The sequence below is a fragment of the Aspergillus tanneri genome (assembly GCF_003426965.1).
Source record: "Aspergillus tanneri strain NIH1004 chromosome Unknown AapTan_3_pilon_pilon_pilon, whole genome shotgun sequence".
In the NCBI taxonomy this organism is placed as follows: domain Eukaryota; kingdom Fungi; phylum Ascomycota; class Eurotiomycetes; order Eurotiales; family Aspergillaceae; genus Aspergillus; species Aspergillus tanneri.
The window spans coordinates 4,621,686-4,691,755 of record NW_022984630.1 but is presented as its reverse complement, the minus strand read 5'-3'; the positions used below and the strand labels follow the sequence as shown (position 1 = coordinate 4,691,755).

At 45.2% G+C, this 70,070-nt stretch overlaps 12 protein-coding genes across 12 annotated transcripts; 6 read left to right on the top strand and 6 right to left on the bottom strand.

Annotated features, from left to right (window-relative positions):
- Positions 1-5,689: 5,689 nt before the first annotated feature.
- On the top strand, positions 5,690-6,037 carry ATNIH1004_005312 (uncharacterized protein; the record flags this gene model as incomplete). Its single annotated transcript, XM_033569966.1, has 1 exon — positions 5,690-6,037. One exon carries the CDS (start codon positions 5,690-5,692, stop codon positions 6,035-6,037), a length of 348 nt encoding a protein of 115 aa, XP_033428772.1.
- Positions 6,038-10,818: 4,781 nt separating this feature from the next.
- On the bottom strand, positions 10,819-15,365 carry ATNIH1004_005311 (uncharacterized protein; the record flags this gene model as incomplete). Its single annotated transcript, XM_033569965.1, has 9 exons — positions 10,819-12,084; positions 12,341-12,678; positions 12,723-12,961; positions 13,175-13,413; positions 13,465-13,909; positions 13,933-14,162; positions 14,219-14,428; positions 14,515-14,688; positions 14,793-15,365. The coding sequence occupies 9 exons, from the start codon at positions 15,363-15,365 to the stop codon at positions 10,819-10,821; spliced, it is 3,714 nt and encodes a 1,237-aa protein (XP_033428771.1).
- A 25,337-nt stretch (positions 15,366-40,702) lies between these two features.
- On the top strand, positions 40,703-41,982 carry ATNIH1004_005310 (uncharacterized protein; the record flags this gene model as incomplete). The annotated part of the gene is made up of 5 exons (XM_033569964.1): positions 40,703-40,708; positions 40,894-40,935; positions 40,990-41,217; positions 41,595-41,766; positions 41,816-41,982. The coding sequence occupies 5 exons, from the start codon at positions 40,703-40,705 to the stop codon at positions 41,980-41,982; spliced, it is 615 nt and encodes a 204-aa protein (XP_033428770.1).
- Positions 41,983-43,463: 1,481 nt separating this feature from the next.
- Positions 43,464-47,898, bottom strand: ATNIH1004_005309 (uncharacterized protein; the record flags this gene model as incomplete). The annotated part of the gene is made up of 4 exons (XM_033569963.1): positions 43,464-47,179; positions 47,233-47,526; positions 47,585-47,802; positions 47,861-47,898. 4 exons carry the CDS (start codon positions 47,896-47,898, stop codon positions 43,464-43,466), a joined length of 4,266 nt encoding a protein of 1,421 aa, XP_033428769.1.
- Positions 47,899-48,945: 1,047 nt separating this feature from the next.
- On the top strand, positions 48,946-49,434 carry ATNIH1004_005308 (uncharacterized protein; the record flags this gene model as incomplete). Its single annotated transcript, XM_033569962.1, has 2 exons — positions 48,946-49,273; positions 49,358-49,434. The coding sequence occupies 2 exons, from the start codon at positions 48,946-48,948 to the stop codon at positions 49,432-49,434; spliced, it is 405 nt and encodes a 134-aa protein (XP_033428768.1).
- A 1,311-nt stretch (positions 49,435-50,745) lies between these two features.
- Positions 50,746-51,144, bottom strand: ATNIH1004_005307 (uncharacterized protein; the record flags this gene model as incomplete). Its single annotated transcript, XM_033569961.1, has 2 exons — positions 50,746-50,865; positions 50,923-51,144. 2 exons carry the CDS (start codon positions 51,142-51,144, stop codon positions 50,746-50,748), a joined length of 342 nt encoding a protein of 113 aa, XP_033428767.1.
- Positions 51,145-51,381: 237 nt separating this feature from the next.
- Positions 51,382-52,733, bottom strand: ATNIH1004_005306 (uncharacterized protein; the record flags this gene model as incomplete). The annotated part of the gene is made up of 3 exons (XM_033569960.1): positions 51,382-51,639; positions 51,730-52,649; positions 52,712-52,733. 3 exons carry the CDS (start codon positions 52,731-52,733, stop codon positions 51,382-51,384), a joined length of 1,200 nt encoding a protein of 399 aa, XP_033428766.1.
- A 315-nt stretch (positions 52,734-53,048) lies between these two features.
- On the top strand, positions 53,049-53,391 carry ATNIH1004_005305 (uncharacterized protein; the record flags this gene model as incomplete). Its single annotated transcript, XM_033569959.1, has 2 exons — positions 53,049-53,164; positions 53,232-53,391. 2 exons carry the CDS (start codon positions 53,049-53,051, stop codon positions 53,389-53,391), a joined length of 276 nt encoding a protein of 91 aa, XP_033428765.1.
- A 100-nt stretch (positions 53,392-53,491) lies between these two features.
- ATNIH1004_005304 (uncharacterized protein) lies at positions 53,492-56,346 on the bottom strand (the record flags this gene model as incomplete). The annotated part of the gene is made up of 9 exons (XM_033569958.1): positions 53,492-53,851; positions 53,923-54,471; positions 54,523-54,649; positions 54,721-54,900; positions 54,961-55,076; positions 55,253-55,358; positions 55,438-55,858; positions 55,944-55,999; positions 56,069-56,346. 9 exons carry the CDS (start codon positions 56,344-56,346, stop codon positions 53,492-53,494), a joined length of 2,193 nt encoding a protein of 730 aa, XP_033428764.1.
- A 116-nt stretch (positions 56,347-56,462) lies between these two features.
- ATNIH1004_005303 (uncharacterized protein) lies at positions 56,463-57,680 on the top strand (the record flags this gene model as incomplete). Its single annotated transcript, XM_033569957.1, has 4 exons — positions 56,463-56,471; positions 56,529-56,821; positions 56,891-57,132; positions 57,322-57,680. 4 exons carry the CDS (start codon positions 56,463-56,465, stop codon positions 57,678-57,680), a joined length of 903 nt encoding a protein of 300 aa, XP_033428763.1.
- Positions 57,681-62,392: 4,712 nt separating this feature from the next.
- Positions 62,393-62,793, bottom strand: ATNIH1004_005302 (uncharacterized protein; the record flags this gene model as incomplete). Its single annotated transcript, XM_033569956.1, has 2 exons — positions 62,393-62,494; positions 62,530-62,793. The coding sequence occupies 2 exons, from the start codon at positions 62,791-62,793 to the stop codon at positions 62,393-62,395; spliced, it is 366 nt and encodes a 121-aa protein (XP_033428762.1).
- A 37-nt stretch (positions 62,794-62,830) lies between these two features.
- Positions 62,831-64,080, top strand: ATNIH1004_005301 (uncharacterized protein; the record flags this gene model as incomplete). Its single annotated transcript, XM_033569955.1, has 3 exons — positions 62,831-63,089; positions 63,152-63,439; positions 64,043-64,080. 3 exons carry the CDS (start codon positions 62,831-62,833, stop codon positions 64,078-64,080), a joined length of 585 nt encoding a protein of 194 aa, XP_033428761.1.
- Positions 64,081-70,070: the final 5,990 nt, after the last annotated feature.

Sequence of the window (70,070 nt, the reverse complement as noted above, 5' to 3'; positions counted from 1 at the left end):
AACCCTAATAAACCCTAATGTAAACCCTAATGTAAACCCTAATGTAAACCCTAATGTAAACCCTAATGTAAACCCTAATGTAAACCCTAATGTAAACCCTAATGTAAACCCTAAACCCTAATGTAAACCCTAATGTAAACCCTAAAAACCCTAAAATGTAAACCCTAATGTAAACCCTTCTGCCCTGTACCCTAACCCTAACCCTAACCACCGTTACAACCACTATCTCCATCATACATCCTACCCCACAAACCCCTCATGTTATCCACACCCTTATGTTATCCACACCCTTCTGTCACCCACACCCTTATGTCACCCACACCCTTATGTCACCCACACCCTTATGTCACCCACACCCTCATGTTATCCACACCCTTATGTTATCCACACCCTTCTGTCACCCACACCCTTATGTCACCCACACCCTCATGTTATCCACACCCTTATATTATCCACACCCTTATGTTATCTACACCCTTATGTTATCCACACCCTTATGTTATCCACACCCCTATATTCTTATATTAATCTTACTAATATCTAATCTTATCCATCTCCCTTACAAACCCTTATGTTAATCCACTTTTATTAACCACAAACCCTTATGTTAATCCACTTTTATTAACTACAAACCCTTATACTAATCTACTCTTATTAACCACAAACTATTATACTAATCTACTCTTATTAACTACAAACCCTTATACTAATCTACTCTTATTAACCACAAACTATTATACTAATCTACTCTTATTAACTACAAACCCTTATACTAATCTACTCTTATTAACTACAAATCCTTATATTAATCTTTATTAATAACAACCTTTATATTGATCTTTATTAAATACAACCTCTTATGTTAACCTTTATTAATCGCAACCCCTATATTAATCTTTATTATATTCCGACCCCTTTATTTTAATCTTCCTTAACTATAATCCCTTATATTAACCTTTTATTAATTGCACCCTCTTATATTAATCTTTATTAATTGCAACCCCTTATTTTAATCTTTATTAAATACAACCCCTTATTTTAATCTTTCTTCAACCACTACCTCTTTTTACTAATCGTCTGCCCTGCCCTTATATAATCCCTATTTTTTTCTTTCTTATATCCTTATATTATCCAATTTATTTGCTATACAACCCTGATATTAACCTTAATTAATTGTAATCCCTCATTGTCTCCTATTCTTCCCTAATTATTCCCTTTTATATTACCCTATTCCTCCACTTTAAAACCCTTATGTAACCCTATTCCTCCATTCTAAAACCCTTATGTAACCCCATTCCTCCATTCTAAAACCCTTATGTTAATTTACCATCTATTAACCACAAATCCTTATATTAAACTTTATTAACCACATCCCCTTTGTTTAATCTACTTTTTACCAAATCCGTATATTAACCAATACTTTATTAATTACCCTTTTTTTATTAACCGACTTACTATTAATTAACAACCTCTTATATTAATCCATTTTTTTTTATTAATCCCTTTTCTTCTTCCCATTCTCTCTCGGTTAAACCCTTATAACCTCCCCTGATTTTATCTTTTATACCTGTATTTTAATTCCACTCTGATTTTACTTTGACCCAAATCTTACCAACTAATATCCTCCTTTACTATAACAAACCCTTTTTATTATTTTTATTCTTCCACCCTTGAACTCCTATACTATCCCTATTTTTTGTTAATTATATCCTTATATTACCCTGTACACCGTAAACTATAATCTATAATATTAATCCACCAATTATTAATCGCAATTTTGTATATTATCCTATACTTTATTAATTACAATTCCTTATACTATCTGATTTTATTTAATTAATTTTTATATTAAAAAAATCCCTATTTTTTTTTATTAAACCCTTATATTTTTATATCCTTCCTCTATTAAACCTTTTATATTATTTTATTCTTTAACGGTCAATCCCCCTATATCCTCCTGTTTTTTACTATTAAACCCTAATGTTATCCTATTCCTCTGCTGTTATTATCCCTATTTGTCCACTGTTAAATCCTTGTATTATTCCTATTTTTCCTTTGTTAAACCCTTTTTATATTATTCCAATTTTTCTCTGTTAAATCTGTATATTACCCTATTCCTCTGCCCTTAAATCCTTATATTACCTGATTTCTCTGCTTTTAAACCCTTATATTACCTGATTCCTGTGCTTTTAAACCCTTATGTTACCTAATTCCTCTGCTTTTAAACCCTTATGTTACCCTATTCCTCTGCCCTTGAACCCTTATATTGCCTAATTTCTCTACCTGAATCCCTTTATATTACTATATTCCTTAACACTTATCCCCTGATCTTGCCTGATTCCTCTGCCTGTAAACCCTTATATAATCCCTATTTTTTTCTCTATTAATCCCTTATATAATTCTAATTTATTCTTTTGCAACAATGTTATAAAACTAATCTAGTTTAAATTATAATTTAAATTCCTGCTTAATTAATCCCTTTTTTTTTCTCCCTATTCTTTATATATTATCCACTTGAACCTTTTTTTTTTTAATCCCCGCCTTTATTATAACCACCTCTAATATAATCCCTATTTAACCCTGGTTAATATACTTAATTTTTTTGCTATTAAACCCTAACTTTAACCCACACTTATAAATTATATTCCTAAATCCAATCCCGATTCTTCCTTGATTAATCCCTTTATATTAATTAGTTATCTTGTTATATTAATTTAATTAATAATCTCGCCCTTATTTACTCCCCTGATTTTTCTGATTAATCTATTTTATTAATTATTCCTAATCTCTAGTACTTTTTTTTTTTTTATTAAAACCCTGATCCCTTTACTAATTTTTTTTTTTTTTATTATTAAAAACCTGTACCTTGTCCTAATTTTATTTTTACTAAACCCTTATATTCTCCTCTTTTCTCTGTTAAACTATTATTATCTCCCTATTCTACCTTTTATTAAACCCTTATATGTTACCCCATTCCTCTACTCTTAAATCCTAATATTGCCCTATTCCTCTATTTATAAACCTAATATTACCTAACTTTTTTTTATATAAAATCCTTTATATTACCGAACTTTTTACTTGTAAACCCTTATATTCTCCCCCTTTTTATTATTAAATAATTATCTTCTCCTAATTTTTCCTTTTATTAAACCCTTTATATTACCCTGTTCCTCTGCCCTTAAACCCTTATGTTACCCCGTTCCTCTGCCCTTAAACCCTTATGTGATCCTATTCCTCTGTTAATCCCTTTATATAATTCCTATTTATTTTTATTATAACTTTATAAAACACGAATCGTATCCCTATTATTACTTGTTTAAAAATAAATCTTAAAATATTTAAATACTTTGTATAAATATTAACCCTTTTAAACTATAATACTAATTAACAATCCCCTATATTTACATGGAACCCTTTAATTACTATTTAACCACTTATTAATTAACATATTTAATTATATATATAACTATGTAATTTACTACTTTTTAACTATTACAAAACTACTTATAAACTACTTTAAAACTGCTTGTTAACTACTTATAAGCTTTTAATTCCTTGGTAACCTGCTGAACTGGTTGGAAACTAGTTTGGAACCATTTTTGGTTGCCTATTATATTATTTCTATGCTGCATGCTTCCCTCCTGGTATATATATCCCCCTAGTATATACTTTGCATATGCTCCCTATATTATATATATTTACTATACTACTTGTTATTTTAATACTGTATACTTCCCCCTGGTGGTGCCTGCCCCCGGTACATGCCTCCCCCGGTACATGCCTCCCCCGGTACATGCCTCCCCCGGTACATGCCTCCCCCGGTACATGCCTCCCCCCTGGTATATACCTCCCCCGGTGCGTACCTCCCACTGATATATACCTCTCCTTAGTACGCATTTCACCCCCGGTACACGTGTTAACTGCTATATGCCTTCCCCAGTGCGTACCTCCCCTCGGTACGTGCCTTCCCCTGGTATGTATCTCTTCCCAGTGTGTATCTCCCCTGGTACATGCCTTCCCCTGGTGCGTATCTTCCCCTTATATGTGTACCTCCCCCCAGTGCATATTTTCCCCCGGTGCGTATCTCCCCCCTGGTATATACCTTTTCCCCTAATACATGCCTCTTCCCGGTACATGCCTCCCCTAGTATATGCCTCCCCCCCCGGTGCGTATCTCCCCGGTGTGTATTTCCCCTGGTATGTATCCTTTCCCTAGTACATGCCTTTCCTAGTGCGTGTTTACCTCGGTGCGTGTTTACCTCGGTACATGTTTACCCTGGGTATATACCTTTTTCTAGTGCGTACCTCCCCCTAATACATACCTCCCCCGGTGTGTTTTACCCCGGTGCGTGTTTGCCCTGGCACGTGTTTGCCCCCGGCACGTGTTTGCCCCGGCACGTGTTTGCCCCCGGCACGTGTTTGCCCCGGCACGTGTTTGCCCCGGCACGTGTTTACCCCGGCACGTGTTTACCGCGGTGCGTGTTTCCCCGGCACGTGTTTACCCCGGTGCGTGTTTCCCCGGTGCGTGTTTGCCCCGGCACATGTTTACCCCGGCACGTGTTTGCCCCGGCACGTGTTTACCCCGGCACGTGTTTACCCCGGTGCGTGTTTCCCCGGCACGTGTTTACCCCGGTGCGTGTTTCCCCGGTGCGTGTTTGCCCCGGTGCGTGTTTGCGCCGGCACGTGTTTACCCTGGTATATGTTTGCCCCGGCACGTGTTTCCTCCGGTGCGTGTTTGCCCCAGTGCGTGTTTACCCCGGTACATACCTATTCTTGGTGTGCCCTCTCCCCGGACTATATCTCCCCTGGTATATATATTCCCTTGCTACATATACTCTATATATACTTAAAACACTGCGTGTGTACATCCCCTAGTATATATACTTTGTATTTGTTTACTTTAATATATGCGTCCCCTGGTACATGCCTCCCCGGTGCGTGTTTACCCTGGTACGTGCCTTCCCCTGGTGCGTACCTCCCCTGGTATATGTCTCCCCGGTGCGTACCTCTCCTTGGTATATATTTCCCCCGGTACATATATTAACTGCTATATGCCTTCCCCTGGTCCATGCCTCCCTATAATATATGCCTTTCCCCAGTCCGTACCTCCCCTCGGTACGTGCCTCCCACTATTATATATCTCTTTCCCGGTGCGTACTTCCCCGGTGCGTGCCTTCCCCTAGTGTGTATCCTTTCCCGGTACATATATCTCCCCCGGTGTGTTCTCCCCGGTGCGTTCTCCCCCCAGTGTTCCCCCCCCGGTGCGTACCTCCCGCTGGTATATACTTTTACCCCGGTGTAAACTTTTACCCCGGTGTATACTTTACCCCGGTGTGTGTGTTTACTGGTGCGTACCTTCCCCTAGTACATCCCTTCCCCTAGTACATCCCTTCCCCGGTGCGTACCTCCCCCGGTGTGTATCTCCCCCGGCATGTGGCTCCCCCTGGTGTATATCTCCCCCCCGGTATATACCTCCTGCGGTATATACCTCCCCTGGTGTATATATTCCCTTGCTACTTATACTCTGCATATGCTTAAAACACTGCCTGTGTATATCCCCTAGTATATATACTTTGCGTTTGTTTACTTTAATATATGTCCCCTGGTATATATTTACCCCTGGTGCATGTTTACCCCGGTGAGTCTTTGCCCTGGTAAGTCTTTACCCCGGTGTGTATCTCCCCTGGTACATGTCTCCCCTAGTGCGTGTTTACCCCGGTGCGTGTTTGCCCTGGTGCGTGTTTACCCCGGTAAGTCTTTGCCCCGGTGCGTACCTCCCCCTGGTACATGCCTCCCCCGGTGCGTGCTTCCCCCGGTGCGTACCTCCCCCGGTGCGTATCTCCCCCGGTGCGTATCTCCCCCGGTGCGTACCTCCCCCGGTGCGTACCCCCCCGGTGCGTACCTCCCCCGGTGCGTACCTCCCCCGGTGCGTACCTTCCCCTCGGTGTGTACCTCCCCTCGGTGCGTACCTTCCCCGGTGCGTGTGCCTCCCCCCTGGCATATACCTCCCCGGTACATGGCTCCCCCCTGGTGCGTAACTCCCCCCGGTGCGTACCTCCCCCCGGTGTATATCTCCCCCGGGTACATACCTCCCTCGGTGCGTGTGTCCACTGGTATATGCCTCTCCCCTGGTACATGCCTTCCCCCAGTGCGTACCTCCCCCTGGTATATGCCTCCACTCGGTGCGTACCTCCCACCGGTGCGTGTTTGCCCCGGTGCGTGTTTACCCCCGGTGTGTACCTCCCCCCTGGTACATGCCTTCCCCGGTACGTATCTCCCCTGGTACATACTTCCCCGGTGCGTGTTTACCCCGGTAAGTCTTTGCCCCGGTGCGTACCTCCCCCCTGGTACATGCCTCCCCCGGTGCGTGTTTACCCCGGTGCATGCTTCCCCGGTGCGTGTTTACCCTGGTATGTGTTTACCCCGGTGCATGTTTACACCAGTATATACCTACCCTTGGTGTGTCCCTCTCCCCGGACTGTATCTCCCCCGGTGCATACCTCCCCTAGTGTGTACCTCCCCCGGTGCGTACCTCCCCGGTGCGTATCTCCTACTAGTATATATTTATTCTTAATACACATTTCACCCCCGGTACACGTGTTAACTGCTATATGCCTTCCCCAGTGCGTACCTCCCCTTAGTTCATACCTTTCCCTGGTGCGTATCTCCCCTGGTGTGTATTTTTTTCCCGGTATATATATCCCCCGGTGTGTCCTTCCCCCCAGTGTATTCTCCCCCAGTGTGTACCTCCCCCGGTGCATACTTTTACCCTGGTGCAAACTTCACCCTGGTGTATACTTTACCCCGGTGCGTGTATTAACTAGTACATACCTTTTCCTAGTATATGCCTTCCTCCGGTGCATACCTCCCCCTCGTGTATACCTCCCCCCCCGGTGCGTGTTCACCCCGGTGCGTGTTTACCCCGGTGCGTACCTCCCCGGGTATATGCCTTGCCCTGGTATTCGCCTCCCCCGGTGCGTACCTCCCTCTGGTGTGTATCTCTCCCCGGCACGTGGCTTCCCCTGGTGTATGCCTCCCCTGGTGTATACCTCCTCCGGTGTGTGCCTCCCCCGGGTGTGTATTACCCCTGGTGTGTGTATTTCCTTGCTATATATACTCTGCATATGCTAAAAACACTGCCTGTGTATATTCCCTGGTATATATAGTTTGCGTTTATTTACTTTAATATATGCGTCACCCGGTACATGTTTACCCCGGTGCGTACCTCCCCTGGTATATACCTCCCCCTAGTGCGTACCTCCCCCGGTGTATCTATCTTCCCCGGCACGTGGCTCCCTCTGGTGTATGTCTCCCCGGTGTATACCTCCTCCGGTATGTGCCTCTCCCGGGTGTGTATTACCCCCCGTGTGTGTATTTCCTTGCTATATATACTCTGTATATGCTTAAAACACTGCCTGTGTATATTCCCTGGTATATATAGTTTGCGTTTATTCACTTTAATATATGCGTCACCCGGTACATGTTTACCCCGGTTTATGTTTACCCCGGTGCGTGTTTGCCCCGGTGCGTGTTTGCCCTGGTGTGTACCTCCCCTGGTACATGCCTCCCCCGGTGCGTGTTTACCCCGGTGCGTGTTTGCCCCGGTGCGTACCTCCCCCGGTGCGTACCTCCCCCGGTGCGTACCTCCCCCGGTGCGTACCTCCCCCCGGTGCGTACCTCCCCGGTGCGTATCTCCCCCAGTGTGTACCTCGCGCTGGTGTATACTTTACCCCGGTGCGTTTTACCCCGGTGCGTACCTCCCCCTGGTACATGCCTCCCCCGGTGCGTGTTTGCCCCGGTGCGTCTTTACCCCGGTGCGTACCTCCCCTGGTATATGCCTCCCCGGTGCGTGTTTGCCCCGGTGCGTCTTTACCCCGGTGCGTGTTTACCCTGGTATGTGTTTACCCCGGTGTATACCTCCCCCAGTATATATCCTTTCCTGGTACATATATCCCCCCGGTGCGTCCTCCCCCCCCGGTGCGTATCTCCCCCAGTGTATATTCTTTTTCCCGATACATGTGTCCCCCCGGTGCGTCCTCCCCCCTGGTATATAGCTCCTGCTAGTGTGTATCTCCCCAGTTCGTGTGTTTACTAGTATATACCTACCCCTGGTACATGCCTCCCCTTGGTGCATGCCTGCCCCGGTGCGTATCTCCCCGGTGTGTGTATCTGCCCCTGGTATGTATTTCCCCGGCACATGGCTCCCCCTGGTATATGCCTCCCCCTGGTACGTGGCTCCCCCTGGTGCGCACCTCCCCGGTGTGTGTGTGTGTCTCTCCCCGGTGTGTATATCTCCCCCTGTGTATATACCTCCCCTTAGTATATATCTCCCCCCGGTGCATACCTGCCCCTGGTGCGTACCTCCCCTGGTATATATTTTTTCCCGGTATATATATCCCCCGGTGCGTGTTTACCCTGGTGCGTGTTTATCCCGGTACGTGTTTACCTTTGGTACATGCTTTCCCCGGTGCGTACCTCCCCTGGTATATATACCTCCCCCGGTGCGTACCTCCCCCACCGGTGTATACCTCTCCTTGGTACGTATTTCACCCCCGGTACACGTGTTAACTGCTATATGCCTTCCCCTAGTGCGTACCTCCCCCGGGTATATGCCTTGCCCTGGTATACACCTCCCCCCGGTGCGTACCTCCCCTGGTACATGCCTTCCCCGGTGTGTACCTTCCCTCGGTGCATATCTCCCCTGTTGTGTGTGTGTACCCTAGTATATATATATTCCCTGGCATATATAATTTTAGTATATATATCCCCTGTCCCCTAGTACATGCGTCCCCTGGTATATATATCCCTGGTGTATATACTTAGCATGTGCTCCCTTTTACTTTATACACCTCCCTGCGTGTATATATTTTTACGTGTGCTTTTTCTAATACATGCCTTTTTTATACTTTATACCTTCCTCTAGTATATATTTTTTTTACTACTATATACCTCCCCCAGCGCATACCTTCCCCAGTGCGTACCTCCCCCGGTGCGTATTTTTCCTGGTATATATCTCCCCGGGTGCATACCTGCCCCTGGTATGTACCTCCCCCCCGGTGCGTGTGCCTCCCCCGGTGCGTGTGCCTCCCCTGGTATATATCTCCCCCGTACATGGCTCCCCCTGGTACGTAACTCCCCCGGTGCGTACCTCCCCTGGTACGTGGCTCCCGCTGGTGCGTATCTCTCTGCGGTGACTATGTTCCCCTAATACATATTTACACTAGTACATGCCTCCCCCGTGTGTACATACCTCCCCCGGTGTGTATACCTCCCCCGGTGTGCATACCCCCCGGTGTGTATACATCCCCTTGGTGTGTTACCTCCCCACAGTGTGTGTACCTCCTCCTAGTATACATATCTCCCCCGCTGCATATCTACCCCCCCAGTGTATATCTCCCCGGGTATATACCCCCTCGGTGCGTGTGTTTACTAGTATATACCTCTCCCTGGTATATGCCTTCCACCGGTGCGTACCTCCCCCTGGTATATGCCTCCCCCGGTGCGTACCTTCCACCAGTGCGTGTTTACCCTGGTGCGTCTTTGCCCTGGTGTGTGTTTACCCCGGTGCGCCTTTGCCCTAGTACATGCCTTCCCCCGGTGTGTACCTCCCCGGTGCGTACCTCCCCCTGACATACCTCCCCCGGTGCGTACCTCCCCCGGTGCGTACCTCCCCCTGGTCCGTGCCTTCTCCCGGTGCATGCCTTCTCCCGGTGCATACCTCCACCTAGTATATATACTTTGCGTTTGTTTACTTTAATATATGCGTCCCCTGATATATATTTGCCCCGGTGCGTGTTTACCCCCGGTGCGTGTTTGCCCTGGTGTGTGTTTACCCCGGTGTGTTTTTGCCCCGGTACGTACCTCCCCTGGTACATGCCTCCCCCATTGCATGTTTGCCCCGGTGCGTGTTTGCCCTGGTGCGTCTTTGCCCCGGTGCGTGTTTCCCCGGTGCGTGTTTACCCCGGTACATGCCTTCCCCGGTGCGTACCTCCCCCGGTGCGTACCTCCCCCCCGGTGCGTGCCTCCTCCTGGTGCATGCCTTCTCCCGGTGCGTACCTCCCCTAGTATATATCCTTTTACGGTACATGCCTCGCGGTGCGTACCTCCCCTAGTATGTATCCTTTCCTGGTATATTTATCCCCCCAGTGCGTCCTTCCCCGGTGCGTACCTTCTCTTGGTTCCCTGGTATATACCTCTGCCTAGTACGTGTGTCCACCGCTGTTTATATCCCTATATTATATATGCTCTGCATGTGCTCCTATATTATATACACTTATTAGTCTAAATAACAATTATAAATATATTACTGTTCTTGCTACACTGTATACTAACTAGTTATACCACAAACCCCGTGGATCCCTCCAATTCTTTGCAGATCTGCCATAGCCAGCAAAATAATGCGAATAACTGGCTGTGCTGGCCTTTGGCTCCCTCCGTGGCCTGCCCCAAAACTGCAACACTTGCATGGTGTTGTTTGCGTCCACCCCGTGCTGCTGCAACCGGCGCTGCCATAGTGGCTGGATCTGCTCCTCCCACGGGCCGTACAGTATTACAGCTGTCATGGGGACCAATATATCCTTATATACACACTCGGTTTGTGTTGGATGGCCATCTAGTACCTCCCATCGTCGACAGATCGTCTGCGGCATATAACAGCGGTAACAAGCGGTATATCTAGCGAATGGAATCTTATACTGGCGAACTAGATTAACCCATGCCTTGGCTTTGTCGCTTTTGGGCCCACGACAAAAGTATAACTCGTGTTCGTTCCGTTCCCGTCCTGCAATGGTGCAAATATAGCACTTTTTCTGCCATGGTGCTATCTCGTTTTCAATAGTTTCCTCGTCCAACCACTGCCGTGCATCTTGCACCTGGTGTTGAATACGGGCGCTGCATGGCGCTGGTCTTGCACCCGTTGGCGCTGGCGTTCGGCGATACTAACCGTGGGCGTGGGATTGGGGGCGATATTTTGCGTGCTCTGTGGTATAACATGCGATATTACTTGAGTTTCAAATGATTCTGTACTGTCATGGGATTGGGACCGGCGTGTGGGATTTGGCGCGATATTCTGCGTGCTCTGTGGTATAATATGCGATAATGGAAATAATTCGCCACTACCATGGGAATGGGGACTGCCCGTAGCGCTAATCTCGCGTGGTGGGCTTGTCGTGCTGGCGAGATCGTCCATGCGGGTGTCCGGGGAATATCTGTCCGGGGACATGCAAACCGACTCCTGCGCGAGCCAATCGGCGTCACAGCCGTCACAGAGTGCCTCGGTGGAATCAATATCCTGACAGTATCGGCGCGTATAGCCATTCACTGTTTCGTCCATGTACGCGTCCAATACAAACCGTCGACATCCCACCCCGGGCGCCACCCCGAGGTACTCGTCCACCAACTCGCGATCCGCCACGGCCTCTGGCGTCTCCGGCGTGGGCTCGTCCCAGCCCTCGGGCTGGATAATAATCGCCTCGCTGCGCTGGCTATCCCGTCCGGCTCGCCCACTTTCCTGCCCGTACTCCAACAACGACCGCGGTGTTCCAATATGGATAATACTGCGAATATCGGGGATATCCACACCCATGCCCAATGCACTGGTGGCGGTAATTACTCGCGCCTCGCCCCGGGTAAATCGCTGTAATATAGATGGCTTGTCAACCTGCTTGCTGTAGTACGCCTCGCACGCTAACTCGCGTGCAATCTCCACTACCTGACGGACCACATGGCCGTATACCACCACCTTGCCATCCTTGGCGCGCTGGATTCGCTCGCGGATAAACGCGAGCACCGGCTCGCTGGTAAACCACTGCATGGAACGCCGACCCAGCTCGGGCCGCCACACGCGATACGCCACGTTGGGACGGCTTGTCCGGTCCCGAAATATATGGACTTGCTCGCGGGAATACTCCATGCGCCGGAATAACTTCGCCTCCAACCGCGGCGGCAACGTGGCAGTTAATAACACCATCTGGGTTCGCGCGTGGTTCAACCGCCCCAGCTGTCGCAACTCGGGTCGGAAATCCGTTTGGTCGTTTAATATCACATGGCATTCGTCGATCACGATCCGGTCTAACCGGCGTGTTTGCTGCAACCGGTTAATAAACGTTTGAAAATCCTCCTGCACCGCGGATTCCGGTGTGACCAGTACAATTGTCGCTTCGTCCGGTGGCCGTCGACTATCCCATTCAATGCAGGATATACCCAACTCGCGACAGCGCCGCACCATATCGTTCCGCAATGATATTAATGGCACGACCACAATGGTAGTAGTACCACTGGGCTCGGCGAATGCAGGTAACATAAACAACATGCTTTTTCCCTCCGGTGCGCATAATGGCGACCACCGGGCTCTTGCCGTCCTGAATGGCGCGCAACGCCGGTGCTTGGACGCCCCGGAACTGGATATCCTCTTGCCCGGTCATGTGCTGCAACGTGGTGCGCATATCTGCGATATTTAACCGGTGACGTCGGACCACTCGGCCCTCCTCGGCTTCGTCCTCCCATGGTGATCTCTTGCGCTTCCCCAACGGGCTGGGCTCCGCGGCGGATGCAAACCCCAAAACCGGTGCCAATCGGTGCTGGAGAGTCGAAACATTGCACGGCGATGTGCCGTGGTCCCGGGCTGCTCCATAATACCACGGCCGTACACTCCACCCGCCAATTGGGATGAATGCGCCGCCTGCAAGTCTGCAATATGGCCTAACCACTGCTCCTCGTCCATACCCTCCTCGGTGTCGGCGTTTAACACAGCCTGCGCCAAGTCTCTCTCCTCCTGCATGTTGCTGGCAAACGCGGCAGTGGGTCGCAAAAATCGTCGGCTAATCCCAATGGCGATATCCCGATACCACTGGATATTAATGGCTTCTTTTAACCGGGTCTTGGTTTCGCGCTTTAACACCTCCCGGAACCGCTCGGACGTCCATTTGCGCCGGGTTCCGGGGTCGGGGCCCCATAAAACGCATCTTCGCGGATCTGCGCTGCGTGCGTGCCCTGCGCTGTGGTGCCCTGCGCTGCGTGCGTGCCCTGCGCTGTGGTGCCCTGCGCTGCGTGCGTGCCCTGCGCTGCGTGCGTGCCCCTGCGATGTGTACGTGCCCTGCGTTGCGTGCGTGCCCTGCGTTGCGTCCATGCCCTGTGCCGTGGTGCCCTGCGCTGCGTACGTGCCCTGCGATGTGTACGTGCCCTGCGTTGCGTGAGCGCCCTGCACCGTGGTGCCCTGCGCTGTGGTGGTGCTTTGCGCTGTGGTGGTGCTTTGCGCTGTGGTGGTGCCCTGTACTGCGCGTATTCCCTGCGTGCCCTGCGTTGCGTTCGTGCCCTGCGCTGTGGTGGTGCCCTGCACTGCGTGCGTTCCCTGCGTTGCGTGCATGCCCTGCGCCGTGGTGCCCTGCGTCTGCTTCGCATGCCATGCGCTTAGTTGCTGCACAAATGGTAATACCAACCATAAATACCACACAATTAATTCACCCACCTCCCGTGGCACAAATCGATGAATGATCTTTATATCGTTACTCGCGTAAAACCCCTTGTGGTACGCCGTCACCAACGCCACCATCCCGTCCTCGATATAGATATTGCGCTGTCGATTCGCCACGGTATTCACATGTTGAATACTTAATAACTCGGGTGCGCGAGCCGGCTGGCCGGATACCACGTGAACAAGCACTGCTAATTTCTCCTTAAATCGCGCCACGCGCTCCAGATACTGCGCCACCTTCGGCATGTGCAGCCGTCGGGCTTGGCGCCGGACGGTAAACTCCTTCTGCACGGCCGGCTCGGCCCGCAACCGGCCGATCATCCACTTGGGCCCCACCGGCCATTGCGTGCGCTGATCCCGCAAAAATTCCATCCCACCGTGGCCTGCGTGGGGTCGTCGTAGATCGCGTGCCATGGAATACTGGGAATGTCTTCCCGCGCTGTCACGCACAGTATGTCGCACAATATCTGGCGTGTGGCCCCGACCAATCCATGGACAAATCCGCGGAAATCGCCCATGGTAAATGTGATATGCTTGTATCCGAGCTCGTCGCCATGGTTCCATGTAATGTGCCCGGGCGCCGTGGTATTATAATGGATCTTTAACCCGTACGTGCGCCAATCCTGCAACGTTTGTATTGGACTGTGGGTGCCACGCACCATAAACCGCTGCACCATCCACTCCACGTGCTCCTGGAATGTTTTCCCGCGATTCTGCCGGCGGATATTCACTATCGGTTGGGGATTACTGCTGGTAATGGGCGATGTGGGGGCGATGATGGGATGCCTTGCTCTGGTTGACTGTAATATCCCTCGTCCGAATAAATATCCTCCAGCTCGTCGTCGGCGCTGGCGAGCACCCACTGCGCGCAGTTACTCTTCTTCTGCCACACCGCGATAATCTCCTCGGGATTCGGATCCAACCAAAGCGCTTTCTGGACAATTATAAAGCGCGCCACCTTGATCACACGCGATAAGATCGGGGATAACTCTCCGGGCCCCGCCATCTGTCCCGGCCCCATCCCAACACGGCCATGGCACATACAAGCACGCTCTCGTACTCATGGCTACGCTGCTTTTGGTTTAGCAACTCGATGCAAAACTCCAAACACGCGCCTTCGATCGGGGTCATGCGCCACGCTGCGTCGTCGTCCTGCGGCTCGCCGGGAATATCCCGGTGGGTAGTGGCGAGGTGCCATAACTGCCGCCATTTCTTGCGCTGCCGTGCTGTCATCCCGTACGGGGACTCGTCCATCCGTGTGGCGCCTGGGTGCGCGCGATAAACGCTAGGATTTGCTGCCATGGCTGCATATGCTTAACCACGCTCTCGGTATCCATATACGCCTGCAACGGTCGATATGGTGTTTGACCCTTTTCAGATCGGATGGCTTCAATGCAGATTGCCTGGCCGCTGTGCTGGACCACGCGCTGGCTCTTGCGCACGACCTGCTCCATGGCGGCCCAAATGTGGCGCACGCCCTGCTCCACGGGATCTGTGGGCTCTTCCTCGGGCGGCGCCACGCTGTCGGTTAGATCCTTTGGTGCGATTCCTTCTAAATACTCGGACCACCGGGTCATGCGCAGCCATGGGTTGGCGTCGGTAATATCAGATGCCTGAATTGTACTCGGCGTGGACTGCGCCTCCTTCCACGCGTTCTCTAGCTCCTGGACAGCAACCTGGATATCATCTGTGGGGATCGCCGGTTCGTCGTTCTCATTTGGATTGCGGATGTGAATATAATGCGATCCTTTGCGCGATGGGAATATCTGCTGGCATGTCACAGATATAAAGGATCGCTGCAGCTCAGCATCTGCACGCACGCGCTCGTCACGGCTTACTCGACCACCATGCGGATACTGGGACCATCCATGGGTGGTGCGCCAGTGCTTTCGCATATTCTCAATTGTTCTTCCTATGTACTGACAGCCCGGGGAATCCCGCCGACATAATAAACCATCAGGTTGTACGGGTATTCCAACCAACGCCTGGTCCAACTGATGGGGAAAATTAACCTGATCGGGGAATGCGCAATATCCTCCCATTGCATTACCTTCTCGCTAATCTGGACAGCATCGGCGTGTGGGATTTGATGGGCGCGATTTTTAAATGGCGGAGAACCTCGGGGGCCACACCCATGCTGGCATTGCTTGCAAATAATAACAGGTAACATATCAAGCTTCTCGAATATCTGGTGCTCCATGGCCGAAATTAAATTGTTTATTTAAACGCGATCGTATAACTGCAGTTGGGTGTGTTTACCTCTTTCCTAAATAATCCTGCAACCTGGCAAGTTTGGTGGTTATGTAATAACGGCTCGGTCGGCTGTGATACCCCAACAAAATAATTAAGTCGAATAATAAACATCGACCACCACCACAGTATTATATAACGGAATTTCAAGCTCCCATTTTGCCAAGTTACTTTTATAGGTGTCCTGCATCTACTATAAAAATTTAAGCTATGGTGGATTATGGGTTGTCGAGCTACCCTACGTTTATAATTTGGAACGACTATATGTTAACGAGAATTCTGCTAGCCAATCAGCGCACGATCCTCGCCCCACTGTTATCCGACCCTAACCAGACTCTACCAACATCCGCCCCAGGCCTGTGGAATAGGGGTGAGATTTTTTCCTGCGTTTTACTCCACCAAAACAGGAAGCTTGGACTGCCCTGTAGAATTCACTAGTAGAAAGCCTAAGCTTACTTGCAAGAAGAAACTGTGAGCTGTATCCCCAGTACTACGGCTCCTAGCAATATCTTTCTAAAGCTGTTTAGCTTAGATAGGTATAGGAAAACTGGTGCTGGACCAGAGATATAGGGAACAGTAGAGTTGAGCTAGTACGCTTACGCTGGTTTTTCGAAGCTTCCCTTTAAAAGCTTTTGTGGTTTAGAGATTCCCTTTAAAATCTCTACTTACTAGCTAGATCCCTAGCTAGTAAAGTTTTAGGATCCTACCTGGTTTACTTTTCTACCTGTTTATTTCTTTTTTTTTTTTTTCTTTTTATTTTCCCTTGTCTATCAGAGAGAAGAATGGGGTCTTTTGAAGACCCAACCACCCCACCTAGGGACTCGTCACCCAACCCATCGCAGCCACCAAGCCCTAAAAAAGGGACCAAAGGCAAAAGAAAACACTCGTTCATCAGCCCAAAGGCAAGACTTGAGTTTAGGCCTGATTCCAATTCTCCTCCTGAGAGCCCTAATTCCTTTGCGTCATTAAGTCAAATGTCTGAAGATGAAGAGGTGCTCCTTAATAAAAAAGAGATGGAAAAAGCTTTGCAAAAACAAATAGAAAGTGATGCCAAACAAAGTTATATCCAAAAACTTGAGTCTGCAAAGATCTTACTGCAAGAGATCCACCATAGTTTAGCAAATGCTAAGATCCTTGAAGCTCTAGATATGCATCTGGAGGGCCTCTCAGCTATCCAAGACAAATTGCAAAATCCGGAAGCTAAAGGATCCCTGCTTTCCAAAGACAATCAACTTCAAAAACTCCAGAAAGAGGTTAACGCTATTAATCAAAAACTTGATAAAATAGCCCTAGCCTCTTCTCAACCAAAGCAAAACCAGTAAAGCCTTCATACGCAGCAGCAGTCCAAAAAGGAATAAAACCGCAAGTAGTTATCCCAACCAAGAAACAAGATCAGCCAAAACGGGTAGAACAGGCCGCCTACAAAGGTAGTAGGCTTATTCTAGAGGTTTCTGCAGAATTTCTGCAAGACCTAGACTCCTTAAAGCTCCGAAACCAAATCAACCACCAGTTCCAGATAAAAGAAAAGGTAGACAAACCTATAGTAAGGACAGCAAGCACTTCCTTTACTAAAAGGACCCTTATCCTCACCACAATGGACGGTATTCAGGCGCCTTATTTAATAGAGAAGCTGGATGTCTGGAAACCACTTATCCCCTATACTAAGTGGATGTTTGATGAACCATGGGCAAAAATAGTTATTCACATGGTCCCCACCAGGCCTTTTGAAACCCAAGAAGGCATGCAGATGCTCAAGGAAGAGATCGAAATCTTTAACCCAGGTCTAAAACTAATGAGGCCCCCAACATGGCTGACCCCAGAACATGTCCGCGAGACCAAAAATCACTCCTCTATTGTAGTGGACGTGCAGAATGAAGCCATGGCATCCAAGGCAATTAAAAATCAACTCTGTGTTGCAGGAGCTTTATGTAGAGCTACTAAATATATAGAGAAAACTGCCCAATGCCAAAATGCCAAGGATACAAGCATATTGCCAAATACTGCAAGAATAATCCAAAATGCGCTATTTGCGCAGAAAGGCATGAAACCCAATACCATGAATGTTCCACATGCGAAGTAAAAAGCCAGGAATGTCCCCACACACAGGTTAAATGCGCTAATTGCAATCAAGCCCACAGAGCAGATAGCAAAACTGCAAGGAATGGGAAAAAGTCAAACCAAAACCAAGGCCTAGGCCTACAGAAAGACCAATCCCAAACAGTAACATGGAATTAGATTACTAATGAATCAGAAAAACACTGATTTAGGAATCTATTTCCTGCAAAATAATACTGGACGCAATCAGAATGCTATGTTATCTTGCTTAGAAATAGGCCTGGAGCTTAATATCGACTTTATTATCATCCAGGAACCATGGATAGCGCCTGATAATAGCTTTACTATATCCCACCCAGCATACACCCCAATCCTCCTGAGCAAACCAAGGTTAGACCTAGAGTAGCAATCTACCATAGAAAGCTATCTAGGTTTAATTATTGCCAAAGAAACGATATTAGCACTGATAGTGATTTGCTGGTAATAGATATCTTAGGTGCAGAAATCCAAGATCTGCAGCTAATAAATATATATAACGAGCAATCACTAGAGGAAGGCGCCGAGTGGACAATAGAAAGAGCCCTAGCTAGGGTTACCCCCCTCCACACATGCAGTAATAGGGGGACTTTAATGCACACCATAGCTGGTGGAACTCAAAGACATTATCACCTACCAGGGCTGATACTTTGATTAAATGGCTTGAAGAACATCAATGTGAACTGCTAAATAAACCTGACCTGCAAACATGCCATAGAAAAGGAATGAGAAATGTCTCTGTTATTGACTTAACCTTTATTACCAAAGGTCTAAATCAATATAGAGTAAATTGGGAAATTGACCAAGAACTCGCCTCGGGATCAGACCACGAAATTTTGCTTTATTCTGTTGAAGTAAAAACACAAGAAATTGAAAACCCCTGGTCAGTTTACCATATAACCTAAAATGGCAAATTGGGCATTATTCAGCAAGAAAATCCTCGAGCTAGATACAAGCCAAGAATTCAGACAGGGGAGCTTTAATACCGATATAGAGCTAGAAACCGCAGCTCTAAATCTGCAAGAAATAATTCAAATAGCTGCAGATGCTAGTATCCCAAGAAGAAAACCATCTGCCCAGTCAAAAGCATGGTGGTCAAAGGAACTTAAAATACTAAGGAAACAGCTTGGAAAAGCTAGAAAACTTTGGAAAAATAACCCATGTCCAGAGCTCTACGAAAATCTTCTAGAGATTAAAAATCAATATTTCCGGGAGATTAAGCAAGCTAAATCCGCATGCTGGAACAAATTCCTAGAAGAAGCTCGGAACAGGGAGATTTTCAAAGCTTTTAGCTATACTAAAAAGAGATCTGTTCAAAAACTGCCTATCTTGACCTATTCTATAGAGAATCAAGAGAAGCAAGCAATCTCCTTTCAAGATAAATGTCATGCATTTCTTTCCACCCTGTTTCAAAACCCCCGGAGGCTAAGCCCATTGAGTGGCCAACCAACCAGGCAGAGTCAACCAACTGGCCAGAAACCAGGGAAAACGAGGTGTACACTGCTATCTTTAGTAGCTCTACAAAAAGGCTCCTGGACCTGATGACATCTCATTCTTAATTATTCAAAAGGCTTACCAAAATATTGCTCCGAGATTCCACGAGCTTTATAAAGCCCTAATTAGAAATGGTTATCATCCCAAATGTTGGAAAACTGCCAAAGGGGTTATTCTTAAAAATCCGCGTCTGCTAAAAGGGACTACTCCAAGCCCAAGGCCTACAGAGTTATTTCCCTGCTTAACTGCCTAGGCAAGGTAGTAGAGAAGATTATTGCAACTAGGCTATCTTATCTAGCTGAACTCCCGCAATCAATCCTTTACCATGACCAAATGGGGGAAGAAAAAGAAAATCAGCAATTGATATAGCACTATCCCTAGTCCATGACATAGAGGTGGCAAAACATAATAAAATGGTTACTACAGCTCTTTTTATAGATGTAAAAGGAGCTTTTGACCATGTATCTACCAACCAGCTACTTAGAATATGTCTAAAACTAGGTCTTCCACATAACCTGATCCGGTGGATCAAATCCTTTATGTCGGACAGGAAAGTGTTCCTAGCTTTTGACGGTGAAACCAGCAACGAGACCCCAGTGCAAGTAGGGATCCCCAGGGATCACCTATATCACCCATCTTGTTCCTTATATATATTAGAGAGCTCTTTCAGCTTGAAATGTATGAGGAACTAGATAGTGATACAAGGAAAGCCTTTGGAAATACCCGAAAGCCTAGCTATATGGATGATATATGCCTTACTATTAGCTCTAATAGCCTAGAGAATAACTGCAGGCAAATAGAGCTGGTAGCCAATGCCATGTTTAAAAAAGGAGCCAAAGACCATATCCAGTTTGACCAGGATAAAATAGAGCTTATTCACTTTAGCTCTAAACAACCAGACCAAGAAAACCAAGACATCCAGGTTAAACTAGATAATAATATCATAGTTAAACCAAGCCCTATGGTAAAATGGCTAGGAATCTACATAGATTCTAAACTCCTTTTCAAAGAACACGTGCAAATACGAGTTGCAGCTGCAACTAGGGCATTTCACCAAATAGCGAGGCTCTCAAATACAGAAAAGGGGCTAAGCTTCCAAGCTATAAGACAACTCTATATAGCATGCATTTCGTCTATTGCAGACTATGGAGTCCCTTTATGGTGGAAAGGCCAACAGTACCTAGTAGACCACTACCAGAAACTGCAAAATACAGCCCTAAGGAAAATTCTAGGGACTTTTAAAACATCGCCTATACAGGCCATGGAAATAGAAGCATCCCTGCCCCCACCATTAGTTAGATTTAATAAAATCTGCAGAAACTATGTACTCAGGACTGCTTATTTTATAAAATCCCATGCAATCCAAAGCAGACTTCCAACCACGTTTACGCTAAACCCGGGGAATTTGCCATTGACCAATCAAGGTTTTTAGACTGGAATGAGAAACCTAGACGGCTAGATCTAGAAGACCCTGAATACCATCCTAGAGAGACACAAAGAAAACACCCTAGCCAGTTAATTCGACTGCTAGCACTTTTCTCTTTTTTAAACATGGAAAGGCACCTTCCAGACACTAGATCACACCCTACCCCCTGGTCCCAGCCATTAAACCAAATAATAGATATATCTATATCTAGCAAACCAAAAGAGCAAGCAGCCCAGGAACACAAGGCGCTAATATCTCAATGGCTTGCTGGTAGAGACAACCACAAGATTATCTTTTATTCAGATGGATCCCAGCTGCAAAGCGGTCAAAATGGAGCAGGAATCTTCCTCCAAGAAAATAATCCTCAAAATCAAAAGGCTTGGGCATGGAATCTAGGTCACGAATACGAGGTCCACGACGCGGAGCTATTTGCTATTCAAAAAGCATTAAAACAAGCATTTAAGACTATTCAAATTCCAACCTTAGATATCTACATCTTTTCAGACAGCCAAGCAGCCTTAAAAAGGCTTCAATCAGCGGACACCCAACTACGAGCCACACCAAAGAATCTCTAAATGGGCAACTAGGATTAAGGATAAGAATATCAATATTCATATTCACTGGGTTCCGGGCCATCAAGGAATTTTGGAAATGCTAAAGCTGACGAAGCAGCTAAGTATGGGGCAGAATGGACAAGTAAATACCATAAGTGCCCTATCTCAGTTAGCCATCTTAAACGAGAGCTTAAAGCGAAATGCCTTGAGGATTGGGATAAAGCATGGGAAAATACTAAGAAAAGTGATCAATACAGGGGCTTTAATTCCATAGCTTCATGGAAGCCAAACCCCCTAAGGCTTCCCAAGCAGACCTGGTCAACCATCATCCAATTAAAGCTAGGGCACGGCTACTTCAGATCATATTTAGTTAGAACACCTAACTATAATAGTGATATATGCACGTCATGCCACAGCAATAAACCTCAAACTCCATACCACCTACTCCTCCAGTGCCCGGCAACCAGGGACATCAGAAAAGGGTCTATAGAGACCCTAGACAAAAAACCCGAAATTTGCCTTATCTTTTCACGAAGAAAGCAGGGCAAGAACAACTGATCAAATTCCTAAAGGAAAGCGGGATCGCCACTAGAAAGTGGCTCTTGGATCCATAGGGAAAACAAAAAGAAAAAGCAAAAATAAAAATAAAAACAGTGGAAATTAGCATGTTTCAACTCCTTATTTAAGGTCCCCCCACCCCTAGAATGTCATATTGCTTAGTTATGTTTGATTTTACCCACTATGTACGTATCTGTTTGTTAGTTTAAATCCTACCACCCAGGGGTGGTAGGTAGAGCATGCATAGTCTCTGACTGAAAAATGCTCTATAATATGGAAGAATAATAATAATAATAATAATAATAATAATAATCCTGGAGTTTATAGTTTAATTAATAATAAAGCTCTTCCTTCCATTTAGTCTCTGCTAATCCTGATTTTATTGCTAGGAAGGTAAAATCCGACACAAACTCTTAAAATTTAGTCTTTGTTTTTATTTAAAGGGTTTAAAGCTTTGCCTTCGCATTTAACACTCTGTTCACATCTTGGTAGATTGTTTTGAGATGTTCGAGAATATTAATAGTGTCTTGATAGGGGTAGATCGCATTGGGCCATAATCTAGTATTAATATAATCAGAAGCTCTGCCTCCCACGCGGGTTAAGACATAGGCGCGGCATAGTTCAGGGGTCGGATAGTAATTTATATTAGCTTTTAATTTATTAGTCACACCTTGATACTATTTATTAAACTTGGGTTCCTTTTTATTAGTTAGGATAGGGGGATCAGGCAATTTAGCAGTCTTTCTGTTTAATTCAGGAGCTGGAGAATCTCTCTGCCCTGATCCTTGTCCTAATTATTAGAGTGCCAGGACAGCAAACTAGTCCTTGTATTGGTTTTTTTTAGCTACCAGGTCCCTGATAGCTTTATTCTTTTACTAGATAGTTATATTTAATCCTTCCACTTCGGTCTAGAGCGTGTTTATTTTCTTAGTAAGCTAGATTATATTTCCGCTATAATAATTGTCTTGTTTTTTATAGGTTTGCATCTATCAGTGGATCACCTTATAAAGACATTCGGGATTATTACTATAGTATTGGATAAATTCCTCTCTACTAACACTTCCTTCCTGAGTCTGTTTATCGTCGGCTGTCTCCCACAGTCTGGTAAGCCAGTAGTAGATTTGTTCGGTGTCTAGTGGCTTGGCTGCTCCACTATTATCTCTGGCCATTTCCATCTGATTCGTAATCAACGTTCTTAGTTCTTTCTGGTTCGGAATAAGGTTTGTTGGCTCCCGTGCCCGTGGTATGACCTTGGCATGCAGATCCTTGGTACGCAACCGGGAGAGGGCAGTAGGAGTGTAAATAAGGGTAACTGAGGGTAAAGTTAGTTATTATGTCACAGTCCTAAACCTAGATTAAATAAAACAAGATCTATTCAGAACATAGGGCGACTCATATTCGAAACAACTAACTTGAGGAGCTATCTGAAGAGGTGTTGCTGGGAGTGAGGTGTAGGATTGTGATCACGTGATTGAATAGGGCTAGGGCTGGAAGTCAGGTGATCTGGGATCTCTTCGAAGTCGTGGGCCCCGGGCCCACGACTTGGTCTTGACCTTGCCGTGACATAGTGGGAGGTCTGAATTGATTGTACTCAGAAGGATTATCTGCCCAATCCCCTATAAGGGGTATTGGGCATATATATATTTCACATGATGTCCCAATATGGACTAGCTTTATTCTGACAGAATGCAATAAAAACTCAGTCGCCGGGATTTTTTATCCCAGCGGGAGAAAGTATAGTATATATTGAGAAACCAGGATGCCTAGGGCACCTTCGGACATCCTAGTCCGGCAGTGATCTGACGATAGTAGATAGATCACATTCAGGGGCTAACTCAACAGCAGCTTGAAAAAATAACAAGGCAGCCATACAACATACGATGTATCAGCATGCTAAAGATAAATTATTGGGAACATGCTAGGCTGCTTACAACGAATATTAAGACAGTAAGCGTTGACACATTCCGCTCCGTACCTTTGTGTTACGGTGTTATGCGTGGGGGTTGGTAACGAGCTGAATGGGGCGCTACGGTGCGAAAGGGAGTGTCTCTATGGGAGAGAAGATAGGACCACGTATATTGCAGAACTAATCGCTGGCCTTCAGGAGTTCAGGCCCGCGGGTGCGAATATAAACACTTCGCACCTGACTAAGCATCTTAGCTAAGGATCTAGCTATCGCGCTTCCGAGCGCTCCTAACACTATCTTCCCCTCCAAGAGGCTTCGCCCTCGAAGCCTTAAAGACTATAGTATGAATATATGCGTTATAATGGTAATATATTATAATCCAATCCCTTAAGTCCTTCCTATAATAGTTTGTGCGGTGATCGATGTTTGTACGATTCTTGGAGCTTGGGTAAGTATAGGTATGTTTTCGCAGGTAGTTACTTTATAGTAATAGTTCTACTTTATTTACTGCAGTTTTTCGCCGTTTAAGCTTAGTTTTTTATTAAATCTAAGCTTTTTGCTTCCTCTCTCTCTTTTCTTTTTTTTTTCCTTTTTTTTTTTTAAACTACTAAACTTCTTGCGGTACGTGCGCACTTTTCTGCCTTAGCTAATAAGGGTAACAGCTTCTCCAGCGCTTTCTCGCATGTTTTGAGCTTACTAATATAGGTATTTTCGCAGATAGCTTGCTGCAAAGCTTTATTGCCTTTATTAGGAGAATCCGCCCTACAACGCTGTTGCCTTCTCCGTGGAGTTCGTCCTTGTTTATCCTTTAAAGATAATGTTGTTTTCACACCTGCGCCCCGCTTGGTTTTACTGGAATAGAAGGGATTTCCATCCTCTCCTGCTTTGGCAGAGCTGGACAGAGTCGAATCGCCCTCTCCGGACATGTCTGGTAAGTCCGGTGCGTTTATATAAGGTAATATTGCTAATTTATATAAAAGTTTTATTACCCCCTTTGTCTCCATCGGCGGCTTTGGTTGTCCAGGTGCAGACTACCCCTGCGCCGGTCCATGTTGATACAAATAGTTTGCCTTTGGCCTAGGGGGGTAGTTCTTGGTGCCACTATTACCTTGTTTGTTTAAAGCAAGATGCTACGTCAGCGTGTGTTTTCTTACCAGGTTATTTAAACTATGTTTATTGTACTGGCCAGCAACACCCTTGTGTCGCTCCAGAGGTTGCCGCTGGTCCTTTGGCTATTTTTATAGTTACTAAACATCGCATGTTTATTAGACTTCCCCAGTCTTATTACCCTGCTGCGCAGGAGAGGGCGGCTGGGCTGGTAAGGGAGTATAGACATGTAGTTCAAAAACCTTAAATACTATATATAAATAGTAGTATATCTATACCTGTCCCTGAACACACTCCATTGTATTTGCCCATGGCTCCTGTTCCTGCGACTCCTAGTCGCCTGGGTTGTTTTGTTAATGCGGTCCTTTCCCCCTTTAAGGGTTAAGTTGTCTCTTTGGGTAGGAGGTTAGTATTATTGGGCTGTTGCGCTATCTTATTTTAGTTAAATAAAATACTATTTTCCCTTAGCCATGTAGCGTGTACGTTGTCGGGTAACAAATACTATATTAGTAAGCCAGATATCCAGGGCTTTAGTGTCTTTGACATGCGATCTTGGTTCCCAGGTATTATTATTAGGTGGATAGCCCTTCCATCGCACTAGATAGCTTATATTACCACTCTTGTTGTGTTTTTCCTCTAGAATTTAATCGACTTCCCACTCCTCTTTGCTATTAATTAGTATTGGCGGGGGTCGGCTCCATTAACCTGGTTGTTTATAATATAGCTCTAACAAAAACACGTGGAAAACAGGATGCAGATAGTAATATTTTAGTGGTAGTTAAAGCTTGTATAATTAGTTTCCCCATGTATTAATAATAAAAAATAGACCTAGCTAGTAGTAGTCTAATTTTATATTAGGTTGCACTATAAAAATATTTTTCGCCTGTAGTATAACTTAATTACTAATCTTAAATTGTTTGTTGATCTAATACTTATTATATTACCTTGCTATAGCTTTTTGCGCCTTTTCAAGCATATCCTTAACTAAGGATTATTTTTTTTTTTTTAAGCTGTGTTGCACACTCCAACACTGCTGGTATATAGCTAGTGGGATTAGGATTAATATTAATTCTTAGGCTAGGGACAAAGCCTATTAATACTTTATGTGGGCTTGTTTTTGTAGATAAATAAATTGCAGTATTATATATAACTTGTGCTATTAGCAGCTAGTTAACCTAATTATCTTGTAAAAAAAACTTGCATAGGCTTGTAGGTAATACTTTAATATTTAGTTTTAGTTTCTGTCTAACTATCTGTCTGCGATAAAATAAGTAAAAGTTTTTGCTTTAATCCTAGGTAATAGCACAGTTTAACAGTAGCTACTAGTAAAAGCAAGCCCCTGTCCAACACTTATTACTTTGGATTACCAAACATGGGTACCACCTTTTAATAAACTAAATATGCGAGTTCTGGCGCCGAGATATTTTTATTATAAAAAATATAAAGTGCAAACTTTATTAGGGTATTTATAACTACTAATATTATATTATAACTCTCTGTGCCCCTGGGCTAATAAATATACTCGGTAAACTGGGCGGTAGTCTAGTAATAAAATTAAGAGTTAGTACTTTCCCAGGCTGCTTTAGTATTAGTAAAGGCTCTAGCTTGCTATAAGGTACATGTCTATGTACTTAAATTTTTTAATAAATATTATAGGTTTTTATATAATCCAGCACATCGCCACGCATACTATGCTAATAATATTTGTATTTAACAGTTTCTAAGGTGCGTTTTCCTCTAAAATATCCTTTTTAAGGATTATTATAATTTACTTTTATAATTTTATATATTACCGCAGGAATTCTGGGCATATAAACGCGACCTTGGTACCTAAGTAGGCTATTTTTACCAATTCCCCAGGCCGGACTGTTATAGTCCCCTAGCTTGTAATTAACTTTTTACTTAATATCACGTACCTCGCGATTCTCTTGGTGTAATTTGCACAAATAGTCCACTATAGACTCCTTAATACTGGAGTAAGCTAATTCAGATCTAATAACCTTGCGGACATAGATCCGTGGCACCCAGGTATTTAGAATTCTGGTAACACCAGTAGCATAGTCCTTATTTACAGGTGTGTTTTTATCCACATGGGTATATATACTCCCTATAAAGATATATATATTAAAGCTTATTTTATTTAATTATTTAAACCTGCCTTTAGTGTCCAGTGCTATTATTCCCGCCCATGTGGTTTTTAACTTATTAGGTATATTATCCCAATAACTTTTGCCTATAGCTAATTTTAACTTTAATTATAATATAGGAAATAGTAACGCATTACTTACTTTATTTATACTTAGTAAATAATCTAGCCTTCTACTTAGCGCATCTGCAGGGTTTTTTTACCCTAGGTTAGTGCTTAATATAAAAATTAAATATACTTAGTAACTTAACCTATCTCGCCTAACATTTATTAAGCCGCTTTAATATGGGCCGCATAAAACTGCTTAGGTTAGTATAGTTAGACTTTACCACTATTAGCTCCCCGCTTCCTTCGAGGTAATATTACCAAACTTTAAATACTTTAATAATTACTAACAACTCTTGGTTATGCGTATTATACCTGCGTTTAGAATTAGTTATCTTTTATAAGAAAAAATACTATAGGATGCCACTTATTATTATCCTGTAATTAGAAAATTATTATACTTATAGCAAAACCAGACGCATCTGTCTCTACCCTGGTCCTATTCCTAGGGTTATAATAAAATAGCAATAGTGCGCTTAAAAATGCACTTTTTAGTTTATTAAATACAACTTTTGCATTCTTAGGCAGCTTAAGGCGCTGGTTTAAGAACTATTACCTTTTACTCCTCCCCCTTACTCCCCTTGGGTAAGCTGGGTCAGCGGTAATGTAATACAGGAATAATCCTTAATAAAACACCTGTAAAAATTTGTAAATCCCAGGAATATTATAATCTCTTACATGGTTGTTGGCTCCGGCCAAGCCTAGATAGTAGCCACACAGCTTTCCTTTATCTAGATGCCCGAAGGCGTGATAATAAATCCTAGGTATTTTATACTTTTATATAAAATAAGCATTTGCTTAGCTTGGTGTATAGCCTAAATTATTATAGTTTTTTAAGATTATAGTAACATGCTTAACATGTTCCTCCTTATTTTACAAGTATATAAAAATATTATCTAGATAAACAACACAGTAATAGTCTAGTAGGTTGCTTAATACGCGATTAATATAGGACTAGAAAGTAGCTAGGGTGTTGGCTAGCCTAAATAGTATAATAGTATATTTAAAATAACTATATTTTATATAAAATACAGTTTTCTATTTATTCCCCTTTTTAATTTAAATGCGGTGATACATGTCTCTTAGGTTAAGTTTAGTATATATTTTAGCACCAGCCAAGCAATCTATAGTCTCGCTAACAAGTGGTAAGGGGTAATAATTTTTAACAGTAATCTTATTTAAACCGCGGTAATCCACACAGAGTCGCAGTGTTCCGTCGGACTTCGGTATAAAAATAATAGGTGCGCCAGCTGGGCTTTTTTAAAAATAAATTTATCCCTTTTCTAGCACTGCCTTAATATATCTGCGCAGTACTGCAAGCTCACTTTTAGACAAGGGGTAAATTAGTTAGTATAGGGTTCCTTTCCCGGTTATATATTAATTATATAGTTATGGTCTGCATGCGCAGGTAGAATCCCTGTATTTTCCTTTAAAAAAATATTTTTAAACTCCTTGTAAATTGCAGGTATTTGCACTCCTTTACCAACTGTTGCAGAACCCACACGGATTTTAACCTAGTTATTCTCGGTTGTGGATATATACACTGCGTAGACTTGTTTTCCTTTTTTTAAAGTGCGATTTACCTCTGCTTTGTTAATTATTTTAACTTCTTTCTCCGGAGGTATTTTCCAGTATTCCTATATTCCTAGTTCCCAGTCGACGTTTGGGTTTGCCTCTCTTAACCAAGGGTATCCTAGAATTATATTATAATAGTCTATATCAACCATATTAAATATTCTTTTAATTGTTCTATGAACACTATGGCAATCTTAGGTAGTTGCCCTCAGCCTGTAGCGTCCGTAGCTATTATTATTATTATTTATTATTATTATTCTTCCATATTATAGAGCATTTTTCAGTCAGAGACTATGCATGCTCTACCTACCACCCCTGGGTGGTAGGATTTGAACTAACAAACAGATACGTACATAGTGGGTAGAATCAAACATGAATAAGCAGTATGACATTCTAGGAGTGGGGAGGACCTTATAAAAGGGGTTAAACCATGCGAAATTCCAATTCTTTTTGCTGTTTTTCCTTTTTTTTTTTTGTTTTTGATTTTTTTTTTTTTTTTTTTTTTTTTAGGGATCCAGGAGCCACTTTCTAGTGGCGATCCCGGTTTCCTTTAAGAATTTAACCAGTTGCTCTTGCCCTGCTTTCTTTGTAAACAGATAAGGCAGATTTCGGTCTTTTTGTCTAGGGTCTCTATAGACCCTTTTCTAATATCCCTAAATGCCTGGCACTGAAACAGTAGGTGGTGCGGAGTTTGGCGCTTGTTGCTGCGGCATGATGTGCATATATCACTATCATAGTTAGGTGTTCGAACTAGATAGGATCTAAAATACCCATGCCCTAGCTTTAGCTGGATAATGGTTGACCAGGTCTGCTTGGGAAGCTTTAGGGGCTTGGTTTCCATGAAGCTATGGAATTAAAGCCCCTATATTGATCACTTTTCCTAGCATTTTCCCATGCTTTATCCCAATCCTCAAGGCATTTCGCTTGGAGCTCTCGTTTGAGATGGCTAACTGAAATAGGACATTTGTAATATTTACTTGTCCATTCTGCGCCATATTTCGCTGCTTCGTCAGCTTTGGCATTACCAAAAATTACCCTGATGGCCTGGAACCCATTGGATATGAATATTGATATTCTTTTCCTTAATTCTAGTTGCCCATTTAAAGGTTCTTTGGTATGGTTCATAGCTGGTGTCTGCTGATTGAAGCCTTTTTAGGGCTGCTTGACTGTCCGAAAAGATGTAGATATCTAAAGTTGGAATTTGAATAGCCTTAAATGCTTGTTTTAATCTTTTTGATAGAAATACTCCCATCGTAGACCTTATTCATGACCTAGATTCCACGCCCAACCTTTTGATTTTAGGATTATTCTCTAGGAGGAAAATTCCTGCTCCGTTTTGACCACTCTGCAGCTGGGATCCATCTGAATAGAAATAATTTTGTGGTTCGTCCCTATTAGCAAGCCATTGAGATATTAGCGTCTTGTGTTCCTGGGCTGCTTGCTCTTTCGGTTTGCTAGATATAGATATATCTACTACTTGGTTTAACAGTTGGGACCAGGGCGGTAGGGTTTGATCTAGCGTCTAAAGGTGCCTTTCCACGTCTTAAAGGAGAATAGTGCTAGCAGTCGGATTAACTGGCTAGGGTATTTTCTCTTTCTCTCTCTAGGGTGGTATTCAGGGTCTTCTGCATCTAGTAATCTAGGTTTCTCGTTCCAATCCAAAACCTTGATTGGTCAATGGAGAATTCCCCGGGTTTAGTATAAATGTGGTGGGGAGTCTGCTTTAATTGCATGGGATTTTAAAAATAAGCAGTTCTAAGTACTAGTTTCTGCAGATTTCGTATTAAATCTAACCAACGGAGGGGGTAGGGATGCTTCTATTTCCATGGCCTGTACAGGCGATGTTTTAAAAGTCCCTAGAATCTTTCTCAGAGCTGTGTTTTGCAGTTTTGGTAGTGGTCTACCAAATACTGTTGGCCTTTCCACCATAAAGGGACTCCATAATCTGCAATGGAGGAAACACAAGCAATATAAAGTTGTCTTATGGCTTGGAAGCTTAGCCCCTTTTCTGTATTTGAGAGCCTCTATTTGGTGAAATGCCCTAGTTGCAGCTGCAACTCGTATTTGCACGTGTTCTTTAAAAAGGAGTTTAGAATCTATGTAGATTCCTAGCCATTTTACCATAGGGCTTGGTTTAACTATAATATTATTATCTAGTTTAACCTGGGTGTCTTGGTTTTCTTGGTCTGGTTGTTTAGAGCTAAAGTGAATACGTATTTTATCCTGGTCAAACTGGATATGGTCTTTGGCTCCTTTTTTAAACATGGCTTGGCTACCAGCTCTATTTGCCTGCAGTTATTCTCTAGGCTATTAGAGCTATAGTAGGCATATATCATCCATATAGCTAGCTTTCGGGTATTTCAAAGGCTTTCCTTGTATCACTATCTAGTTCCTCATACATTTCAAGCTGAAAGAGCTCTCTAATATATATAGGAACAAGATAGGTGATATAGGTGATCCCTGGGGGATCCCTACTTGCACTGGGGTCTCGTTGCTGGTTTCACCGTCAAAAGCTAGGAACACTTTCCTGTCCGACATAAAGGATTTGATCCACCGGATCAGGTTTGATCCACGGATCAGGTTATGTGGAAGACCTATTAGCATATTCTAAGTAGCTGGTTGGTGATACATGGTCAAAGCTCCTTACATCTATAAAAAGAGCTGTAGTAACCATTTTATATGTTTTGCCACCTCTATGTCTGGACTAGGATAGTGCTATATAATTGCTGATTTTCTTTTTCTTCCCCCCATTTGGTCATGGTAAAGGATTGATTGCGGGAGTTCAGCTAGATAAGATAGCCTAGTTGCAATAATCTTCTCTACTACCTTGCCTAGGCAGTTAAGCAGGGAAATAACTCTGTAGGCCTTTGGCTTGGAGTAATCCCTTTTGGCAGACGCCGATTTTTTAAGGATAACCCGTTTGGCAGTTTTCCAGCATCTGGGATGATAACCATTTTAATTAGGGCTTTATAAAGCTCAAGGAATCTTGGAGCAATGTTTTGGTAAGCCTTATGAATAATTAAAAATGAAATGTCATCGGGTCCCGGGGCCTTTTAGTAGAACTACTAAAAGATAGCAGTGTATACTTCATTTTCGCTGGTTTCTGGCCAGTTGGTTGATTCTGCCTGGTTGGTTGGCCACTCAATGGGCTCAGCCTCCGGGGTTTTGGAACAAGGTGGAAAGAAATGCATGGCATTTATCTTGAAAAGAGATTGCTTGCTTTTCTTGATTTCCCACAGAATAGGTCAAGATGGGCAGTTTTGGATAGATCTCTTTTTTAGTATAGCTAAAAGCTTTAAAAAATCTCCTTATTCCGAGCTTCTTCCAGGAATTTATTCCAGCATGCTGATTTAGCTTGCTTGATCTCCTGGAAATATTGATTTTTAATCTCTAAAAGATTCTCGTAGAGCTCTGTACAAGGGTTATTTTTCCAAAGCTTTCTAGCTTTTCCAAGCTGTTTTCTCAGTTTTTGAGTTCCTCTGACCACCATGCTTTTGACTGGGCAGATGGTTTTCTTCTTGGAATACTTGTATCTGCAGCCATCTGTATTATTTGTTGGAGATTTAGAGCTGCAGTTTCTAGCTCTATGTCACTATTTAAGCTTCCCTGTCTAAATTCTTGGTCTAGCTTAAGGAGTCTTTCGCTAAATAGCGCCCAATTCGCCTTTTTCAGGTTATATGGTAAACTAGCCAGGGGTTTGCGATTTCTTGCGTTTTCACTTCAACAGAATAAAGCAGGATTTCGTGGTCCGATCCTGAGGCAAGCTCTTGGTCAATCTCCCAATTAACTCTATACCGATTTAGACCTTTGGTAATAAAGGTTAAGTCAATAACAGAGATATTCTTCATTCCTTTTCTATAGCATGTTTGCAGGTCAGGCTTATTTAGCAGTTCACATTGATGTTCTTCAAGCCATTTAATCAAAGTATCAGCTCTGGTAGGTGATAGCGTCTTTGAATTCCACCAGCTATGGTGTGCATTAAAGTCCCCTCCTATTAGTGCATGTGCGGAGGGGGTGATCCTAGCTAGGGCTCTTTCTATTGTCCACTCAGCACCTTCCTCTAGTGATTGCTCGTTATATATATTTATTAGCTGCAGATCTTGAATTCCTGCTCCTAAAATATCTATTACTAGCAGATCACTATCAGTGCTAATATCGTTCCTTTGGCAATAGTTAAACCTCGATAACTTTCTGTGGTAGATTGCTACTCTAGGTCTAACCTTGGTTTGTTCAGGAAGGATAGGAGTATATGCTGGGTGGGATATAGTAAAGCTATTATCAGGCGATATCCATGGTTCCTGGAGAATAATAAAGTCAATATTAAGCTCTAGGCCTATTTCTAGGCAAGATAACATAGCATTCTGATTGCGTCCAGTATTATTTTGCAGGAAATAGATTCCTAAATCAGTGTTTTTCTGATTCATTAGTAATCTAATTCCATGCTACTGTTTGGGATTGGTCTTTCTGTAGGCCTAGGCCTTGGTTTTGGTTTGACTTTTTCCCATTCCTTGCAGTTTTTGCTATCTGCTCTGTGGGCTTGACTGCAATTAGCGCATTTAACCTGTGTGTGGGGACATTCCTGGCTTTTTTTACTTCGCATGTGGAACATTCATGGTATTGGGTTTCATGCCTTTCTGCGCAAATAGCACATTTTGGATTATTCTTGCAGTATTTGGCAATATGCTTGTATCCTTGGCATTTTGGCATTGGGCAGTTTTCTCTATATATTTAGTAGCTCTACATAAAGCTCCTGCAACACAGAGTTGATTTTTAATTGCCTTGGATGCCATGGCTTCATTCTGCACGTCCACTACAATAGAGGAGTGATTTTTGGTCTCGCGAACATGTTCTGGGGTCAGCCATGTTGGAGGCCTCATTAGTTTTAAACCTGGGTTAAAGATTTCAATCTCTTCCTTGAGCATCTGCATGCCTTCTTGGGTTTCAAAAGGCCTGGTGGGGACCATGTGAATAACTATTTTTGCCCATGGTTCATCAAACATCCACCTAGTATAGGGGATAAGTGGTTTCCAGACATCCAGCTTCTCTATTAAATAAGGCGCCTGAATACCGTCCATTGTGGTGAGGATAAGGGTCCTTTTAGTAAAGGAAGTGCTTGCTGTCCTTACTATAGGTTTGTCTACCTTTTCTTTTATCTGGAACTGGTGGTTGATTTGGTTTCGGAGCTTTAAGGAGTCTAGGTCTTGCAGAAATTCTGCAGAAACCTCTAGAATAAGTCTACTGCCTTTGTAGGCGGCCTGTTCTACCCGTTTTGGCTGATCTTGTTTCTTGGTTGGGATAACTACTTGTGGTTTTATTCCTTTTGGACTGCTGCTGCGTATGAAGGCTTTACTAGTTTTTGTTTCTGGTTGAGAAGAGGCTAAGGCTATTTTATCAAGTTTTTGATTAATAGCGTTAACCTCTTTCTGGAGTTTTTGAAGTTGATTGTCTTTGGAAAGCAGGGATCCTTTAGCTTCCGGATTTTGCAATTTGTCTTGGATAGCTGAGAGGCCCTCCAGATGCATATCTAGAGCTTCAAGGATCTTAGCATTTGCTAAACTATGGTGGATCTCTTGCAGTAAGATCTTTGCAGACTCAAGTTTTTGGATATAACTTTGTTTGGCATCACTTTCTATTTGTTTTTGTCTAAAGCTTTTTCCATCTCCTTTTTATTAAGGAGCACCTCTTCATCTTCAGACATTTGACTTAATGACGCAAAGGAATTAGGGCTCTCAGGAGGAGAATTGGAATCAGGCCTAAACTCAAGTCTTGCCTTTGGGCTGATGAACGAGTGTTTTCTTTTGCCTTTGGTCCCTTTTTTAGGGCTTGGTGGCTGCGATGGACGAGTAGTGGGTGACGAGTCCCTAGGTGGGGTGGTTGGGTCTTCAAAAGACCCCATTCTTCTCTCTGATAGACAAGGGAAAATAAAAGGAGAAAAAGAAATAAACAGGTGAAAAGTAAACCAGGTAGGATCCTAAAACTTTACTAGCTAGGGATTTAGCTAGTAAGTAAAGATTTTAAAGGGAATCTCTAAACCACAAAAGCTTTTAAAGGGAAGCTTCGAAAAACCAGCGTAAGCGTACTAGCTCGACTCCACTGTTCCCTATATCTCTGGTCCAGCACTAGTTTTCCTATACCTATCTAAGCTAAACAGCTTTAGAAAGATATTGCTAGGAGCCGTAGTACTGGGGATACAGCTCACAGTTTCTTCTTGCAAGTAAGCTTAGGCTTTCTACTAGTGAATTCTACAGGGCAGTCCAAGCTTCCTGTTTTGGTGGAGTAAAACGCAGGAAAAAAATCTCACCCCTTTTTAAAGAGAAGTGGTAAACTAAAAGCACGGTTTTTATTGTTTTTGCAGAATACCCGGCTAAAATAACTGCTGTGGTATGCAGGGCAGCTAGGTCCCCACCTCTTATCCCTCTCCAGGACAGTGATGGTGTTATAGAGGCCTAGAGAACTATAACTAGTAGCGGCCCAAAAGTATCACAAGGATTCAAAATTTCAATCACATGTAACAGTTAGAGGCTTATCTAGGAGTTCTTTAAACCCCCTAGTAGGCGCGGGAGTAGATATAAGTGTAGACTTATAGAGCTTTCCTTTCCTAGGTAGGGTGTTCCGCAGGGACCGTTCGAGCGTTGCGGTGTTGGGGGTTGGTGTTGGGGGCTTCTGCGGGAGGTGGCGGTGGCGGGAGGCAGAACGCGGGAGCTGCGTTGTTGGTGGTTCCAGGCAGCCCGAGCTCGGGAGCGCGGGAACACGAAAAAAAAATTTTCACACGAAACCCGCAGTCTTTTTCATCAAAACATGGAACGTGATTGGACTGTTGTATCAAGAAAAGTGGAGAAGTGACTAAGCTTGAAAAGGGCTATAAAACGATGTATGAATCAGTACCCAATACCCCCCCAAATGTGGGGGTTGGGTTGGAGGGTGCGTAGTTGTTCTAAGTAGTAGCGTCCGTAGCAACAGATATAGTAACTATCTAGGGCTATTATCCTCCGCAGGCCTATTACAGGCTCCGGGAGGTGCGTATCTGCGAACCTTTAGCTAATAAAAGGGCCTAATACCCTAAGTTAATTAACACACAAGTTGGAATAGTACACTCTTGTATTTATAGCTTAACCATAGTCTTAATAGTATTATCTTTTGGATTTTCCTTCTTTAGGCCCAGAGCCGCAGCTGCTTGTATTACTGGGCCACCTAGTTTTTTTACCTGGTTGTTGTTCCTTCTCGCATGTTTAGGATATTAAGGTGTAATATATCCCTTTTCTCTGCAGATATAGTATTTAATATCAGGGTTATGCAACTACTGTCGCTTATAACCTTAGGACCTATTAAAGTTTCCTTTAAAGGCGCGATTATTGCCTCTCCATGGCTTGTCTAGGCCCTGTTAACTAGAAGGTTATTGTCTTTCCATGTTGCCTGGGGTTATTATCCAGTGCCGCATAGCTAAGCTGTGTTGGCTTCTCTTATTTTTCGCTTGCGATATTTCCTTGCGTCGACCCGGTATGGAATCTTTAATTATTTAAAGATAGGTAATATAGCCTTTATATATCTCTGGTTTATTAGGGTATTTAAGCGCTTTATGTCGCAGGTCTTACTTAACTCTTGTCCGGAGGTAATCCTTTCATTAATTTTCTGTGTATGCTTCTGGGAGCTGAACTTCCTATTAGTTAAGGTAAGCTGCGAATTCCCGTATGTTTTAGTAATCTTATTATCTGGTATTATAGTAGCGTTGGCTCGCATCTCTTCGCAGGTTAATAGGGTTATTTAATTGGCGTAGTAGAAACTTGCGAAAGTCCTCCCAGGTAGGTTTATCAGCGACTTCCTCCTTGTGTTGCCTTTATAGGTGGATAAATATTGTGTATAGATGTGCCGTACCTTCTATTACTTTTATTATATTATTAGTAAAGTAGTAGCGATTTCGTTTAAAATAGGTTTCCATGCGTGTGATAAATATCTGGTATTCCTGTATATTCTTTCCTATATATTCCGAGACATGTGCTGGGGGTGCTAGCGGTTTTAATATATGCATAGGATCTGGCATAGGCTGGGGTGTGGTTTCTTGTGGTATTCTATGGTTAGGTGTGCTTATATTAGATTCTAGCCGCGAAATTATTACACTTTGGTTTTCTTGGATGCATTTCTTATAATTAATAAGCTCTTATAATACCCTCCTTTTATTTTCCATGCGTAATCTCTTGAGTTCCTGCTTTTATTAGCGTATCTAGTCCCGGAGTTCGGCAAATTCATTATCCGATGAAGAATTGTTTGTTGTTATAGACCTAGTAGCCCCTTTTTAGGGGCTATTGCCTTGCAACACAGCTGTTTCCTCAGCTGTTTCTTCAGCTGGGCCAGGATTCGAAGCATCAGGTTGTGCTTGGATAGATGCGGTATTCTCTGAGACGGGGTTGACAGAATCCTCGGTGTTTCGGTTAACTTGGGAGCCAGCACGCTGCACGCGTCGAGGCGCTATAGTGCTCCTTTCAGCGGGTTACCGTTGGGGTAAGTGATTAGAACTGTTATGCGTGGGGGTTGGTAACGAGCTGAATAGGGCGCTACGGTGCGAAAGGGAGTGTCTCTATGGGGGAGAGAAGATAGGACCACGTATATTGCAGAACTAATCGCTGGCCTTCAGGAGTTCAGGCCCGCGGGTGCGAATATAAACACTTCGCACCTGACTAAGCATCTTAGCTAAGGATCTAGCTATCGCGCTTCCGAGCGCTCCTAACATACGGAAACACTATAATCCGCCCGACTTGGCGGTGCGGAAATATCTACCGATCCATTCTACCCCTCAATCCTTTAGCTAGTTGAACACCTCAATGAGAATAGAGGGAACCGCTTAGTAGGCTCAGTTGGTTGAGATACTGCGATTCCTGGTGTTTCCACTGAATGACATCTACTTCCTAGTTAGGCTAGTTGGCCTGTAGCTAATAGAATAGCTCCCTACGCCCATTTCCCCTGAGTTCACAACACTTTGTTTTCCTAGATGCCATAGACTGAGTAATTTTTCTTCGGCAGATCTGTCAGATATAAGATGTCCCAAAGTACGCAGAAGGGAGACAATTGCAGCATATACTGAAAATAGACTCTCTACTCAACCTAGGACCTGTCTTACTCTCACCTAGAAAAAGAAGATCCGGACGCAGCGAAAATGCTGAAGTTTTAACTTTTGGCCTATTAGCTTCGTGAAGTCGTTACTAATGACATGACTTTTAATAGGGTGATAGGATTCCTGATTGAATACTATTTCCTAGACGTTCACCAGACATCTGGGTTATAGAGCATGCATAACTGCGTATATAACTAGACTGCGGCAAAACCGCGGTTTTGGGTATCATAGTCAAAACCACAACCGCAGATTTGCGGTTTTGGATATCACTTTGAAAACCGCAACCGCAACCGCAGATTTGTGGTTTAACCACGGTTACCCATGGATAACCGCATGAAAACCGCACTAGCATAACTCTCGCTTCTTTAACCAATTCTAGCATATCAGGTGACACTTATGCAGCTTACATACTCTTGTTTTTAATTTGAAAATACACCTGTTCTGGTTAATACAGTGAGCCCGGTTAACCTCTCAGGCCAATTGTTCTTATTGTCCCTACTGTCCCTATTGCCCCTATTGGTTGTAGCTCCTCTAACGTTTTATATACGTGTACCCAGGCAATATGCTCCTGGGAGTGTACGATAATAAGCTATTCCGAAAACTTAAAGACAAGGAATGTGTTGCAGGCCACGCCCGTATATTACTCCTATTCGCCTTCGCTGCAATTGGCGCACATGATTGGTCCGCTTATTGCAGTTATATAACCTCTTGTAGTATAAGAACACACAATTCTTCCCTTTACTTTCTTTATCTTAACGATTCCTCTTTGTATATATCTAGTTATTAGATAGCAAGGCATTTCGCCCCTGTTAAAGTATGTTTGTTTGCCCTAAAAGTTAAATAAAAGCATGTAAAATAATAAAAATATCTAAAGGTCCTCCATAGGATTAGGCACTGGACGAGTCTATATTAGCCAGCTGCAGTACAGATGGTCTAATATAGACACAAGCACCTACTAGGAATCGAACCCAGTACCTCTAGATTACTAGATCTAATGCATTACCACTAGACCATTGGTATATTATAAGTAACCAAGAAGGTACATGGCATTATATCACTGCCGTGAGGTCCTGGCCCGATCGTAGCATCACTATTCACCAAAGTCAGCAAGTAATATTGCTTCCTTGCAACGCATGAGTTATTGTAGCATTAGTTTGCAATGTTGGTTTGTGCAGTTTCTTGCTTATTTTATCTTCTATATTTGGTCGTGGGAGGGCGATAGAGCATGGTAATATATATAGATATCTACTTTACCGCTCACCTTGATCCTTATTCTTAAATAACGAGCCGAATATTGATATATCGCCTCTTATTTTACGTAGCTAGTAAGTGGTGTTTGTCTGAGATTTTAAGATTACTAAGGAAATCAGGATGTTGTTGTAAAAATATATATTTTATACAAACAGAAGTTAGTACACTCACTGAATGAACTTTATAAGATTTCGTAGGTTGACTAAATCAGGCTATTATAGATAAAAAATTATTACTAAAGAATACAGAAGAGCCTATTATACTTATATTTTACTTTAAATTAGTATATTTACTTAAAAATTCAGGAGAAACCAGGTTTCTATTTCAAATTGCTTGAATTTGGTGATTTTTTCCATTGCGGTTATCTTGTGGTTATCCATGATAACCGCAAGATAACCGCGTTAAAACCGCATTAAAACCGCACTACCATCGCTAGTCACCCAATTAACATAGAGTATAGTTTTGTACAGGTCGAACTCGCGGTTGCGACCTGTTTATCTCCTAAATAATAGGGGAATTCCTGTAAGTCCCTCTCCCTTTCTCTTCTCCTGATGTCTCTTTATTATTTCTAGTTTCTAATCTTTAGGAACTTACGACAATGTCTCAGTCCCAAGTATCCTTTTATTCTGATTCCTTTATCAATCCCGATCTTCTTCAATCAGATGACCTTCCTGATTTACCAAGCAGTCAACCAACTGTGACTTCTATTCCTTTTACTCCCCCCTCCGCGATTTTCTTATGCGCCGAAGTCACTTGAACGTGTCGGATCTACACTTCGAAAGTTCTGGATTCTCTATGCTACTAAACCTGAGATGGATGACTCCCGGAAACAATTCGTGGAATGGTGGTTAACAACTACGTTTGGATTGAACTCTCAATGCCGAGATAGCTTACATTGGGATGGGAAAAAAAACATCAGTGCTTTGGGAGCATTTTGAACAGGTTGCACACGAGAAGACTGGCGAGCCCAAGGTTATGTGTAAGCGGTGTTTTGCAACCCTTACTCATCCAGGTTATAAGCGTACGGGAACCTCTGCACTTAAAGCACATCTGAACGGTGGTACATGTCGCTTAGAAAAAAAAGAGGCAAGGGATTGACCAGTTAATACGTGAATCAGTACGTTTTGAATATTGTTTTAAAGATATAGAGAGAGACTACTAATATTAGTATTATCTAGCCGCGTGCACTAACAAAGGTCTTTACCAATGATCTTTTCCAGCGAAGAGAATTCTTAACTTTATTACCACCGCCCGTCTCCCATTTCGTATTGTTGAACACCCAGAGTTTAAAGGCCTTCTTGAAGCTGCCCAACTCTCTGAATCAAGGCTTGATATTCCTTCTGCGCGGACTATCCGACGACTTTTAGACAACACTGTCCAGGAAAGGCAACAAAATATGCTTAGCAAACTTCCAAAAGGAAGCTATCTCTCAGTTGCACTTGACTGCTGGACATCTCCCTTTTCCCAGGCATTTATGGCAATTACTGGATATTTTCTTGATCAAGAATGGAATTACTGCGAGGTCCTTCTTGGTTTTGAGCATCTCCAAGGATCGCATACCGGTGCTCACTTAAGTCAGACTGTGATTCGAATACTCATGGAACATAATATTGATAATCGTGTATTATCAATTACCACAGATAATGCGTCAAATAACAACACCATGATGGTAGGTGTCCAAGAGATGATTCAATCGCAAGCTCTAAGTGGGACTTCTGTCTTCCGAATTCCATGTATTGCGCATGTTATCCAGCTTAGCCTAAAGGATCTACTTGGAAAGATAAAAGCAAATCCAACAAATAAGGAAGCAGAGACTGAGTGGTCTGATTCGCGTACACAGTCACTACAAACTAGCTCTCGGCAGCCTACAAGGAATATTATGGGAACCTTAAAAAGGTAAGTATATCTTCGCGCTCTCTTTATACTTATACTAATATATATTATCCTTAGATTCGAGAGCTCGCTGTCTTTATCAATGCTAGTCCACAGCGCAGGGAAGCTTTTCTTACCCTTCAAACTACTGAGCCTAAGCTTGTTCCGATCCAAGATGTTCGCACACGCTGGAATTCTACCTTTCTGATGCTTAATCGTGCCAGGAAATTACAATCAGTCTTTGATCGGTATTGTATAACATATCAACATATTCAATTTAAGCTAGATGAAGAGGAATGGCGCCAAGTTGAATATTTGCTTCTGATCACTAAGCCTTTCTTTGATTTTACTAGTGTATTATCAAAGACCAGAGATGTTACAGTTCACCATGTCTTCAGTATCTATAATCGGCTATTTAATCATCTTGATGACGTTGAGAAGAAACTGAAACGTAAAGCTGTCCCATGGAAAAGGAGAATGCTTCAGGCACTTCAGTCAGCAAAAAAAAGCTCTCAAAATACTACACTGAAACAGACAATGAGTCATATGGCACAGTCTATGCGATTGCAACAATTCTCTGTCCATCAAAGAAGCTTCGATACTTTGATAATGCGGATTGAGAGGAAAAAAATGAGAAAGGAGAGGAAGTCGATTTCATGAAGCATTACCGGGAGGTTTTACAGAAGGAGTTTAAGCGATATCAGCAGCAGGTTATCCAGGAAACAGAACCGGTTGATAACCAAGCAATCTTTGATCCTGCTGAAAATGAGCTTGAGCTATTATGTGAATCACAGACAGCTCTACAAGCTGAAGTGGATCAACCGGAGGATGAAATAACACGGTATTTGGCAAAAGGTACATATTCTCTATTTCTATACTATTCTGAAGTTAATTAATTTTATAGGGCTCACAAAAGGTAATCCTCGGGTCTTCTGGAAGGAGCATGAGCACGAGTATCCAGTCCTTGCAAAGATTGCACGAGATATCCTCTCAGTTCCTGCAAGTGGCGCTGGTGTTGAGCGGCTTTTAATTGTGCTCGTGATGTCTGTCACTATCGTCGGGGACAGTTAAAGCCAGGCACAATTAAAGATCTAATGCTCCATCTCTTCTCATCTAAGTTTGATCTTGAACAAAGCGAGCTAGAGATGATTAAAGAGTATCTCTCTGTCGGAGAGGCTGCTATGCTTGATCAGACAAGACAGCCTGTTCCATCGCTTAATGAACTCGAACCAATTAGTGATAATGAAGAAGAGGGTTGCGAAGCAGAGGATTTATCTGAGGATGATACAGATGAATCTGATAACGAGGCAGAAGAAGGGTTATCTACCACGCAGCCTGTAGCTCAAACTAAGCAGGTACAACGGAAGCGGTGCCGAAGTAACACCTCTGAGGCTATAGATGATGCTGATAATGGTCTCCCACTCCGATATGCCAATTGAGAAGACGCAGGCGCGGTCAGGGAGGGTTCGGAAGAGGCCTAAGCTACCTGAGGGATTTGAGATTGATAAGCTGTAATATTAGAGACTTAGAAGAGAAATCGAATTTGGTCTAAAAGTGTATTCTAAAGGTTTCAAATTAAGAGATATAGGTAATCTATTACATACTAGATACTCCAAAAATACTGCGAAAAGTGCACAATTTATGCATTCACTGGAAAGTCACGAGTTTCAGCATGTTTGTAATGTTTACATATCCATGGATAACCGCAAAAACCGCGGTTCTCCAAAGTGAAAACCGCAACCGCCCACAGTGCGGTTTGCGGTTTTTAAATCAGCCCCAAAACCGCAAATTTGCGGTTGCGGTTTTGGTTATCCGCGGTTGTCCATGGTTTTGCCGCAGTCTATATATAACTGGACTTTAGCAGCACTCAATAAGAATATCGATACACTCTAATATTAGTATGCTTTGACTGCGTTAATGCATCTATCAATGTTGTTGATGTGAAGGGCTGAAGCAGGATTGATTCAACTGTACTAGGCCAACATACTGTTTACAACAATCTTGAGGGAAAGAAGAGAAACGGTGAGAAACGGTCCCGTCTCTGTAGTGAAACGGTATAGGATCCTTTCTGCCGAAGGCAGTATCCATCCTTCATCGTTCGCCAACGTATCCATAAGGCCATGGCACATGGTTTACTGTCGGGCTCTGGCCCACAGTTGACGATCCTTCTTTTCACCATATCTCTTACGGAAATTTGCTCGAGGGGCCCCAGGAAGAGTGTTGGCAGCCATGATGATAATCGTATCATTTTGGAACCAAGGAAGACCAGGATATGTTAACGCTGTTGCTCAGGAAGTGGCTCTAGTGATGCGAGATCAACGAAACGCAAGTTGTCGCATGACAGCATAACTTCTGACATCAGATATCTAAGCGATTGAGCAAAGGAACTAGAACTTTGTAGCGATGTTCAATGTGAAATCTGTTCCGACATGGCTTAGAGCAGGATTTGTACAGGGGGTATTCCATGTGCCTGTTTGTGATCGGCCTCTGCCTGTTTCATTCCTGCATGTTCCCGACACTTCGGCGTAGTGTCGTATCGCGCTCACTGTCTGTCAAGTCATCACTTCATTGTCAAGAAGTAGTTGAACAATCTCAAAATTCCCTTCTTCAAGGGCTGCTTGCAATGCAGTCGTGCCACTCTCTTCCGAAGGGGGCGCATGAACATGGGCGCCATACCACAGAAGCAGCTGAGCTACTTCAAGATTTCCTGCTTCAGCTGCTGCCTGAAGTGCTGTTCTTCCACGAGCTTTGGCTGGTGGAGCATTGACATCAGCACCAGCACTGAGAAGGAGCTGAACTACCCCAATGTTTCCTCCACTAGCCGCTGCTTGAAGTGCTGTTCTTCCGCCTTCTTTCGCCTTCATTGTCGTTGTTCCTGCTTCAGCTGGTGGAGCATTGATATTGGCGCCGGAACTAAGAAGAACCCGGACCAGCTCGAGACTCCCGCTTTTAGCTGCAGCCTGAAGAGCTGTCATTCCATCAAGCAAAGAAGGAAGAGCGTTGACATTGGCACGAGAGGCGAGGAGAATCCGAGCAATCTCAAGATGTCCTCCTTTAGCTGCTGCTTGAAGCGCCGTCATTCCAGATATAGTAGCTGAAGGAGCGTTGACATCGGCTCCAGAGCTAAGAAGAAGCTTTACTAGCTCAAGATTTCCCCTTTTAGCGGCTGCTTGAAGCGCGGTCATTCCATCCACTACAGCTGGGAGAGCATTGATATCAGCGCCAGCACTGAGAAGAAGCTGAATAATATCAAGGTAGCCCCTCTCAGCTGCTGCTTGAAGAGCTGTTCTTCCACATACTTCCCCTGGAGGAGCATTAATATTAGCACCAGAGTTGAGAAGAAGTCGAACCACTTCGAGATAGCCTGTATCTGCTCGCTGAGTTTCTGCCGCTAGTCGAGCCTTGGCGTCAGTGTCAGAACTAAGAATAAGATCACCAACTAGACTTCCTCCTCCAGCGGCAGCTTGAAGTGCTGTCATTCCAAGGTGAGCTGGGGGAGTATTCACATCGGCACCAAAGTCGAGAAGAAGCCGAACAACATCAATATTGGCCCTCCCTGCTGCTCCTTGGAGTGCTGTGGCTCCAAGGGTTAGTGGCAACGCATTAACGTCAGCACCAGAGTCAAGAAGAAGCTGGACTATTTCGAGATTTCCTCTTTCTGCTGCTGCCTGAAGTGCTGTTCTTCCGCCTGCTTCAGCTGGCAGAGCATTAACATCGGCACCAAAGCTAAGCAGGAAACGAACCATTCCAAGCCTCCCTCCTTCAGCCGCCGCTTGAAGAGCCGTTACTCCAGCATCCCTAGCTGGAGGAGAATTAACATCGGCACCAGAGCCAAGTAGGAAACGAACCACTTCTAAACTTCCTCCCTCGGCTGCTGCTTGTAACGCGGTTCTTCCGCCCGCTTTAGCTGGTGGAAAATTGATATTGGCCCCAGACTTAGCAAGGAACTGGACTATCTCGAGATTTCCGCTCTTCGCTGCTTGTTGAAGTGCTGTCAATCCGGTATCTTTAGCTGGCAGAGCATCAATATCGGCACCGAAGCTAAGAAGGCGCCGAACCACTTCGAGATTCCCTCTCCCTGCGGCTTCTTGAAGTGCTCCTAATCCACGCGCTTTAGCTGATGCAGCATTAATATCAGCACCAGCATCAAGAAGAAGCTGAAAAATTTCAAAATTGCTTGTTTCAACTGCTGCTTGAAGGGCAGTTCGTCCATGCGCTTCAGCTGGTGGATAATTAATATCGGCTCCAGAGCCAAGAAGGAGTTTGACTATTTCGAGATTTCCGCCTTCAGCTGCAGCTTGAAGGGCTGTTCTTCCGCTTACTTTGGCTGGTGGAGCATTGACGATGGCGCCAGAGCCGAGAAGAAGCCGAATTATCTCGATATTTCCTCCACTAGCTGCAGCTTGAAGAGCCGTCACGCCGCTATCTTTGGCCGGCAGAGCATTAACCTCAGCACCATAGTCAAGAAGAAGCCGGACCATTTCAAGATTTTCATCTTCAGCTGCTGCTTGAAGTGCTGTTCTTCCACCCGATTCAGCTGGGGGGGAGTTGACATCAGCACCAGATCCGAGCAAGAACCGAACCATCTCAAGATTTCCGCCTTCAGCTGCTGCTTGAACTGTTGTTCTTCCATGATCTTTAGCTAGTGGAGTATTAATATCAGCACCGGCAGCGACAAGTAGTTGAAAAACCTCAAAATTGCCTCCTTCAGCTGCTGCTTGAAGTGCGGTTCGTCCACGCGCTTCAGCTGTTACAGAATTAACCTCAGCTCCAGAATCGAGAAGGACCTGAACAATCTCAAGATTTCCCTCTTTAGCTGCTGCTTGAAGGGCGGTTTTCCCGCCCGTTGCAGCTGGTAGAGAATTGACGTCAGCACCATGGTTGATAAGAAGCCGAACAACCTCAAGATTTCCTCCTTTAGCTGCCGCTTGAAGTGCTGTCATTCCATATACCGGAGCCGGCAGAGCGTTAACATCTGCTCCAGAACGGAGAAGGAGCTGGACCAGCTCAATATTTCCTTTTTTCGCTGCCGCTTGAAGTGCGGTTCTTCCACCAGTCTTAGCAGGCGGAGCGTTAATATCGGCCCCGGCACGAAGAAGAAGCTGAAAAACTTCAAAACTGCCTCCTTCCACTGCGGCTTGAAGCGCGGTTCGTCCATATGTACCAGCTGGAGGAGCGTTAATATCGGCATTTAAGTTCAGAAGAACTTGAACCATCTCCGGATGACCTCCATGTGCTAGTCGAGATGTAACCATACTAAGCTCTTTAGCAGGTAAAGCCTTAAATTCAGCAGCAGTCTCCAAAACAAGCTGGGTCTTAAGATCTCCTCCTCCAGCCGCTGCTTGGAGTGCCGTCATCCCGCCCGCTGTGTCCGGACGGGAATTCATATCAGCACCGGACGCGAGAAGGAGCTTAAAAATCTCAAGATTTCCCCTCCCTGCTGCTTCTTGAAGTGCTGCCAATCCATAACCCGCTGGTAGGGCGTTCACCTCAGCACCAGAGTTGAGGAGAAGCCGAACTATCTCAAGGTTTCCGCCTCTAGCTGCTTCTTGGAGAATTGTCCGTCCGCCATCTTCGGCTAGCTGAGAATTAACATCGGCACCGGAGGCGAGAAGGAACCGGACCACATCTAGGCTTCCTCCTTCAACTGCTGTTTGAAGCGCAGTTCTTCCGCCCGATTCCGCTACCCGAGAATTGATGAGGGCACCAGAGCTGACAAGAAGTTGAACTAGCTCCAGATTCCCTTTTTCTGATGCAGTTTGAAGAGCTGACAGTCCGGATTTTCCTGACGGCGCATTAACATCGGCCCCGCACTTCAGAAGAAACTGAACGATCTCGATATGGTTTCTTTCAACTGCTCCATGAAAGACCTGAGCCACCTCAGGATATGCTGCTTTGGCCGATATTTGAAAGATTCGGGCCACCTCAGGCGCATGTCCAACAGCGGCAGCTTGAAGGGACCGAGTAACCGCATCCTCGAGGTATCCGCCCCTTTCCGCTGCGTCGAAGTGCTCAAGTAACTCGAGAAGTTGATTATCATCCGTAGCTTGAAGCGCTGGTCTTCTACCCTCTTGTGTTCGAACGGAGTCCCTGGTAGTGCCACTGGAGCTGACACCTGATAGCAACTCCATTGCGTTACCGTCGTTCAAGGTGACCGACGGCACGTTGGAAAAATCTCCAGCATGACCAGTGACTTGATACGGGGATTGAGACGTGCGAGAAGGTCTCTCGTTGTTGACGAAAGCATGTTCCGTTGCATGGGCGTGACCTAACTGCTATCAGCATTTATCTTCTAGTCCACAGACGAGAGAGGATTTTTACTTTGGTTGTCATGAGATGGTGGACGAGGCGAGCCAGGTACGCTGATTTGGCTCAGCTGTTCAGACAACTGCACAGTGCCAAAGACGTTTCGCTGTGGTTGCTGGTGCTGCAGATGCGCAAGTGATAGCTCTGAGGCGCGCTCTTTGAGGATAAAATCAGCCATAGGAGTGGTGTAGCCGGGTTCTTCAGAGCCACCGCTAGGACCCGCCGGGGTGTTTGTAGCCTGCGAGTATGGCGTTCTCGGAGTTTCTGAAGCTAATGGAGTTCGGTAGGATATATCAGACGGAGTTTGGCCTAAATAGAGATTCTACATCAGCAAGGTCCTCGAGTTGGTGATCATCGTGAGTCCTACCTGGCGGTGAATTCATGCCACCTTCAGAATTGTGCTGTCTCTTCAAAGCACGGTTTATCTTTTCATTCGGAACCGGGCGACCACGAACATAGAACTCAGTCTCCTTGCTCTGTAGCTCCTTTCTTGTTCGCATCAGACGATGGATGTGGTTCATTTCACTTGACGTGACATTCTTCTTCAGCCCCCATTCTTCCACCTTGCTTCTCCATTGCTTGTCGCTGCGGAATATTAGCGCCGATAAAATACACCCTGGGAGTCTAGCATTAGGGATCTTACGTTGCGATGAAACCGTGTTCAAGCTCCATTATTGCCATGGTCTCTGAAAGTGTCTTGTCTTGGTCCCAGTAAAGATCATAGATAAGATCATATCTATCATTCCAATCTTTGGGACAACTGGGCCTACACGGCATAACTGAGCTAGACATAGTGTATCAACGGTATGACAAGAGAAAATCACAGGGTCGTGCATTGCAAAACAAAACAAAATCGCAGGAAAACGCGGGCTCATGAGCTATTCAAATAGCAAAGGTCTCCCATCCGAGGAGCTGGGCAAGTGCATGGGCCTCCCCAGTCGAGTTACAGACATCCCACATCCTTGAACGAGTGCTTGTTCCCCCTGACTGTCTAACCGGGCCCTTACAAAAGTTGCCATTTTGAGGGTCCAGAAAAAATGGTAACTTTTGTAAGGGGCCGGTTAGGAGAAACTCTAGAAAAAAACAACTAGGGTTGAATTGAGACTTGATCTCCATGAATCGCCACCACTCATGGGTCACATGGACCGTGGGCGCGCTTGATTGGCTGAACAAACTTCCCATGCAGTGCCACGTCAACTAGCCATTGGCCAGACGGGGTTACAGTGCGGGAAGTACGGGAAAACCTCCGTCCCCCGACATTTGGGGCGCAATAGGCTCACAAGGCGTCTCCCGAGACCCACGATCTGTTTTCATCTTGCCGTTTGCATCTGACTGAGCAATAGTGGACCTAGTGGACTCACCAGGGATCGACAATTGGTTCAGATAAACTTCCTGTGCATATATATTCATCGTAAATCAAGCTGCCAGGGCGTATCCCCACACTGTTAGTTTCGCAGAATAGTTACCAATGGGAACCCGTGAATATTCTCCCTAGACAATATTATCGGTTAGTCCAAGAACAAAGAACAAAAAGAGCTGCAGCACAATGGCTCAGAGGCATGGCCACCAAAGAGTAGGCATCGTCAAATGCCCGTACCCCCCATCCTTTAAATTCATGCCCGTTTCCCTGGGACAGTTATTCTTCATTTGAATTCTCCCCTGACAGAGATATCCATGATTTTAAAAACTTCGACTTTGATATCGGCATCTGGTAGTGACTTCATCACAATGACGTCGCCTTTTTTCTCTCCTCCAGAACCTACTTCATACAATGTTGTGCCGTACAATATCTCCCCTCGATTATCATCTGCTTCATTTGTGTTGAACGATGGAACGCATTTGATGTCGAGTGAAGTTGTCCCTAACACTGCCCTGTGGCTGGACAACGGCGATGCCAGAGGGTCTGACATCGCCCAAAATCTACATGGGATAAACTATGAGCATGTCACGTCAAGTAACCTTTGGCCAAACCTGCAAACCTCTAATCCCTACGCCGAGAGAATGCCCATGTTGAAGGCCGACAACAATACTCTTTCGGATGGAGAGCTCCATGACAGTATATGCAATGACAAAACGAAGGTCAAGTACGTCTTCCTCTACCACCTATTATCCTAAATCGTTCTGACTAGTTTATTCCTAGGGACCGCGGTAGCTCCTTCACATGCCGCTGGGAAGGATGCTCCTACACAGGCCAATTCTCCCGCGAAGCAGTTCTAATGCGACACATCAAAACCAAACATATCTCTCCCGACCTGTATCAGTGTCCCATTGCTGAGTGTAAGAAGTCATTTGGTCGCAAGGATAAATTCAGGACACATGTGCGAATGGTTCATCACAAAGTGGAAGGTAGTAGGGCTGAACACTGTTCTCGTTGCCATGCTTGAAATAGAACCTGTATTCTTTGATATGTTAGCTTCCTATTAGCGTCTGTAATTAACGGTCATTCTATTTCATACCACTTTAGTGTCACAAGCTCGCACAAGTACTATTCTTAGGAATGGGGTGATCTGTTACGTGCCAATGGGTGTGTCCATTCCGACGCGTTCCTTCCTCATCTAGCCAACGTCCTGTTCCTTCCTCGCCTACGGCTAATATCGCCATTCTCTGTCTACTTCGTCACATTGCCCCCTTCTTTGAAAGGACCTGGTCCTCTAGGTCCGTTATCACGCTGGTCGGTCGTTATCTGGGTGATCTGGGTCAAATTCATTATTAAGAGCCGCTTCGATCAACTCATTCAGACGCTTCGGGGGACTAGGAAGATGAGGATACTTGCGGTGGAAATCTAATAGCTTCTGCGGCGCATTCTTGGAGTCCTTAGCCGGGTACTAGGTATCGTCGTTATTATGGCCTATCTATTTGGCCTTGTACTGGAGCTTCCTGTAGCGTAAGCGAGTAGCAATGATTTCCTCGATCTCCTACTTATCCTCGCTATTGACCTCCACTAGGGGTGAGGGATCTAGGATCTGTCCTTCTAATGGCGGTGATTTCGCGGCGCGACGTAGCTTCTCCGGGGCGAATACGGGATAAACCTTAATCGATAGTAGTAAGTCTAACTTATATGAATGTCTAATCTTGTCGACGATCTTATATGGTCCGCTGGTTTGGTGAGTAAGCTTTCTTCTGGGTCGATCTATTCTCTAATGCTTTATAGTAATATAGACTATATCCCCTACGTAGAAGTCCTCTGGTCTGCGGTAACGATTTACCTATCGTTTCTGATCTTCCTAGGCGCGTGTGGCACTTTTCTGGACGTCTTCCTAGATCTCCTATAAATAGCTCGTGTAGTCGCGCGCCTCTCGCGCTTAGGGATCTGTTTGATTATTTGGGGGGTCTGAAGTGGTTGTATTCAGAAAGATTGTCCGCCCAACCCCTCTATGAGGAGTATTGGGTATATATTTCACATGATGTCCCAATCTGGACTAGTTATTCTGACAAGACCTTAAGAGACTTATTCTTTTCATCCAGATCCACATTCTTATATGATCGGTGATACTAGCTTATACGCGTATTTAGCTGACTGATACTTCCCTACTTCTTGTCTGTATTCGAAAAGCTGGACGGAGGTGTAAAATTGGCGCCGAACAGAACACTAAGCGCTTTCTGCTGCTCACCCGTGAGGGAGCTAAATTTGTCGACGGTCACCGTGAGCTACAGTGCAGCTGTCAGCGTTCAAAGTATCGCAGTTTGTCATCTGAGCTTCGTAACCGGGGTTTTGAAGAAGAGCTCCGGCCACCGGTCGTTCCAGTTACCGAGCTTGCAGCCGTTTGCTTCGCCACAGACAGTGCAGATCCGGTGCGTCTCGTCCGTGAGCGACACTATGAACTGATCCACCTTGATACTGATCGTGGCGAACTTGTCCCTATACTCCTGAGGGTAGAAGTGGTGTAGCTGCGTGCGCTCCCAGGTAACGGCCAACAGGTTGCGCATTGTCGTTTCGCCTTCGGCGGCGCCGCCTCCATAGCTGGGGTAGGCGGCATTCCAGCCAAGTCGGCTCGGATGTTTTGATCCTGGTATGGCGGAGCTTCATCCGGTGCTCACTCTGTTCCTTCAGCGTCTTCTGGATCGTCTTGGTGACCCCCAAGCCTGCTGTTTTGTCCACATGTCCCATTTTGTTCTTGACTTTCACGAGACCAGATGGATCGGAATACCCTGTGGGTTTGCAGCTCATCCAGCTACCGAGCCAGGGCGCGTAATATCCTGCACCCAAGTAATAAAGCCCGCCCTCTTTGTCTCGCTCTTGCTTGCCCAGCGGAACCGCTTTGGCCTCTGCGGGTCCTGCATCTGAAAGGTGCTGCCGTAGGGAGAGTATTCCTCGTACGAGACCAAGACTCCGTCCTTGTCCACTTCGACAGCGACCGCATCGAGGTGGGTCGCTAATCTGATACCGGGCAGGCCGGTAGAGATGATCACCACCAGTCCAATCTTTAACTAGTACGATCCGGCCGTTTGACCCGTGAACGTGGAATGTCTCTCTTTGTGAAGATATCGCCACTCTGTCGCCGGCGTACGTACGTCCTGGTCAAGGATTGGCTCCCGTCGTCGGCGGTGCGGTTCTGGACGGAGAGAAAGTTGTGGGCGGAGTCGTACTTGTAAGTCTCGACGTAGCGGCTTATGGCGATACCCCCTCGGCGCATCTAATGCAGCTTTAAATATCTGGAAGGCTCCTAAAGCGTTCGGACTGCTGCTCCCGCCCTGCAGATCGTTTCCCTTGCCTAGCTGTTCGCGGCCTGAAGATTCGATGAGGCGGTACGTGGGATTGTAGGTATACTCGACATCTGGGTTGACCACGCTGTTGCGAAGACGACGTTCTGTTGCCGGATGGGTCGTATGCATACTCGGGACGCTGGACTTTAGAAGAGGCCCTTTGGTTTGGTGAGACAGAGTCCGGCGGATTTTCAACTGCAGTGTAACAGCATCGAATTCGTTTATCGTACGGTGGCCGTTGACGAAGTAGACTGTCGTTGCATATGAGAGCTCGTTATAGTCTACGCCGGCGACATACGTTTCCCACAAGAGATCTCCGGCTGCCCTCTTCTTGCCTCTGACATTTGCCTCGATCGTCTCCGGAAGTCCGGCGTCGTTGTAAGTATAGCGCAAGTTATACTTCCGTCCGGACTCCGGGAGCAGGTGACCTGGCCGAGAGCATTTTTTGCGTCCCCTCAGTGTCAATGTCCGGGTCCAGCACGATGCGTCCCGCGTCGTTCCAGTCCAGAGTTGAACTGTACGCGAACGCAAGCTGCCTCTGTGGGTGACTAGGGCACTTGTGAAGTCGTAGTCGAAATTCGTTTCAGTCCCTGCCTGGTCGTATATTTGGAAGAGCTGACCTCTCAAGTTCCACTTCTCCGGCTCTGGTTCGCTCTCCCCGTAGGTCCGCAACTCGAACAAAACCTCGCTCTTTGTACTCTCGAGCAAGAACTTCTTCGTCTCTCGACCTAAAGCGTCGTACTCCTTTCGCCACTGCTGTCCTGGCTATGCTAAAATAGCACCAAGCTACCCGTGATATCGTAAAGCGTCATTGCCGGCTTTGTCGTACCTTTTCCGCTCAACTAGGCGACCCTTTGCGTCTCGCGTCTCTCGTGATAGCCCTTTCGCATCCATCGAACACGCGGTACGCGGTAAACTCTTCATCACCGTTATCCTTGGTCAAGAGGAACACGTTCCCATGGCATCGACTGTAACGATGTCGGAGTGTTGCTGTGCTGACTTGTCAGCCGCATTATTATCTGTCGTTCCCATCGCTCTGCCGCTTCTCTAATCGTTCTATGGGTAGATATTCGCTGTCTGCCAGCCTCGAAAAGTAGCCGCCCACATCCGCGTCATGCTTCGGGTCCATGAGCATTGTATCGTTGGCGTCAAATGTTTTCGTCGCCCATGAACTGTACATCACTTTGGACCACGTGTTGTTCGGCATCGCTGACGCCGGCTCTATGGTCGACCTGGAAAGCGTGTGTGCCGTCGAAAAAGGGTTGAAGACAAGCAGGGCATTTTGCCCTTGTTGTTGAGCACTTTTCAAGCGCTACCGACCCAACGGGGTCAGCGGCGTCTCCGGTTACACTCAGCGATGGCCTTGGTTTGGATGGCACGGCCAAGACCGTCAAAGTGGCTGAAGAAGATTATGATCTTTGTCTTGGACCCGTCGGCGATTTTGTGCACGTGTGTGACCCTGCTGAGTGATGTAGGGTAGATCGGTGTGATGCCCCTTTTCCCTTGGAATACTACTCTAGATCCTAGATGTAACGGACCGTAGCGCCCTTGAGCAGATCCGCAGAGTGTTCTAGGGGTTCCACGGCAAAATCTGCTCTTTCGTGCTCTGCCAGCTCTGGTGGATGTCTTGTAGTGAGTCGCTAATTTGCTCGTTCGCTTTTCCCGTGACTGAGCTGGCGATCAATCGCTTGAGACAGTCGTACTTGTAAGCCGAGCGGTTCCCATTCGGGTCCGTCTCGAGCACCAGCTTCATGATGCGGTAGCCGTGCACATAACTTGAGACATTCCCAAGCGCATCGGTGCTGCTCTTGAAGGTCAGGAGGTAACTGTCGAGCTCAATTCGTGCAAACCGAGCCATAAGGGTCGGTGATCCGGAGCGGTGTGAGGAAGTGGCTTTGGGCAGATCCGGGTGCGGCGGACGGCGTCGCAGCTGGGTCGGCATAGTAGTGTATCTGTGCTGTCGGTAGCCACCGGCTCCCGTCACCATGCAGGTTCTCGTACTTGTAAGTTTTGCCCAGGATATTTGCTTTGTCTGGGATCAAGGCTTTGCCAGCGCGCTGATACTTTGCAAGGAGTTCCGGCGTCAGAGAGAGTGTACGATATGCCCTCCAATGCCCTGAAGTCTAGCTCGTCTTGGCCCAATATGGCGGTCGGATCGTTCTTGCGGAACAAGGTGAGGCTTTTGGTCATGACGCGCTTTGCAAGGGCATCGTCGGCGATTGGACCTTCGGAAGGCACCTCGCTGAACTGGCGAAGAATGAAATCGTCGGGCTGGTACCTCACTTGGCCGTCCTTGATGGCGATACCAAAAAGCTCAAACTTGGCCGCAGAATTTTGCAGCGGCGTATGGTACTCAAGACTGTCCTCCACAGCGCTGGTGTACAACATGTCAAGCGCTATGCGCATGGTCTCCTGCAATTTCTTAGGCTCTCCATCGAGCGGTGACTTCCCCGCCGCTCGCCCGTATATTTGAACCGAGCTGAGAATGTTGCCGTAGTCATCCATCTTGAGGGTGATGCCGTGCTGGATATGCTGGTCATCCAGAGCCCCCTCCGAGAGGTACGTAATCTACTCTCGCTAGTACATCTAGCATAAGGCGACGTCGCTGATACCATGCTGTTGGAGAATCTTGACGCTGACACCATAATCTTTGATATAATATGTACGGTGAGCGGCGGCAGTGCCGTCCATGGCATACTCCTCCTCGCGTAAAGAGCCGTTGAGAGCCCTAGAAGCGTCTCTCGCCTCGACAGTGCTCACACCCTCTGATGACTCGGTCACAGACAATAGTCCCACAACAGCCGAAGGAGGGCAAGAAGCTCCTGCAAGGTCTCGTACAGGACGACATCAGACTCTTCGCCGCTCTCTACAGCACCAGAAGTATTTCTCAGGCCATTGATGCTATTGGCACAAGTGCAGGCAACTCCTCCGAGTCGCAAAGCTGACTCGCCCTCATCGCAGCATTGGACAGAGCTACTGCTGGTCATGTCGAGCTAGCCAGCCTGTTCTGGGAACAGAAACAGGTCTTGTCCATCTCACATGTTGCACGGTGTTACAGCATTCTTCTCAGTCGCGATGGAGCCGGCGTTCAGGAGTTCCAGGTAAGGCTGTTTGCCGAGTAGCCGACGGCGACCATCTACACAGCTTGGTGTCGGCTGGACAGGTCACCGTAACACCGGCGGTGGTCAAGCTGCTCGATACGGCCGTTCCGAAAGGGTTCAACATAGGTCAGGACTCGACAGACAGTTGCTCGGCATGGCTGAAGCACCGAGTGCTGGGGAGAACACCGACATCGAGCGCTCAAGGCCTTCGTCCACGAGCAAGGATGGACGGCGCTCCTGGCGTCTAGAAACGACGTCTCGCTCGCCGCCTTGAGATCCAGCTCCGTCAACTTCTTTGGCGGCACCGGCTGTAGCTCCCTCGGAGCAGGTGACGAGCTACTCGAAGATCTTTGGCGATGTCACGATTGAAGCCTGTGACGACAGCAACTCTGTCACCAGTCCGGCGGCCTATTACGTTGACCTCCGGATGCTTAAAACACCCCTAGAAATCCCACCAAGCCAACCTCTCCAAGTCTCTTTGACAAGCTTGCTGCACGACCGGGCCTGTGGACTCTGCAGCTGTCCTGTATCAACACAAACGTCTTGATCCCGTACATCGACCTCGCCAATGGGGTGATGGAGTCCTTCGTCAAAAACGTCGGCAGCCTTGTCCCGCCATCGCCAGAACCGATCCAGGGGTTCAGTATGACAGACCAAGGCATCTACCATGATCAGATTGCCGCCCAGACGTTTCCTCTCACCGTGTTCCTTACACCCAGGCGCTCGATCTCCAGTGCCTCTCTTCGCACCTCTCAACACATCGCTCTCGGAGGTGGTGGCGCTGTTTGATTCAGAGTCTCGGCTGTTTCCGGCAGCAAAGGATAGAGTCACACCTCCTGACCCTTATTTTCTCAGAATAGCCAAAAGCGTGTTGGAGAGCGCGTGTGCGGCCGAGTATCTTAGGCTGTCCCCGCAACTTACGTACAACCACAAGCTCCTCCATCGTCCCTCCCAATTTCTTTAAGGCGATATACGACCTGAGCATGTAAGACGAGGCGTACATACAAAAGATAGAACGGTTAGGCACGGGGCAGCACTGGTGCTACGAGGCGGCTGACGGACAGACAGCAGACCAGCTTATGCTGTCCAAGGAGAAAGAGGAGAGGCTGCCGTTCGTAAAGGCCCAGTTGCTCTGCCAGGCGTGCATGACGGTCGAGCACTGGAGCTTCTCAGGGCGAGACTCTCCAGGGCCGGCTCGTGCTCGAGGCGCGGACTGGTCGCCCACCTTTTCGGAAAACTCGAGGACCTGAGACTGCGCCAACTGACCAAGACAAAGTAGACGCTCCTCTGACGGAGCCGGGTTATAGGCTTTGCAGTCGTGCATCCGGCTCTGGCGCAAGACCTGGTGGGACGTTGCAAGATCTCGGCTGCATTGTCATTTCCTTTGGCGCTGGCGACGCAATGAACGGCACGAATGTCGTAGCGTAGACCGTCACTACAATGGCGGCAGTGCAGCGCATATCGACTCTCACGGACATTAAGATCCTCAAGCTGATGCCGCTCTAGGGCCTCATGGACACGAATAGGGACAAGTCGCGCTACGCACGGCTCTTCCTGAAAGGCAAAACCGGCGCCGGCGCAAGCCTGAAGGCGAACCATACGCCGCTGCTGGTGGCATGCAAGCCGACTGAGGAGGGCTTCTCGGCGACGGTCGCTGCTGCGAAGATTGACAACAACAAGCTTGACCTGGCCAACGTGACTGCTATGTACCACATATCCGCCTTCTGTCACATACCCGCGGTGGAATCGGCCCACTTTGAAGCGTTACAGGCGTTGTGGATCCGAACAATTCCGCTTTTGTGAGCCCCCAGACTGCACTCGACATCAAACAATTCCAGCAGTGTGCGTATGCCGGCCTAAGCTTAGAGTAACTTCCGTTTCCTCACCGGCAACGACGAAGCCTTGCGTGCGAGGAATGTAGACTCGGAGCTCTTGCCCCAGCAAGCGGCGTGCGCCGCGTGGGAAATCATGGTCAACATCCAAAGCAGCAAGGAGGTGTTGCCAGCAGTCGACAAGGACAACACAACGCCTTCGCCATGTGACGCCGCGGCCGCTTTGGCTGAACTATTCGATCCTCTGACCGCACAGCTAACCACAGCATTTATCGAGAGTAAGTTTACCCGATTGCAGCCTTCACGCAATGACGAAGTTGCTCACGCCTTTCTGAACTTATATATCTTTCGTGCTTCCCGGACACCCTTGACCGAGGACTCAACCGTGTACTAGAATAAGGAGAGGGATAGTGCACACGAAGAGACGCTGAATGCCCGGCGCGTGTTCTTCTTGTAACACATCATAGGGCCACTTCAAACTCGGCTAGCCAGTGATACTGTGCTAGAATCCCTCACGTCCCTTTTCCCAGACTCGAATACTGCTGTGCTGAGTCCCTTGCTGAGGACCGTCCGTGGACCTGAGTCGCAGGACAAGTTTCCAACCCGAAAGCCCATACTGGATATCCTGAGGGTCCTCGCAGCTTCAAACGAGGCTGCTCTCGGGAAAGACTCGTCTGATGTATTCTTCAGTCTCACGTCCGCAGACTTGTACCGCTTCTACTGCCAGAGTAGCCTTGGCATTCAGCACCAAGGTGGCCTTAGACGGCAGCGCCCTCATTTTCGACAAGGCGCAGGTGGCTGGACGCCAAACAAGCTCCGTCTCTAGAACGGACAGGCGTACAGCTTGCGGGCTCCGTGTTATGCGTGGGGGTTGGTAACGAGCTGAATGGGGCGCTACGGTGCGAAAGGGAGTGTCTATATGGGAGGGAAGATAGGACCACGTATGTTGCAGAACTAATCGCTGGCCTTCAAGAGTTCAGGCCCGCGGCTGCGAATATAAAGTAGTTGGACACCGAGCGGCGCAAGACACCGAGCGGCGCGCCGCTCACCGCTCCGGCTCTCCCTCACCTCCATCTTACTTTAGATAATATTCATACCATTTATCTCCATACAAATGAAATATATTATAAAAAATACGCAGTAGAACTATCTGGTAGGACATTTTAATCGATTATGGCCCTGAATATTGCAATTACTGCATGTGGGAGGCCTTCGCTGCCCTAGGTGCCTGGGCCTCGGCCTGAATCTTTGCCTCCTTCTCGCTGATTATTTGATGTGCCGTATCAGCAGTTAGACTGCCTCCATCTTAAATAAACTGTCTAGGCTCTTCCTTTTTTTGCTCTTGGTACTTATCACCTGCCTGACGTCGATGAAGTTTATCCTTTAACAAAGACATTTGCTGCATAGCAATCTCATTGCCTTTCATAGCTTTCTCAAGCAAAGTATCAGCAATCGATGGAAAAAAGCCTTGGTTTTGAATCTCAAGAAGTTGCTCTTTTGTCGATTTAATTGGTAGAGATTATAAGGTGTTTTTCCCAAGTAAAATAACTGGTTACTGCCTGAAGAAGATGGTGGACTTGGTGTTTTCAACTTGATTTTTAACTTTGATATCACTGTCGAAGAATCAAGAGGAATAAGGCCAGTAGCCTTAAATCCACTTAATATATTTGCCGATGACAGTGCTTTTGAGTGAACCGATGAATAGATAGATAAAAAATCTACCTTATCAATGGTTTTATACCACTATTCATCATTTCTTGCACTTTTTGACCATAAAAGTGCTTTAAAAGGTGCAAAACAGCTAACATCGAGTGGTTGAAGAAGGTGAGATGAATGAGGAGGCATATAAAGTGGAATAATTAAATTTTCCATGCAGTATCAATCAAATTCAGCAGTTGCATGGCTCCCGTGGCCATCTAAAATAAGTAATCGATATTGACCAACAGTGCGGGATCTTGTATGCTTGTTAAAAACTTCTTGTAGCCATTCAAGTCCCAGATTATTATTAGTCCAGCCATTCTCACTAAGACTTAGTCGATAATCTTTAGGTAGAACAGAATACCACTGAGATTGATGTTTTTTCCAGCAAAGATAATCTGGGGGTAAAACCCAACCACTTGCTCCAACAGTTACAATTAATGTAACCCATTCTCTATTACCTGGTTGGATTGATTTAGCATCAGATCTGCGTGTTTCTGCACCGCAGACAACTTTGGCTGTTGATGTTACACCCATTTGGAAGCCAGTTTCGTCCATGTTGTAGATATCTTGTTCTAAAATGCCATATTTTTGTATGGTATTTTGAACCAATTGAAACTAGCCTTGAATAACCTGTGGATCTTCACACTTCGCCCGCTGGTAGTCATATCGACGATTATATCTTGACTTAATATCATTATGGCGGGAAATAAATCGAGTAACCCATTTACTACTGACTAGATCAGGGATAGAGGCCGGGGATAACGACGAAGTCTTTTGACGTGCAGATATTAAAAGACCAGCAAGATATTGAATTTGGGAGATCCGTTGAGGCAGACCACGGTTAGCCATATCAATAATCCATCTTTTAATGTATCCTCTTCAAGATTGGACAATTTCCGGCTATTAGCAATAATATTATTGCGGTTGCTTCTTCCTTTAAGTCGATAAAGAAGAGTTCTTGAAGAGACATCAAATGCCTTGGCACAGGCAGTTCTGGATGAAAATTGGTTATTATTCCATGCATCAACAGCCATTTTCATTCTCTCATCCATTGATATGGCACTCATTTTGGTATATTAATAAAATACTGATGAAAATCAAGATAAAAAGGCTTCGAATACTGAGATGTTTGAATATTTCCAGGAAGAGCGGTGAGCGGCGCGCCGCTCGGTGTCTTGCGCCGCTCGGTGTCCAACTACTTTAAACACTTCGCACCTGACTAAGCATCTTAGCTAAGGATCTACCCGTCTCCTCCAGCTCACCGCCCGGCAGACCCCTACAGGGGTCTGCCCCAGTTCAACGCAATTCCCGGCTCAACGCAAAAAATCAATATATTGAAATAAAAAGCTCAAAAATTGCCTACTTAAAAACTATGAAGCCATATTTCGATCCCTATATGAATCTATATAGAAAAGACCTTCAGAACCTCCATTTTCTGCATTTAATTGAGTTGGTGTGGCAGTGGCACTTGCAATATTGGCAATACGCTCAATAATGGTGTTTGAGCTCTTATCTTGTTTTTTAGAGGTAGATTTCCAATGTCTCTCTATATCCTTTAATTTTTTCTCTTTAATATGACGTTTGACATCCCGTACGTATATTAGACCATCCATTTTGACTGTGCGGCGTGATTGGGTGGTAGAATTAGAAGGTCTTTTTCTTGACTTTAAAGCTTTATCTAACGCAACCGACGTCATTGCATTTTGTTCTGCCTGAGTTAATACACCACGAAAGATTCGATTAATTGTGGGAGATAACTCTGTTTTTGACCTCCGAACAATCATAATCTCCTTCCTAATCGAGCGAAGTGTTGTAGGTGTTTTAATCCCTTTATCTAATAGTGGCGAAGGTGTTCTTTGCACTGTGGTAGTGGTGGTGGTAGTGGTGGTAGTGGTCGTAATAGTGCAATTCAACGCAGAGATATTTTTAAAATTCTCAATTATATGACATTATATATATTTTTAAAGGCTCTTCTTCATCCACCGTCCTACCAGCAATTTTTTGCAAGATAAGAGAAGGATTCCATGGCCGGATTCCTACCTCCCGCCAACCGCTCGAATTGTACGCTCGGTAAGCGCTCGCTTGCGGATCTTGTCAATATCATACAAAAACTCCAATTTATCATATTTTTCACCACGGAAACGAGAGACGGAGTTGACTGCAAGACCGTGAGCTAATTTAAGCTGCTGAAAAGGGACGAATCAAGCGGTTGAAGTCGGTGAGTTAGGTGAGGTGGAAAGGATAGTAGTAGAATCCTGTGATCTTGGCAATATTGGACAAATTCAACAGTTAGATGAGCCTCATGATTATCCATTAAAAGGAGCCGATACCGGCCTCGTTGACGTTGGGCAGAGAAATAATTAAAATGATAAAGCCAACTAAATGCAATTGCATCATTTATATAGCCTTTTTCAGATACCTCTATGATATAATCATCTGGAAGATCTGAAAGAGTATACCAATCCTGCAGGTGGACCTTGCCTGGTATAATTAACACTGGTGGAATCCTCTCACCAGTAGAATTAACACATTCAACTAATGTCACAGTTGTACGGGTTGAAGCGCTTGCAATATCATTTTTCTTGTAGGATATTGAGTCACAATCGACTCAACACGACCTTGACCGATTCGGAAGCCAGTTTCATCAAAATTCCAGATATCTTCGTGAAGAAGAGAATATATCTCCGTCTGAAGTTGAAGATAATTATACCACTGAGACACCAAGACCTCATCCTCTGCCTCAGCCCGATCAATATAATAACACGCCGTTTTCCTTTAAAATATTGCTTATTTTGTTGCAAGAAGCGTATGGCCAATTTTTACCAACTTTTGTGAGCTTTTGATGAATCTTCATGGCTATTCTGCAGAATAGTGTTGGCTGCTTTCGAATGGCAGGTATACTAATTGGAGCCCCAACGTCGTATATATAATATAATCAAATAATGCTTATATTGCAGGATCAAGGTGTTGGTTAGCCGGTTTCCGTGTGATTTTACTCTTTTTGCCTTGAATTCTTCTATGAAGCCGGTGATAGCTGATCCCATGATCACGCGCAATTTTGGCAATATTTGTACGCGATTTTTCCTTTTTTTGAGATTCGTACACGTGTAGAGCCTTTTGAATAATAGCCTCTTCCTCTTTATACGTTGACTTCATGGTTTCGATGGTGGGAATGGCTTCAAATACAAGGTGTTTTGAATATATTGATTTTTTTGCGTTGAGCCGGGAATTGCGTTGAACTGGGGCAGACCCCCTGTAGGGGGTCTGCCGGGCGGTGAGCTGGAGGAGACGGGTAGCTATCGCGCTTCCGAGCGCTCCTAACACTCCGACAGCGGCGGGTTAGCAGAGTGCTCCTATTCGACTCAACAGAGTCCCTGTCAACTTTTCCCACTAGCGCTTTGCTTGCGCACGATACCATTGTCCTTGCGCAGAATGCCCTGCAATTGCTCTCCTAGGCTATCAATCTATCTACTGGCTTCAAGCCGAGCCTGGACGAGGTGCAATTTTTCCAACGCCAGTGTCTTTCTATTAACTGGGGAAAGATGGATTACAAGGCAATACAGCTTCTGTAGAGCTACAGGGAGCTGTCTAGCAGGGTTGATGAGCCTGCATTTATGCTGGGCTTCCTGAAATGGACTCAGGGATCGCCCCGTATGGAACCCCGGTCAGTAAGCTCACCGGGCTCACGGATACCTGCATCGCAGATTGCAGACTATCTGGGTCAGAGGTTCTTGGGTCTGAGTGAGTAGCTGATGATCGAGCTCTTCCGAGGAACGGCAGAACAGCTACCGGACCGCGTCGCATTCATGAATCACATGGGAGTGGATGGGCTGACTCTTAAGCTTTTGTTCGCTCCAGCGACGCTAGTGCTCCCACATACTGTGTCCACTGACTGCGAGAACGCGGCGGGACCAGCGCGTTGCGCTGGTGAACTACCTCCTACAGGGTCGTTACATTTCGGGAAGAGGCATCACAGACGCGGACGGGATATTCGAGTTCCTCATCGACTGCAGATTGGGGTGTGTTGCAGGGTCACGCATCAGGCAGGCCTCTCCACGGTGCAGCTCTACTTGCGAAGGTGCACCCTCAGGCTGGGGAAGGTGGAGCAGGTTGCGAACAACACGGTTAAAATGGACCGTTACAGGCTGTGGGAGGTGAGCCGCAGGGTCTTCCTCCACCTGAAAAACTAGCTGGACACAACCAAGCGCGACGACAAGACCAAGGGCCGCGCCGTACATTGACTACTGTCACACGCTCGACATTGTGCCGAGTCCCATGGGCAGGGGGATCAAGATGTACTGGCAGCCCTGGACCAAGATTGATGTCGAGGTCCCGGTACACGAGGTCGGCGCCGACGACAACACTTTGCCCAAGTCGGAATCGCACCTGATTCCTGCGTTATACAGAGAATGTGCGTTCCTCTTCTTCACCCAGATCACCCTCAAGACAGCTCCCAACGGCGCAACCAAGGACAAGGCGATCAATGATATTAGCAACGAGAACCAGACGCCTCATGGCGTCAAAGTACTGGCAAGTTCAGATCGGCTAGACCGAGCACCGCAATGGCCACCAAAGCAGATATTGCAGACCATCTAGATGTCAGAAGTGCCCAGAGCACCGACTTCCTATTCAGGGGGCACGCTTCCGGCGAAGGCTGTCTGGTCGAGACAGAGAATCTCCCAGACGTATCTCGCTCAAATTCTGGATCCGGTCTACGCCAAGCTCCTCGCTCCCTCCTGCTGATCAAGCAGGGCGGCGGCGCCTTCGCCATTGCCAAGCATGTTCCCGCACCGAGTACCAGTATTTTTGTCATCGATGTGGAGCGCTGGATCAATGCAGGGGAAGGCCAGCAGCCTCGGTACCTCAACTATCCGCTAGGAGGTGGTAAGTCTGTCTACATAGTGGGCAAAAATACAGTACTACGTCGTAACAATACATCGGTCTTGTTCGACACGACAATTAAATAATGTCGGTCAGCTAAATACGCGTATGAGCTAGTATCATCGATCATATAATATGGATCTGCATTTAAGAATGAGGTCTCTAAGGTCTCTCACTATCTGAATCTATCTGGGAGAACTGAATAAAAGGTACAAAGTCGGACCGAGCGGATGCTGAATAATAGGTAATATTGGCCCACTTTGGTCGACAAATAAGAACCTGATTGGTATTCCGTCCCCGTTTACCACCAGAGGAGGCCTACGACAAATAATTATATGCAGCATAAACAACGAGGACTAAAATCGAGTAAAGATTGACATCGTAAAACCAATTTACGAGTCCATTATCTTCGTTTACAAACCCCTATTCTGTCGCATGCACAAATCCTATAATGACCAAGAGCTAAGAAGCTGCGTCTTGCCTGCAGCAGTTGTCCAGGAAACTTCAAAAATCGCACATTTTTCCCCCTCCACAACAATTGCATATCTTAAAGCTGATAACCAGTTTGATACCAGTATATGACTAATCATTATGGAGCTTGTCTAGTGCTGGTCGTATCACTTGTCCTCTCGCAGAACATTTAAGGAGAGCCTAGCATGCATTATGGTCATTTTGATCCAATCATGGAGAGGGATTGCCGCAATTCTGACTACGACTGTGAGTGTCGCTCATACCGTGAATTTACGTGTCTCACACGCATATGCAGGAGCTAGGGTCTCCCATGCGTTTCAAATAGATTCGAATGCTTTAGGGAGAGCTGCTCTGTAATTCGAGAAAAGATCCAGCACGGGTATATTATCCTGCTAAAAACACCTACTTCCTGTTTTGAGGTTCTACTTGCACTAAATCATGAAAATGATGATATCATGAACATTAATACGAAAATAATATTTTTGGGTGGCATGCGAGGGCATAGGCTAGCTTCCAACTTCTCACCCACTGTAGCCTTTCTCTAAAATTGAATGATCAGCATACGCTAGCCATAACCTAACTGGAAATCAACCTCTCAAAGTTGGTGACGATAGTGTCATATAATGATGGGAATAGTTTAATGTAAGATACATTCATAGTAGTAGTAGTAGTAGTAGTAGTAGTAGTAGTAGTAGTAGTATTCATACGCTAAACCCTCGCCTTCGGCGTTATGCAGGTAAACTAACTAGTTATCTCTGTATGTATCTAATTATAGGACTCTATTGCTTAACACGAACGTAGCGTCAAGGCCTGTGGTGACCCCTTTGCCTTGGTATTATCCTATGCAGCCCCTCTAGACCGCGGCCTTCACAGCTCCCTTTAAAGAAACAAAGAGAAACAGAACAAAACCAAACCAAAACACAAAAGAAGGGAAAATAGGAAACCCTCATAGACATTTCCAAGAATACTTTTTGCCCCATTCCTAGGGAGGAATTCGTAGTATCTATTGAAATAAGACACATAGTGACTGGTTTAGCTGTAGGTCACTCAAGACCACGAGCAATAAGTTTGGACAGAGCCACGTTGGAGACCACACCAAGAGTATTTTGTTGTAATGATTGTTATGTTCCACTGGAAACAACTACGAGCAGTTGAGCGGAAGCATAGAGAAGACCACACCGGAAGAACACTTTGTTATATCGATTGTGATAGCACTATCAGAACCACAGACAGCAGCTGAACACATGAAGAGACAGGAATTGAAATATCTCTTTTGTCGAAACCATTAGATACATAGCCTTAGAACCACGAGGCAGGAGGCGGACAGCCGGGAAGCCATGTTGGAGAATGGGTTGGCTCTAGTGTAGATGTCGCGATAGACCCAGACAGCGGAGGTCTAGTCATCTCCCACTAACGATTATAGTGATAATCATTGAGCTGATCTTAGCGAGATAAGGCAACCAGGTAAGCCTTAGTTATTCTTCATTGTCGCTGGTATTGTTGGGTGGAGGCAAAAGCGCATCCGTTAAATTCAAGTCTGTCGACTATCGGCAACAGGATAAGCCACAGAACAGATCTAGTCACCGTATAGGCAAAAGACCAGCAGACTTCTTCAGTTCACCAATTATAGCGAGGCAAGCTGGGAACACAGAATCTTGACTATATCTCTGTTTGTTGTTGGCTGCTTGTCAGTACTTTCACGAACGCGCCGGGTTCGCATTCAGCACCACCATGAATTGCTTGAGTACTCGTCCCCAGCACCGCAAAGAGGTGTTTGCCCATCGCTGGGGCTGTACATACATAGTAATAGTCTGGTCCCCCAGTCTTGACTTCTCCCACTCACTCAGCTAAAATCATTTTCTTGCGCAAACCGATTTCCGTACCTATACATGTTCTATCTTTTAAATGCCAGTTGCTACACGTTCGTTTGTTTCCACGTCACCGGAGTTAAGATCGTATTTTGAAAATGAGAATTATCTCGCAAAGGGGAAGTCTGAACCTAACAGTCGCTCACAGACTTTGATCTACCATAAATGGTGGATTAAAGTGACATTCAATGGCGCAGTTTTCCATGTGAGTAATATTCCCAAGTCAAAACGCGAACGACGCGAAGAATACCAAGGTTTTACTAGATGAAAGATTTTAACTCACTCCCTCTACTCGATGATACCGTGACAGAATTAATTTTGGAAGAATCTCCGGAGTTAGTAGGCCTTATCAAGGCGAAGAGGGAACCAACGAATGCAACAACAGGTTTATAATACTCGTCAGCAAGATGCGATACACGATTCAGGAAGACCCACCAATGGTCACGTATGCATTATGCCTGGACTTTCATTCTTTCCAGGTAGTCCACTCGGAACTGATGTACGAGGTAGAGATTACTGATGGAGTGTTCAAAGTTTTCCCTTGGCATCGAAAAGATTCTATACATACTAAAGGTCATTAATCGACCTTGTTATCAGCCTCAGGTCATGGACTTCATACGAAAGGAGCTGGAAAATTTCGAACCCTTGGAGGGTCAGGAGAAACAGTACAGAGATGCACGTAACCGGATTCCATGTTCTGTATATACAGACTTGTTTTCTATGTTAGGGACCTACCATATTCGGTATGGTCACGTGTCCTCATTTTGTTGTTCGCGAGGCACAATTCTCTGAATTCAAGGGGCTCAGGCGAGCTGACTATCTAGATGGGTGACTAAGTGAGGCCATGTGACCATACCGAATATGGTAGGTCCCTAACATTAGTCACCCATCTAGATAGTCAGCTCGCCTGAGCCCCTTGAATTCAGAGAATTGTGCCTCGCGAACAGGTTATGAGACCCTCTATATCTTCCTTTTAGAGCTGATATTACGTGGTTTTAAACCACCTGTTTTGTCTATTCAATTGCCTCTCGAGGAATTGATAATAACTTCAATTAAAATGGGCCCGAAGAAGGGAAAAGCCCCTGCTAGGGATGAATCTCCATACTGTACACCTGGCCCTTCCTCTCCTGCGATAATACGACCACCACCACGAGATACTAAGTCAGAGGAGGAGGATCGCATGGAATATATATCAAGGGACCAGTTCAGGGATTTTCAAACACAACTGCAGACTTAATTGCAGAATTAAATGCAAACTCAATTGCAGCAAATAATAGAGCTAATTCAACGCAGTTAATCGCCCCTTTAAGTACGCCTACTCTAAATCCGAAGCCCACATCAACAGCTCTACCGCCACCAAGCGAGGATGACGCCGGCCGTGCGAGTATAATACAGGCAGTTAGTGCCATGTGGAAGGATATTGGTCAAAAGCTTTAATATAAATTACAATCTCTGAAGATCTCCAATTTTGCAGATTGGAAAGAGGATCTATATAAAGACGCCCGTATTATAAACGCGGAGTTAATTTTAATTAACAAGGAGCTTAGTCCACTATATAACAGTAAGGAGCTTAATTTAGCAATTTAGCAGATAAAGAATAAAGCTTTGGCTATCCAAATCTACTAATTAATATCGCGAGAAGTGCAGGATCGCCTAGGTAAGATAGATATCTCGAAGGCAGCTGTATTATATATACAAATCTATAAGGCAATAGGTCAGACAAGGCCCAGGAGCACTATAACCTAGTGCGAGAAATTATTAATATTAAATTATATAATAGTGATTATTTAGTATACAAGAGCAAGCTTTTAATACTCCAGGCACGCGCGAAACACCTCTATGTGACTGTAAATAATATATTTTATAATATCCACTATATTCGCCTACGCAATTGGCAATCAAATTTTATAATAAATAAGCTTGATCTATTCCTTGCCTTAGGGGCAGGAAATCAACTGATTAAGAATACCGATCTAGTTAAGATTAGATAATAGTTAAAATTGCAACAATCTAATACACACTGTTTAAAGACTTCTGGATTAAATCAACAATCTAATGGCATTAAAAAAAAAAAAAGCAGGATAACAAGTCGGACTCTATCTCTTTTAAAGATATAAAATTGTCTTGCAGTTATTATAAATAATATTCTCTCTTAAGGATATGCTGGTATCAGAATCCCGAGGCAATTCCCTTTAATAAAATAACACCAGTGTTTCTCAAGCGAATTAATAAGTATAGGGCTACAAAAGGTGATCCTGCATATACACCACCTGCACCGAAGCCCTTTGTATCTACAAATTATATTGCGGAATCAAGTATATAGCTACTACCTAAATAGTATATGGATACATGCGCATTGTACTACATAACCCCTAGACAAGATATTTTTTCAACATACGAGATTCTACTGACTGGTATGCCTAATATTGGCGGATTCTTAGGTGGACAAAAACCTTCCCTTGCTAAGGGAACGGCCCGAATAATGTTAAATAATATTACCTTTAATATACCAAAGGTATGCCATATACCTGGTTTATTAGCAAATTTGTTAAGTTACGCGTAGCTTCTAAAAGCAGGTTTTAAACCATCGATCCCAGAGGACGCGTACACCAATATTATTTTTACTAATAAAAATAGCTTAACTATTACTGCAGTCCCTTTAACAATGAACTGTTATAGGATTTATAGTATAGTATACAAGATATTTTTAAAGGAATTAGCTCTTGCGGCTATAGCCTCTAAAGCATCCAATCCTTAGGTAGCTACTATAATCTAATAGCATCGACGATTAGCGCACCTAAATTACCCTGATATTTTACGATTATCTCGTACGCCTGGCAGTTAGATTAAGATCTTTAATCCCCAATCTCGGCCCTTTTGCAATATCTGCCATGCGGCGAATCAGAAACACAGCCTATTTTATACCTTGGTAAAATATACCACGAGACCTCTTCAACGCATTTTTATTAATATTGCGGGTAAAGGCAATACTTTGTTTAAATACTATAAGCAGCTTAACGACCCTGCTTCTTGTACAGGTTCTTGCTATTATATACTAATAACAGACAATGCAACTTGCTATTAGTGGATCTTATTTCTAAAGAATTAAAAGCTTGTCCACTAATATCTCGAGCAATAGCTTAGCTATATAAAAAATTAAGGCTTTTAACCACCTGCATTCGTGCATTGCGATAACAAATTTGTGACTAAGGAAATAATAAAATAGGCAAATAAAAATAGTGCGAAGTTAAAGTTAACTAATCCTTATTTTTTATAGCAGAATAAACCAGATAAATATACTAATTAGATTATTATTAAGCATACACGCGTGATTCTGCATGATTCTGGATTACTATATTAGCTCTAGTCAGGACGCTATATAATATACAGTTTATATTATAAATAACATCCCTATATCTACTACACTATACGCAGATTACTTAGTTCCAGGGGGTATTTACTAATCCAGATATTTAGCCCTTGCAGCATGTTATACTGCATTCTGTATTTTTAACAAGTATCCGCAGATTGCTCACATTCGTTCCTTTGGTTATTATGTTTGGTATTATAATAACCCAGGATATCAAGATTTCAACAAGATTGTTGGCCGTGGCACTCCAGGTATTTATATTAGCAGCGATTCTTTAACCAATTATAAGGTCTATATTAAAGAGACAAACAAGGCTATTCGGACTAGCCATGTTTTATTTAACAAACAGGCTCAGAGGGAACAGCTTACAAAAAACCAATTAATTTTACTGTACCTCCGGACCCTAAATATCTCGCGCAAGAAGCGCTGCATCTCATAGGGGATTCTCCCGCGGAGGATAGCAGACAATCTGACTGGGTTCGACCTGCTAAAGGCTTTGCTCTATTCGCAGGATTTACCCCTACTTCGCCTGCTTCTGCTGAGGCAAATCGGCCCCCGATTCCAAATACTTGGCAGGAAGCAATAAAATCACCTAATAAAAATAGATAGTTAGCAGCTTGCAAGCTTAAAGCTTCCCGTCTCGACAAAATTAAGGCATGGGACTTGATTAATAAGCAATCTATGCCTAAGGGCTTAAAGCCTATCCCTGGTCGTTGGGTTTTTAGTGTTAAGGACCTTAATAACAGCACCTTTAAATACAAGGCACGTTGGGTTATACATGGTAACTTGGTTAAACAAGATCCTTATTTTGGGGAGACATATTCGCCAGTGGTTTATCCCCAAATAATTAATATCCTATTCGCAGTTGCAGCTTATCGCAAATAGTATATTACTTAGGCGGACGCGGTGCAGGCATTTTTTAATA